A 62965-nucleotide genomic window follows, 5' to 3' on the forward strand; every position below is an offset into this window, starting at 1 on the left:
ACATCAGTGGTGTCATAGACGGGCTGTTGCTCCTTGACAAAAAGCCCTTTCCAAAACCACAAGCTGCCACCAGCAGGCTCTTTGTAGGCAACCAACACACCTTATTTGATTCTTCATATAGAAAGATCAAAAGAACCCCCATATTAATGGGGAACAAGTTTTGATCGTATCACTAGAGTAGACAGAATAATCCACAGACACAGGCTTCTGGCCAAAAAGTAAAAACTGTTTATTGGAAGAGGGAAAAAACCCAAGATGTTTCCAAGACATATTAAAAGGTGCAAAATAAAAGATTCATAAAAGCATAAAAAATAATAGAAGGGGAAACTGAGCACAGCCACCTGAGGCTCATCCTGGGCTAGGCAACCCTACAGCTAAGTGGATTGCCAAAAGCTGGAAGTGACATCAGTACATGATGCGTAGGTACCGGGATTATAAAAAGCCCTCTCCAGAGCTCAAGGGGAAAAGCTGGCTCTCAGCCGGAATGCTGAACATGGCTCCAGACAGAAAGAGCCTGAGAGGGGCTCAAAGTGTGGCCGTCTCTCTCTCCAAAGCCCCAGAATACTGCCCAGAGAGGGAAAGCAATGGAGTATGGTAGACACTGTATTGTCGAAGGCTTTCACGGCCGGAGAACGATGGTTGTTGTGGGTTTTCCGGGCTGTATTGCCGTGGCACGGCAATACAGCACGGAAAACCCACAACAACTATGGTAGACACCTTCAAGGGTACTGAGCAGGCTGTTTATGGAAGGCACCCCTTTATAAAGTACCTAGCAAGGGAAAAAGTGATGGAGCCGTGCGCCTCACCGGTGATGAATCTGCCTACTTTAACAGCCATTGCCTGTTCTATCAGAACACATGTAGTTCCTCTAAAAGAGCTAGACAGAGTAATGAGGTTTAAGTCTCGGCTTGTTTTGCAATTCAGCTAACACAGACCTTACTCTCGAGTGCTGTAGCTTTCCTGCACTACCCCTTCGGGGTGTTCTACCTGTCACCTTGGTTTTTTCCTGCACTTTGAAATGAATTCATCATCTGAGCAGCACAGTAGTTCCCGAGAGCTACTTAAAGCCACTGAATTACTTCTCATATGGGAATTGCCGTGACATTCACTTCATCCTATGCTTTCAGGGACATTCATCCTGCAGTGTGGCTGGATGGAGAAAGAGGGAAAGCCAAGCGAAAGTGACTGCAGCGGGGGCCGTCCTCCTTCTTGACCCGGTGCCTTGCTGTCCTTATGTGCCCTCAGCTCCTGCTGCTTGTGAGGGCTGCCTGATCACCCATCTAAACCACCATGTTGCTTTAAATATTACAAGTATGCAAAAACAGCAACAGGGAGAGTAGAAAATGGACAGACATTGTAATGAACGAAGAATCTTTGCCCTCTGCAGCTGTTCGGTTCCGTTCATGGGAATAGAGAGTCCACCGGCTGCACATGTTAGGAGCGCAGTACACATGGTCACTATCCCATATAAACTGGCAACACATGGATTTTCTATGTGGGTACATCTTCTGTTCACACAAATCACATACCTGCAACCTTTTCAAGGGAACATTTGCATAATATCTCCACTTTGATCGGTCCCTTCCTTCCTGTGCCTCCCCTGAAATATGGATTACCAGGAAGGGGGTCTTGTGAACTTTCTACCATGAACCTTGGAATGTCTGGCCCACCACACAGGGAAGGTGTAGTGCCCGGGGAATCCTTGAAAGCTTGAATTAACTAGACCCCAGTGAAAGAGAAGGGAAGCATATTCCAGAGATGGGATGCCTCTACTACGAATGTATCCTTCATAGCTACTGCTTGTTTTTTTAAATAAGATGGTGATACTCATATATGTGGTTGCTCTGATTTCCACCAATTCCCCTCTATGGACTGGGGAGACCCCCGCCCCCAAGCAGTGCCAGTGATCAGTATCAGTAAGTACCGCAACAACAAAAGCCCTGTTCATGGTAGAATGCATCACCTCTGAAGGACCAAGATGTAAAGCAAGACCTGCAGAACACCACATCTAGGCAAAAGCATGGAACCTTTGGGCTCCAGGCACACATCTGAGTCTTGGAACCTGGCATAGTGCAGGAACTAAGAACTTGAGACAAGAAGTCCCTGGTGTACTCCAACTTTTCTCACTTAAGGTAATTGTGTTTTGTTTATTTACTTTTTTTATACCCTGACTTTTCTCCCCAATGGGGACTTAAAGCAACGTACATCATTCTCCTCTCCCTCATTTATCCTTACAATGAACCGGAGAGGGTGTGACTGGCCAAAGGTCACCCAGAGAGCGTCCATGCAGAGCTGGGATCCCAACCTAGGACTCCCAAGTTCCAAGTCTGGTACTCTAACCACCACAACACATTGGCTGGCACACTGCCAGCTATGTGACATTGGTGCTTAAAACACATCAGACTTAAGGTAAAGACGTGGGATGGGGAATCAAGCTTTTCAATGCTCCCTTACAGTGAAAATTGTCCACAAGTGGAAAGCCAACAGAGCGGGCAAAAGCAAACAAGCACCATTCGCCCCAGTGTCCTAGTTTTCTCGTTTGCAGGGTGATTTTTGTTTATTTGGTGGGGGGGACGTTCAGAAAAAGTACATTACAGTCTCATTCCACTTGATCACTGATTGAATGGAAGGCGGTCCTTCTCTGCCTGAGGAATGTTGCCAAGTTAGAGCAGACGATATATTCAGCGGGATGGACCAACGCTCTGATTCTTTTAAGAGGCAGCTTTGTACAGTCCTATCAAGCAAACAATATTGGGATATTCTTTTTTAATGATGCAGAAGTTGGTTTGCCTGTTTGCTTACTGCTACAATCTACAATTATACTGTTACAATTTATACACTGGAAGAAGTAATTCTCTGTTTTGCATGCCTGTCGCGGCACTTTAGCTGCAATTTGCCTTTCAAGAGGAAGGTAGAGGGGTAATGAAGAATTCAGATCGAGGATAGTTTCCAAGATCCCCCCCCCAATTCGAGCTATTTTATCACCAGTAAGAGGCAGTCAAAGCTTCTACACATTACAGCAGTCTCCAAGTCTCATTAGTACAACCCCTCCCCTGGCCCAAACATTCTGACCCAAATCCAGTTTCAAAATTACATTCTTGGGATGGGTTAGTCAGAAGGCAACTTGTTATAGGAGAAAACTGGGGCAGTTCTACATAGCATCCCATAAATGGGTCTGTGTGTTGCTTCTGCTAGGCAGAGAGGGAGGCTGTAGGGGTGTATGCAGGAGTTTCAGAAGAGGCACCAGTGCTTTGTCTTTCTGGAAAACCTCCACAGCACCAGCAATTGCTTATGCCCTTTCCAAGTCTGCCTTTTCATCCATTACTCTGTGGGGAGATCCAGGTTTATTGCTGTGTACATTCCCAGAAAACCTCAGCCTTGTATGATACAAGTGCTTTAAAAATTATATATTAACACCTTTTGGTTTTGTGCTTACAAATATAAGCCTCACTGTGTGAAGGCAGCCTTAAGGCCTAGAAGCTTGTTTTCTTTGAAAGCTGAGAGTCTGAGAGCCAAACTACAAGTGATGCCTTACACAGGTTGGACACTTGTCAACTTCCCCCAAGTTTTGATGGGAAATGTAAGCGCCCTGGTTTTACAGCTTGGCTCTCCATTACAGCTGCAAGACCAGGATGCCTGCATTTCCCATCAAAACTTGAGGGAAGCTGACAAGTGTCCAACCTGTGTCAGGCGTCACTTGTAGCTTGGCTCTGAGGAAGCTGGATTCTGGATGGATTTCCTCCAGGCCATATTGCCCGGGGATCCTGGAGGTTTTTTGCCTTCCTCTGGGAATAGATTAGGGGTCATTGGGGAAGGAGGTGGGGAGATAGTTGTGAATTTTCAGCATTGTGCAGGAAGCTGGACTAGATTACCCTTGAAGTCCTGCCCAGCTCTGTGTTTCTATTGACCAAATTCCACTGTAGATTGCAGCCAAAAAAGAAATGGATAAAATAGGGGCACCATAATCTAGAGTTTGCTTCCAAGTTTTCTTCAGCAGCACACTCATACAAACATGCTGCCTTACTGAGTTCAGAAAGCAATTTGCCACAACTCCTCAGTGGGCATGCTATTGTTATGCACAGTCTAAATGCGGGTCACATGTGAGAAGCCTTATAGAGGGATACTGTCAACAGGCACCAAATGAGTGACAACTGACAAAGCCTCCCTGTCTCTTGATGCTTCAGAACAGAAATGAATGCAGAAGAGGCCAAAGCTGTCCACCAAGCACTCAACACTTTCTGTGTTGTAGTTTACCCATCAGGAAGCTTGGCTAGGACCAACTTTGCTCCGCACAGCCAGAACTTTCTTCCACATGGTTCAGGCATGAAGTTCCATCATGAAGGCCGAGTGACCAACATGGTTTCATTACATGAGGTTTTGCTACCCAACAGACAAAACTGGCTGTAACCAGGTGTGTGCTGCGAGTTCCAAGTTTGGAGCTCTTGGAAATTTTTCAGAAAGCATCCAAAAGCATCCAAGGCCCCAACAGAGATTGGGAATGCAATATGCAGGGGGAAATGGCTTAAGCTCCTCCCCCTTTTGGTTTGAAACTTGTGCATGCTAAGATACAGGTTAAGTTTCCCCAATGGAGTAAACAGTGGCTCACGGAAAAGATTGGTTGGAGAAATTGTGCTGGCGGTGCTGGTATCTAAGCTCTCTCCTCCAAACTCTCAATCCAAACCAAGCTCCAAGGTACCTCTTAATTCTTTATAAAATAGAAAATCACTGCTATTACTAAACATGGAATTCCCAGCACATCAGATTTGGCCCTCTTGACAGAGGGTATGATTGTGTTACCTTTATCACTGTAACAAGGTAAGTTTAGAAGATCCATTAACGAGCCATTAAATGTAGCTAAACTGCCCCCAATAATATTTTCCCTCCTTTTAAAAACATCACAAGAAGTTTGCATAAAGCGTCACCAAGATGGAGACAGTGTGTAGATTCAGATTAATCCCCATAAGTAGAAGCCCCCTCTCCACTGCTCCTCAGAAAAAACACCATGGATGTATGTTGCTTCACATCCCTTTCTTGGAAGCGCATCCAGGCAGTAAACACATTGCTGATCTGTTTTGGAAATGAAACACACAGTTTTTTCTTAGAGTGACATAATTTATTCATACAATCCACAAATAATTAGGCAATACCTCAAATTCAATCTTGCTGTGCAAGCAATTTCACAAACTACCTAGAATACTAAACTTCCAATGGTAAAAAAATACCATGGGTATGAAAATGCCATGGTAAATACTATTTTGACAGTCTACACATGGTGTCAGAAGCATTGGGCACGATCCAAGAAGAACTGCTCCTGCACAGGCTCAATAATGAAATTAGCCCAGTTACAATCATGCACAATTTTCATTTATTTCTACAGGGTTGTTTATGCAAGGAGACTTCCACATGGATTGAATGTGTGTGTGTGTGTGTGTTTTAAGCCATCACTTTGTCCTATGCTTTTGTTTTTCTTCCTGCCTTTTAGTTAATTTACTCCTCTTAGCCCTCAGTTAGGAGCTGAGTTGACAAAGCAAAGCCCAAACTCAATATGTCAACACTAAGAATACCGATTTTTATTAGCTTCTCTCTACAGGAATCGAACATACTCATGATCGATTTGTGTCACATTCATGTAGAAACACAAAAGGTCAACTCCACATTCTCAAAGCAGCATGATTCAATTTTGTTGTGGTCCTATGAATATGGTGGTGCAACTGTAAGGTGAATTTCTTAAAAAAGACAAAACCTTTCTTCCTTACCTACCTATCTGTACATTTTCTGATCTTCACAATCAACATAGGCAATGCTTTCAAAATTCATTCCACTTTCATGATTCTGCACTATCACAGTAGCTTCATTATAAATTTTTGCGTATGTCAAAAATTATTCCCATATTTGTATAATAAACCTCATTTTTTCATGGTGCATGCATGGGGGAAAATGCCTTTTTCATTTATTTTGCCTGAACAAGGCTCAAGTTACACACACTGTTCTAAATAACGTACAAATATGGGGTATAATCCATCCAACAGAAGCCCTTTAATGTCCCATTAATTTGAGTGGGAAAGATTTAAGCATAGGCTATTAAAAAAAATCAATGGGATTCAAAAGTGCTCAACGTTGGCTGGATCATGCCCTTTTAAAAAGTACTCTTAGTTATCATAAAACAAAATGTTAAGTTAAAAGGATTACAGAATACGAGTTTTTCAACTGAATTATTCCACATGTACAAAAAAAAATCCCTCACAGCTAGAGACTGACAATTCTTTAATCAAATGCTGAATTACCGGGGTGATAGGGAAGGGTGAGGGAAGAGAGACTTAAAAAAATAGAAAAAACTTCTTCATATGGGACATCAATTCAGAACGTTTAACACTGCAAAATGCCGCAATATGAGCACTCCATTTTCATGACAACCCCCCCTCTCAAAAGGAGCAGTGTGAGGGAGATGCCAAAAAGAGAACGGGAGAGATGAAATACTGCACCAAGAAGCATGCATACAATCGCTATGGTCATTCAGTACATGAGCGATTTTATCTCTAGGATGGTGGCCTAACATGTGAATGAGGCAGTGTTTCCAAACCAAACCAAACCAAGCCAGCGCCTACAGGTTGATCAAGCTCTCTGAGGCAGCAAAGTGAGGGCACAGGGCCATATCTGGATTCTGGAGCTGCTTGAGGATACGCTTGTGGAACTTCTCTCGCACACGGTTGAACTCCATGATGTCCAGAGGATCCTCATCAATCCAGAACTTGTGGAATTCATGCATCAGATAGCCTATCAGAGGATGAAAAGCACCAAAAAGATTGAAAGTGTCAGCAAACAATCTCCCCTTAGCCATCAACAGCCTCTGTGATCCTTGATGCTCACTAGCCCAATTGCTATGGTCAATTTTACTGCAAAGAGAGGTTCATTAATATGTATTTTTTTTACCATGCATGCGTACATGGTTATGTGCCAGTTAAAAGTCGTGATTATTTATTTATTTATAGTCTACTTTTCTCACTGAGACCCAAGGCGGATTGTATAGTGCAAATCAATATGAACAGCTAGGACATTCAGTGAACAAAAACAATAGGGTATGGGTTGCAGAAATTTGAAAACAAGCATAAATCCAAATACAGAGATTAAACATTGCTGAAAAAAGCTCAAGTAATTAAACAAGACATCTTTATCAATGAGGAAACTGTCCAGTAGAATATATACATCAACAGACAGTACCCAGTAAAATAATCTACAGTCCCTGTCCCTTTACCAAGGCATCTCTCTGAGTCATTTCTAACACAGCCCTATTACCTGAGTAATAGAGTAATAGAGCCCTTCTGAATAATTCAGCAAAGAGAGTGAGAGTTTTCCTTATGTCCTCAGGCAGGCCATTCAATAAGGTGTTTAAATATATTATAAGATGCCAATGAACTGATTGGAGTATGTATAGAAATACAAGCAATAGTCAAATAGGCGGATGAGAGTCTGCTTTTCCTTCCCCCCATTACTCCCAGGTTCCTCCCATCATCTCTCATCCATTCCAGCGTCCCACTTTCTTCCTCCATTCTCTCCACCAGTCTCTACCTTCCTTCTCTCCTAGGTCCCTCCCTAAATCTGGCTGGCGTTCAGTGTCCAATACCCTTTGTTTTGTAGCCAGTTTTGCCTGTTTCTCTATAAGGTATTGGAGGATCATGCAGTGATCTGTAGAACATCTACCTTCTCTGAATCCTGCCTGTTTGTCAGCAATCAGATCTTCCTGTTCAAGCCAAATTTTGAATTTATCAAGGAGGCGGGACGCATATAGTTTGCTGATGACACTAAGCAGAGTGATTGGCCTATAGTTTGTTGGGTCATCCCTACTCCTTTTTGAACAGGGGAACTATAATTGCCAGTCCCCAATCCTTAGGGATATGATCGGTTTGGCCGATGTAAGTAAAAAGGGATGCCAGCAGGGGGCCCCAACAATTGATGTTGCATTTTAGGAATTCAGGAGGAATAAAGTCAACTCCAGGTGCTTTGCCAGCCTTCAGTTGGCCGACCAAAGACTTGATTTCCTTCATAGTGACAGGAGGCCATGAATTAAGGATTTCTATGGGCAGAACAGGTGGTAAGCAGCTATAATCCTCATACATCCTCTGAAAATACATTTCCCAGGTATCTGAGGTGATGTAAGTGTCCGGAGATGATGTTGTTGTAGAGACTGAACTAGAGATGATTTTCCAGAACACAGATGAATTCCCATCTCTGGCCGCCTGAATAAGTAGTGCCCGTGTATTCATAGAATCTTCTCTCTTCTTACAAGCAAGCAATTGCTTATATTGCTTCTTTTGATTTTGAAGGAGTATTAAAGCTCAATATCTAGCTGTTCCATCTGTCTGCCTAAAAAGGTGGACTGTGGAAATAAGCACCTGTTTTGCTTTAGGGCAATCCTTACCAAACCATGCTTTGGACGGTCTCCCAGCACCCTTTTGAATGGGCTGGACCTCTCTTGTTAACAGTAGCTGGAGGCTCTGTATTATCTTATCATAAGCTGCAAGTGGGCCATCTTCTATATTGGGTGAAGTCTGAACAGTTTCTGAAAATATTCTCCTCCCAGAGCCTCCTGGATTTGCTCAGCAAATTGAGATGACCACTTCGCTCGGCAGCCCGGCTGAGTTCTCTTGATAATGCAAAATCTAGAACACAGATTCCAAGACGGCGAGGAAATATGAACCAGAAGAGGAAAATGATCTTCATCTACATAGGGCAACACTTGAAAATTTTTGACCAAAGATGAAAATGGCCCATTCACGAGCATGTAGTCAGTCATGCTTGGTCTTGTGCCAGATAAAAATGTAAATTTGCCTGGATAATTACCATGGGTGGAGCCATTTAATATCTGCAGAGTTAATCTATTTGCCAGTTTTATTAACGGTATGGAAGTATGTTAATAATTGGCATGTTGGTTTGCTGCAGGCAAACCAACATGCCCATGTTAGGAACATGTCCATGTTAGGAAGTGCATTACTGTGAGTGAGAAATTGTTTAAGCCTATGGGGCTAACTGCGGGCAAGAAAAGATTTGCCTCCCACTACCAACCCATTTTGCAGCACACCTTCCCATCTTGAGTCCTTTCTCTGCACCATCCCTCATACCTTCTGACTGGAATTTAAGGGCTGAGGCAGTTTCCGTTCTTACCTGTATTGATGAAGGGGAGCTTGACTCTCAAAAGCTTATACTCTGGAAAATCTCAAATACTTATACCCTGGAAAGTGCTACTGAACTTGAATCTTGCTCGCCTTAAGTTGGAGGTATTTAAAAAAAGACTGTTTGGCAAGCAAGTCTTGAACAGATACGACAGAAATTAAGGTACAGTTCCATTCCTCGAGAGAGGGGCTCTGCTTGGCAATCTCAAATTTGATCACGATGTAAATTACCATCCACCAATATTTAAGTGAGCAGAAAAAATTAAACTTTACCCATTGAACAAAAGATGCTGCCTTCTAATGGGTCAGACCGTTGGTCTATCAAGGTCGGTATCATCTCCTTTGACATGGAATGACTCTCCGAGGTCTCAGGCGGAGCTCTTTCATATCACTTCCTACCTAATCCTTTTAACTGGAGATGCCAGGGGGACTGAACTCAAGACCTCCTGCATGCCAAGCAGATGTTCTCCCACTGAGCTTTTCCAAGGTAAAGAACCTTGGGTAAATAATAATTGAACTTTTCCTCCAGGCTGCATAGCTGTGCAAACAGAGCAGTGCCACCTGGTGGATGAGCTGGCACTGACAAGTAAAAAAAACAAGCCGTATAAGGCTTCAATTTATGATCTAAGGATTCTCAAATATTTATAAAGGTTTTGACCATATTTAAAAACATATTAAAAATGTATCAGATGAACTTTGCAAACTGTTTTATTTTGCTGTCTGTGATGTCTCAAGATAACTTCATGCCAGTCTTCCAGGGGCTAATCTTTGACTAGCCAAGGACCAAGGAGATACCTGGGTTCCATCTCCCCATTCTACGATGAAGCTGACTGGGTGACCTTGGTCTGTCACTTTCTCTCAGGCGAACCTACTTCACAGGATTGCCGCAAGGATACAATGGGGGCAAGGGTAAAACCCTGTATGCTGCCCTGACCTCCCTGCAGGAAGGGAAGGGGAAAAATGTGATAGTCAGATGTAAACTATAAATGGAGACCTTATTCTGCTATGAATGTAGGCAACTGATGCCTGCCTGTGAAATGGATTTTTGCCCAGGCACTAATCTTTATTGCAACAAATGTCAATCCTTTATCAAGTTTCATTATTCAACAGAGGTGATGGTTTTGTATTTTATATATTACATACTTTGAGCTTTACCACTGTCTGCTCTGCTTGTCAACCCCCAAGCCCCATCCAGTTGTGCTCTTTAATGGTGGGCCAATTACTGAATGAACAGTTCTGCCTCCTATCAAAGGAAGCAACGGCAAGAGAGATCATCCCCCTTTTTTGCAAACTGTACCCATAATAGGATTTATAACAAAAGTTATACTCTGCCTTTCTCCCTGATGGGGATCCAAAGTGTCTCACACTGTTCTCCAGTCCTCCATCATCACAACAACCACCCTGTGAAGAAAGTCTGGCTGACAATGTGTGAGTGGCCAAAGGCCTATCAGCAGCCTTCAGCGGCTGACAGCTGAACTAGACGAAACGAATTACCTGAGGCTATGCGAGTGTTTAGAATCAAGTCTGTTCCTACCTACCTGTGTCCATTTCACCCCAGGTGAACACATGTCCTGTAGCCCTAGTCTGTGCATGTGTCAGGTAACTGGTGTAGTCATGGTTGCAAGTGTCCATGGCCATAATCAGCGAGTCACCATTGCAGAGTGTCAGTTTTGAGCAGCTTCCTCTTCCTTAAACCTCTTTTTGCCCTTAGATCCGGCTTACACCCAAACTGTTTTGCTTTTAATCTGGCATGTTTTTAAATTCTCCCGTTTTCTAGTTGACACAGTCGCCTCCCTACTCCTCCTTCCCCCTTAACGTCCTCCTCCTCCTCTCCATGCAGTGTCTTCTATCGGGTAAGGAGGAGGTGGGAAGAAAGATTGTGGCAACACAATTAAGCATCTGAGGAAAAGTTCAGAAACATGCTTGATACACGAACCTGAAAAGGATGGGGTGTGTGTGTGGGGGGGTACACATTCTCGTTTGGCTCAGCAATACAGAGCAAACTGGGTAAAATTTGGCCATTGTTTCCAATGGGAAATGTGATTCCGGGCTTTCCTGGGGTCTGGGGGAGCATTTTAGGATTGAATTTTACCAAATTTTCTGGGGAACCACTCCTAGCTGTTCTCTACAGACTTCCCAAGTTTCATGAAGATTGGATTTCGGGAGGCCATTTTATAGGCCCCCAAAGAAGGTGCCACCAGCCATTTCCAATCTCCATTGTTCCCTATGGGGAAAACTAGGGGAGCTATCTAGGGGGCTGGGGTGGCATTTTGCAAGCAAAATCCACAGAATTTGCACAGGACCTACTCCTGTACTCTGAAGACCTCCCCCCCCCCCCAAGTTTCAGAGAGATTGGACTTTGGGGAAGGCATCATCTATGGGTTTCTGCAGTGCTGTCAGTTTCTCTCCACAATAGGAAAAAAATGGGGTGGCTGGAGGCACCTTCTTTGGGGGGCCATTAAACGGATCCTCAAGGTCCAATCTCCTTGAAACTTGGGGGATATTTAGAGGAATGTTAGCAGTAGGTTCCCTGAAGATTTTGTAGATTTATTTTGCAAAATGCCACCTCCCATCCCCCTGGATATCCCCCATAGTTTTCCCCATAGGGAATAATGGAGATTGGAGGTGGCTGGGAAAAAGCAGGCAGGAAAGTGTTGATTCTGGTTGACAGCAAGAAATGCTGCCATGGCTCCCAAAATGGGGACTACCTGCCCCCCTTTGCATAGATGCCCCCCCTTCCTGGCGAGCTGAGCTGCAAGATCTCAGCAGAGGTGTGGAACCCCTGTTTTTAGCACCCCCCAGGAAACCCGGCAGTTCCCCCCCCCAATACATCCAATTGAATAAACAAGTCTCCCTCTCAGAAAAGCTGCAGAGGAAGGTTTGAACATGTGCGAAGAGAAGGTGCATCATGGGATACCATCTCTCGTCTGGGAGAAATGGGGAAGAAACACATGCAAGTCCAAGCACGGGACTGAATGCAGATCGAGTGTAGTGTGGCAACAGTGTGTGAGTGAACAGGAAAGCAACGGGGAAACACATGTAAGTGCTTTCACGTGTTGCACATGTGTAATTTGTCTTGTGTAGTTTAGCTCTGAGTGAGAATTTCTACCTGTATCTCCCCGATCCACCTCTGACTTACCACATGGGCTCTTTTAAGCCAGGGAAATGATTAACCCCCTTTGTATTGTAACAGAGAGGTTATTTTCCTCCCTCTCTGTAGAGTTTGTGCTGCCTGAACTTTTCTGGCTTCTCATGAGTAAACTTTTGCTTTCATTGAAAATAGCAGAGGAATGTTGTGGAGCTAACTTGTGTCAAGATTCATTCATTCATTCAGGCACCCACCCACCCACAGTCTACCTTTCTCACTGAGCCTCAAGGCGGATTACATAGTGTGAGATTAGGACAATCAATATCAAGGACATTTCCATAAACCATGTCATAGGGTAAATAAATGCAAGTTTACAAAGACATAGCATTAACAAGAATCCAATACAGAGTTGAAGAAATGCTGAAACAGAGTATAAGCAATTCTAGGACTGTATTGTCGAAGGCTTTCACGGCCGGAGAACGATGGTTGTTGTGGGTTTTCCGGGCTGTATTGCCGTGGTCTTGGCATTGTAGTTCCTGACGTTTCGCCAGCAGTTGTGGCTGGCATCTTCTGAGGCATCTACACCTCTGAAGATGCCAGCCACAGCTGCTGGCGAAATGTCAGGAACTACAATGCCAAGACCACGGCAATACAGCCCGGAAAACCCACAACAACCATAATTCTAGGACTGACATTAGACAACATAGAACTAGCCAGTAGGGTGCAATTCAACTTCATTTTTGGCACTGAAAATTCCTACCATCATCCTGAAGCTGGGGGCCAATTTTGAGACTTCTAGCTTTATTTCTGGATGAGTTATGCCTGCCACAGACATGTGAGCTTCCCTGGCAAATGGAAGGGGAAGTGGTTCTGGTGGTAACTTGGGCCATGATATTCTGATTCCCTTCGTTTTGGGCACTGCAACTCCATCATAATTCTGAAGCTAGGGACAAATTTAAGGTATGTTGGTGTCCTGTCTCCTTCTTTCCCTTCTGCTGGCACCTTGAGCTCAAACATACCCTTGTGTAAGTAACAGGTCAGGTCCTTGTGGAGTCTAATCACCTCTACAATGGACCCCAACCTAGGCTGGAATTCCCATCTGACATTTGGTGTAGTTGGCAGGATTGACTAGGTGTTTACAGGATGGGAAAGGGGAAGGATTTTTTGAGGCTTGGTGCAACTAAGAGGGATTGTGTTTGGTTGGGAGCTTGGGGAAGAGTCTGAAGAGGATGGGTGGATGACTGGATGCCATCTAGTGCAGCTGCATCACCTGGCCAGTTCCAAGAGCCATTCTTGAATGCAAGAGTGCGTGGCAGAACAGCCAATACCCTAGGGAATGTTATGGGAATGTATGAATGTGCAGGATAAAATTGTTAATAGAGATAAATTTGGCAAAAGTGGTCTTAGACTCAGTGGCCTAGACTCAGCAGGGAGTGGCCTGGGTGGACCTGAGGAGAAAGGGACAAGGGGAGAATCGGCTAAATCCAAGTTTAGAGATCTGCATGCAGCAGTATCATTTTTCAAAAGATAAAGGGGTCCCCAGGTACAGGTAAGGATTCGTGTCTAGGAGATGGGGTTTTAAAGGAAAGAAAGCCCATATCCTTTTGGGAGATGGATCTGGAATTACTGGTAAAATCACCTTGGGAAGAAAATGCAGTGAAGGATTGTAGTTCATTAGAAGAGGTTAAAGAGGAATGTATAACAAGTATAGTGGGAAACTCTGGTCCTCACCATAGGCTCACGTTTCGGCAGTAGGAATTTTGGTTTTCCTGACTGCCCACCATGTGTATATTTCACAATGACATTTGAAGAGTTTCTCTCAAGTGGCAATATCCATCACTTAACAGATGCATCTATTTTTTTTGCTGTATGTTGGTCATCACTCCCAGCAAAAGCCAAAATTAGCCCAAAGAAGGAAACAACCAATGTGAAAATAGCTACGGTTTGTACAACAGATCACCTGCAGTGATTATTTAAGCAGCACAACAACTGCATCACACATGCAGCATACACAATACTACACACACTTACAGAAGGTTTGCTGAAAATGGGATAACGTTGGAGCCTCTGGAGCAACGTTGTAGAAGTGTGTTTTCAGGGCGCCGCTCACAAGCAGGTTGTACGCAAGGTCTGTGATATTAATGCCAACGATAGCAAAAGAGTAGCTGCAAGAAATACAGAGCAGAGATTCCTCGTATTTAAAAAAGCACGTCTCTAGCCCTCTAAACCAAAAAAAGGAAAGAACTAGCAGATAATAGCAACAGATCATTATGACGTTTTTGCACTACATTATTCTGTCAGTTATTTTTTTGGCAGTGAACGGGGAAAAATAGAGGCTGTGGGAATTGAGGCAAGGAGAAGGGTGGTAATGTGAGTAGAACCTTTAAAAATTTGCACATTCCTGTCCATAAGACATACAGAGACAATCTTTCCAAAAGGACTGGGGAACACACAGGAGCAAGATGAATAGAGGATGAAATCATATGTAGGGGTGTGCACCAAAAAAAAAAAATCCGGTAAATCTGAACTGGGAATAACAACCCAGAGGAAAAAATTGGTATTTCCTGAATACCGAATTGATAATTTGGTTTGATTTAGTAATATAGCAGAAATTCTGTAAAATTCAGCCATTGTTTCCTATGGGAAAATCAATCCGGGGGATATCCAGTGGGCTGGGGTGTGTGTGTGTGTGTGTGTGTGTGTGTGTGTGTGTGTGTGTCATTTTTCAAATTTACCAAATTGGCAAGGAACCTACTCCTGACTGTCCTCTAAAGAATCTCCAAGTTTCATTAAGATTGGATCCCAGAGTCCAATTCAATGGCCTCCTGAACAAGGTACCCAAAGCCACTTCATTGCAACATCTGATGTAACATCACACCAGAGAATCACATCCATTCCATCCAAACCAAACCGAAGAAAGGAACACTTTTACAACTTAGCCCAACAGAACCAAACTGAAGCAAGTGGCTGGGTACTGCCTGGTTCTGTTTTGTGCTGTTCCTTCACTGGCTGAACCCAGTGTCCAGTTGCTGTGAATGACACTGGTTCTGTTAGGCTAAGTCTGCAACTTTTTATGGGCCCTTCTTTGGACACCCACAAAATTGCACCCCAGGTTCCAGTCTTCATGAAACTTGGAGAGTCTTTAGAAGAGTGTCTGGAGTAGGCACCCTCTAAATTTGGTAAAAGTTAGTTGAAAAATGAATGAGCCTACCAGAAAGCCTCTAGACTGATTTCCCCACAGGACACAATGGCCGAATTATACCAAATTAATTTGGTAAATAATCTGGAATACTGAATCTCATTCTGTATTCAGTATTTTGATTTGGGATAGTCAGATTCTACCGAATCAGCCAAAATTTTGGTATTTTAAACCAAATTCCAAACCAAACTACATCTTCCGAATAATGTGGATGCTTCCAAGAAGAAAGCAAAAGTAAGAAACCAATGTCGGAACAAAAGCTCCATGTAGAAGCAGTTCACAAAGGAAGGATGAATAAGAGCGGTCACCTCTGCAATAGTTTCCCTTATGCCAGTGGCCTCTGCACTCAGGGTTATAACGGAATCACTGTGTTGTTGTTCAACCATCCCTTCCCACCTCTGTTTTTCCTCTTCCACATATTAACATGAAACTGGCTAGGAAGCTGTGGCTATGCTAATCTGTTAACCTGAAATGGGAATGTGCAATTTTTGAACCTCTTGTGTGAGGTCTGTCACCACAAAACAGCTCTTTACATCACAGAAGCTAGAGCAGACCCTACCAAACAGATGGCTCAAAACTGAAATATTTCAGTCATTTTGAGGACCGCCTCCCTTCATAACTCAAAGAAGCAGGGAGGAAGCCAAGTAAACCAGTGAAAATTGTCAACAGTAATACTAGTTTTTCTGCTTTGAAGTTTACGCTTACCCAATGGCTTTATCAAACTTTTTCTTCTCCCACTCAGCCTTGCTGCACTTGCTGAAAAATTAAAAACAGACGTTGTTGCACAAAAAGCAAATGGATCTCTCTACACTGCTCAGAAAAGTTGGATCTACACAGCGGTAGCGTTTTACTAATTTAGCATTTTAAATCCAGCCTGCTTGCAACCAGTTTGCTTGTCTTATCACATTTGCATACCATATAAATGAGCTTGTGACTTCAGTAGTCTTTCCCTCAGAGACCGCCTGTTCTCTATGCAGCACTAAACAAAGATGGGCCAATTCTGTTCCACTTTGGGGAGTGGGAGGAATCTGTGGAAAGGTCTATTTTTTCTTCTTTGACTAAGGCTGACCTGTGTACGGCCTTTGATATTCTGCAAGACTGATATGATATAAATCACCTGAAACAAGCCTGAGAAACAAGTAACACCACTGGAGCGAGAAGACAGGAAAAACTATTGCCTGAAATGGGAAGCTTTCTACTTGTTTGAGGGGCTGGTTCCCCTGACCTTGTATCAGTTTAATGACAGGGTACAGGACTCCCTTTAAACTATTGAAACTCAGCCATTATGAACAGGCAGTACTCCAAAAAGGATCCTACCAGCTTTTCCGCTAGTGAAAGAGAGTCCTCTTTTGAAACTGAAAAGGCTGTGCTGGGAATTATGGCACCCGCAAAGCCATCTGGGACATGGCTACAGAGAGGATGGGAATCAGGTGAGAATGAGCAGCAAAACTGCAGCCTTGGGCTTGGTAGCCCTCATTATACCCTCAATCACTCTTTTAAAAAGCTTAAGAACCGTTTTTCAGAAATTCAGGGAATAAAGGAAACATTTTAGCTCTCGTGCTTCAAATTTCTAAAATGTTTTTTTAAAAAAGAAAATTTAACTCATTTTATCACAAGTACTTTAATTTTTAAAATTGATGCAAGTGATAGGCCATGCTATAAATCCAAATTTTGAAACATTCACCCCCCCCCCCCGATAATTTATCACCATTTTAGGTAACACACATCCTTAGAACTTTCCTTTCTCGATTTGGTCATTCTTGTCTACGGCAACAGTCACGGCAGGTCTCTTTGCCTTCTCACAGATACCTGAGAAGCACCAGGCATCCAAAAATACGCAACAACATTCATTACCCCCAACGCAAAGCATAAGGTTGTTCCCAAATACAAATAAAAAATAGACATGTTACATATATCATCAACAACATCAACAAAACACAGACTAAAAGGATGTATGTCTATTGAATTGTTTCCATCTCTGCTCTATGCTTTTTAATTAAAAAAAGAACATGCAGGGGCACAACAAACCGTCAAAGCATCTCGAAACATGCACACGACAGAATGATAACAGGATCTGCAGAGCCACGGCACTGCATTTCAGAAAATAAAGGAAAGGCAGTAAGGAGGAACAAAAAAACAGTAACAGGTTGTACTATCCTGAATTCTAAGTCAGTCATAAAGATTCCGCACATGTTGGATAATGCACTTCCAATCCTCTTTATAGATCATTTGGAATGGATTTTTTCATGTGCGGAACAAAAAATCCACCTCAAACGATTGATAAAGTGCATTGAAAGTGCATTACCCAGCGTGTGTGGAATCAGCCCCAAGTCCTAGACTATCTTTTGCCTCTCTGCCCCACTTCTCTCCTATGCTGAAGTTTATCAGGTCACTTTTCTCTTTAGAGTGATTTCTGAAGATAGTTTTTTTTTAAAAAAAACCCTTTCCTACTTTTGCCTCTTTGGAAAAATAAAGAAGCAGAAATTAGAATTCTGTTGTGGGAGAAAAAACCCAACATAAATCCCCACCCGTAAGTATATACTGCAACTTACTAGGGGCAGGTTTTTCAGTATTAAAATGGATCTTCCTCCCAGCAGAGACAGTGCGAACAAGAAAGGACGTTTGCCACAAACGGCATGGAGACATTAGGACAGGCTATTTCCCTCACATGACCCAAAGGAAGCAAAAGCGTTGGGAGCAACTAAGTTTTGACACGAGGGATTTCTCCAAATCACCACCACATAATATGGCTTGCTTATCTACAGGTGACAACACTATGGAAAGCTGCTGTGCTTCAGGACACAAGTCTATCGCTAATGACCTGGGGCAGTAAGAAAGCCCCTCTGTGGATGAGTGAGCTCGAAAGAGCTTGCTGTGGCTCATCCCTGGGCAATCAGCTTGTCCTGGCTGAGCGATGGGGCGACACTGAAGCAGGGAAAGCCAGCTCCAACAACCCCTGCGGGCAGCAATACCGGGCAGGAACAGGAGGCACCCAGAATTTTGCTCATGAGAGATGCTCCACTTCTTGGATAGGCACACAATCTATTCACAACCTCAGACTCACTCTACTTCCAGTTTGACAGGCAGAGGATCCTGCCTAGCCAGGCACTGCTTACCAAATGGATGCCTATCTAGGATACCTGAAAGCCACTGTAACCATTTCCATACAGGTTCGATGCTGTTGAGAAGTGAGATTCCCCCCCCCCCAACTTCTCTACTGCCCTGTGATGCATTTGCACCTCCTGTTTTCCCCTGGCCTTTCCCCAAATCCTCTCTTTCAAACCGTTTAGATATAACCACCAAGTCTCAGGGCTTACGGTCCTCCTCCTCTCCTTGCACTCTTTTCCTTTTCCTAATTGCTGGCAAAACACAATTTGATTGGCTGGGTGAAATGACAAGCTGTGGTTTGCAGGGGGGATCAAAACCACTGCTCCAGCTCAGCCGAAAACCGGCACAAATGCTAGCAGTCCGAAAGTACAAGAGGGCGCAAAACGAGGGTGAACCACAAGCACCAGTGCCTGCTATTGTAAAACCAATCCGAGATTTGGTATTGCCCGAGCCTGAGCAGTCTTCCCAAACCAAAACATAAATCTCCTTATGTTTAAAATACAGAAAATGACCGGTCATTGTAAAGAAAGGCAGCTCAACTGCTTCGCTAATATGCTGGCCCTTGCTACGGTGAGACCAGCATGCGAGAAGGGATACTAAACAAAGCCTTATGGGAATCCAGCCACTCGCCACCTTAATATGCCTGTGCACAGTTCTTTGATGGTGGAAATGAGTTCACACTGGAGCATGCAGGTTTTCTTCTCAAGCCGCTCTACTAGGGCTCTAGGAGAAGTACATTTAGGAGAAGGGCTGGAGTTTGTAGCACTTCCTCGAAAGAGGATCAACTAGTGAGGAGGCAGGGAAGGGAGAAGACTCACAAGGAGATACCCTGGCAGGAGAGAGCAGAGATGGCGGTGGTGGAAGATGCAGCCTTCCTCTGCTGGATTTGCTTGCCAAGAAGGGCTTTCCTCCCACACCAAGGACATGCACTATCTCAAAAGTCTGGTACGCAAAGACTTATAAGAATGCAAAGGGAAACAAGAATACCTTAGGTCCTCTTTAGTCACTTCCCTTCATTGTGAAAGATGGGAGAGGGGGGAAGGAAAAAGATAAAAGCAGCTTAAAAAATCATCACATGGAATAAAGTGAATGTATTCAAACAGTAAAAAAAAAAAAGAGAAATACATGAAATAAAGTGAATGCGTTTAACCATAAAAAAGGAATATGTGGAAAGAAAGAATCTCTTGTATATCAGTAATCAAAGGACATAAAATGGTTACTGATAGGATCTGTTTATGAGAGGCTCGGGCTATTCTAAGTTTCACAAGTTACCTGTATTTTGGTTGAAGGGAATCCGAGAGGATTTGCTGAGCTGCGGAAGCATCCCGTTCAGCCAAGTACCTATCGGGGAAAACACATTTCAGTGCTTGACGACACTGACCAAAACAGTTGCAGGTCAATTTGCCCATCACCTGAAAGTAAATTATAGCTGCAAGCTAGAACAAGGGAGAGGGAATAAGAAGCTTCCTTATTCTCTTGTTCTTACATACAGTTAAGAAACACACACTGAAAAATTCTCTACCTAGAGTACACTATACAAATATTATGGTGGAAGGGGAAAGTGGTCATTCTTCAAATAAATTGTGTCTCATTGTTATCTACTTTATATTCGTAGTTCTTGGTGCAGTTGTTTAAAAAAGAACCAGAAGCGAAATCTTCCGATGATGCTCCAAATAGTTTCGATATGAAAATATTTCTTCTCATCCAAGGGGAGGAAATATCACACATACAGAGGAGGAGGGAGCCTTGTGTATTTCCAGAACTGCAATTACTTTGATAAGGTCTGTAATGTATTAGTGGAAGCCACATTTAAACTTTTGTACTTAAGACTTTTAAGGGAAAGAACTATACTTACAACAAATTATATAAGCCCAGAAGTCCCATGCCTCTAAAGTCTGTTTTAGGATCATCACCTTGGAAACCAATTTCACACCATTGCTTGGAAATCCGAGCTTCCAACGGCGAATCAGGTTTCAAGCATTTCCATAGCTACAGAAGGGGGAGGGGGGAAACACAGGTAAAATTACAACCTGAGACGTTTGTGGATTGACATTTCAGAAAATGGTTCTCTACAGGCCTCGGCTTCGTTGTTATGCCCAGTATTCAAAAGAGCTTGGGGGCAATGCACCAAATAAGAGATATCGGCAAGAAATGTTTCTCAGCCATGGCAGAATTTTCAAAGATGGCCACTGGGAAATCCCGTGACCTGTTGCAGAAATAGTGCAAAAACCTTGACAGGGATACACACTGTATCTACTTAATAAGCTCTGCATAGGAAAAAAGAACCAAACCTGTCTTCCTCGTGCTTTGCTGGAAATCACAATATAGTCCCCAAGCACAAAATAAGCAGACCTCCTCTTCTGTAAGCTGCTTTTTCAAGGGCACAGAGGAGAAATCAAACAGCTACCTAAATACTGAGAACTGCAATCTTGAAAGCAATACTTTCAGCAGAGAGTGAGAGGGGGGGGGGGTGCTAGGAACAAGCCATTTTGTTTTCCCAAACTATTTCAAATTCTGGGTTTTAGAAGTCTGGGCAACCCAGCATCTGAGAGAATACCAAGCCATAGACACACACACATGAAGAATAACACAAAAACACTTCAGCTAATTCTTTTAAATTTAAGTGCTATTTCTGTATTCACTTTGTATTTACGTTGGAAAAACATTTTTTTTGTGTGTCTTTATAAAGGTGATGTGATCTGCTCTCACTGCAAGATTTATCTAGTCTAATACTTTCTTTCTGGCACTATTATACAGGATCCCTCTTTCTCGGTCTCCCCCCCCCCTGGAAAATCACATGCAATTACCCACTGTCAGTATTCAGCATTTCATTTTCACACTCTAAACACAAAGGCCACATGTGGCTACTACAGTTAGGGGCCACTGATATAACAGACCTCCTCCTCAAATGGTTCTCTCTCTTCTCACACACCCATCTAGCAACCAGCAGTCACCTTGCAGTAGCGAGTTCCACAAGTTATTTGTGGATATTGTTTTATTTAGTTCATCCAACACAGTTTGCTTTCTGCCGATAAAACTGAGATGCTCATTCCAAGAAAAGAGCAAAGCTAACCTCTCCTGGCAGCTGCTCACTGCTCAATTTAATTAAGTTACAGTTTAATGTGACATTGTCTTAACAGACATATTGTGGTTTGACATCCCTCCAGAGCCATTTGTTTTTTGCCTGTACAAAGTGTTGCATCTTGTGCAAGCAGTAAGCGCCCAGCTTAGAGAAGCATGGTTTGCAATGGAGGAATGTGCTGTGCAAGCAGATTCCAGTCACTGGTCCTGCCTTTGATCTGCCTTTAAAGGCTGCTGCACACAGGAACTGGTGTGGGCTGACAAAGCCAAAGGGCTGGAGAACAAAAGCAGAGAAACAACAGCTCCCAGATTCAACTGGGGGCCTGGGTTGCAGGCGATGCGGGGGAAGCGAGTGGGGAGATGGCCTGGTGGTCGCCGTGATGTGGAGGGGTGGGGAATGACCAGGGGCTAGGGGAGCACGTCCATGCACAGCCAGTGCAGGCCTTTGGTCTGGGAAGCTGGCCCATGCCCCTTAGCACTTGGCTCGGGGCGGTATCCCACCAGCCCTCCCTTTTGTCACAACTTTGGAGTGAGTAGATGGCGTATTGGGCATTGGACACTGATCCGTTTGGGGGGGAAACAGGGCCTTCAGGCTCAGTTTCCCTATTGTGGGGATCCCCATAAGGGGTCTGGGAGTGAGGAATGGCTGGTGAATGGTCAGTTGGGGGCTGTCAGTCCGCCTCACTCCCAGGAGGCAGGGGATAATTCACACAGGGGTGTGTACCCACATGGCATCCCAATGGCTGTCATCCCATGGTCCCCCCCATCAGGGGTTTGAAGGGGCGTGTGGGTCATTGGCTTGGCAGTCGGGTCAGCTGATGCTCGGATCAGTGCAATATGCACGCCTTTGCTCCCTGAGCTGTAATCTCAATAAAGTTGTGGTCTCTTTACCTCCAGCACTGTGTCCATGTGTTTTTGTCACCGTGCCCCCTCCCTGCTTTCCTCCCCCACTTAGCACTCGCCTGCAAATGCCTGTAAACTGTGACTTGCTTGCTGTACACTGGAAATGCAAACCATGGTTTGGCATGATGCCTGAACTGAGCCACTATCTCTTCTCCATAAAAGTCCATGGGAATATGCACTGTAGCGATTCATGCTCTCCCCTCTGGCCATTTAGGGTCAGCTCAAAGCACTTTCCTTGTACACATATGCATTGGGAAATTTATGGAGATTTGTGGGGAGCGGAAGCAACAGGGACATAACCTCTATATCACACCACAGAATCTGCCCACCAAAGCTGCCATTTCCTCCAGGGGAACCGATCCCTATCGTCTGCAGATCAACCCCATCTTGAGATTGGTAACCCTAAGCAGTCCCATCACTGCTGGCTATGTACTGACAATGGCAAAATGCAATACAAGAATAGAGTGATTCTTGTACTGATAGGGCTAGAAGCAGTCTGCATCATTTGAAGCTGAATCCACCTTAAGTCTCAGCAAGCCAGGCAGACTATAAAAGAAGCCAAGGAGCAAATTTTACAGCAGCTGGTGGGGGGCGTGGGGGGGGGAAGCCGCGCTGATCCTGGGAATTGCTCAGTATCTGGCTGTACAAAGGGATGTTTCACATGAGCAAAGTGACTGAGGATGGTCAGAGACCGTTTGCGTGCACTGGAGTGGTACCGCAAGAAAGGGAACCTGGACTGACAGCATCTGACTAAGAGAGCTGTGGCTCTCGAGAGCTTATGCTACAATAAAGTTGGTTAGTCTTAAAGGTGCTACTGGACTCTTTACTACTTCTGAAGACAGAGATTGAGAGAGCCAGGCACACTTCCCTGGGAGGCTATTCCATAATTGTGGGGCTGCCACCAAAAAAAACCCCTCCTTGTGTACCCACCAACTGAGCTTCCTTGGTTGAGGGGATCTTAACTAGAGATGGGCACAAAACGAACCATGGAACAAAATTCCATACAGAATGACCAGTTCATTTGCACCGAAACAAACAAAATTTTCCAGCCGTTCCATGGACAGTTCAGAGTGTAACAGACCCCACGCCGGTTTCAGCCCATCTGCTGAACCCAGCGCAGGGTCTGTGAAACTGACAGCCCCTTTCTCCTGCTGCCCGGGCTGTCAGTTTTACAGACCCCACGCTGGAACCGGTGCAGGGTCTGTGAAACTGACAGCCTGGGCAGCAGGAGAAAGGGGCTGTCAGTTTCACAGACCCCACGCAGGTTCCAGCATGGAGTCTGTAAAACTGACAGCCCCTTTCTCCTGCCACTCTGGCAGCAGGAGAAAGAAGCTGTCAGTTTCATAGACCCCATGCTGGGTTCAGCCCATCGGCTGAAACTGGCATGGGGGTCTGTGAAACTGATAGCCCCGTTCTCCTGCTGCCCGGCAGCAGAAGAAAGGGGCTGTCTGTTTCACATGCCCCCCACTGGCTTCAGCAGCCGGTGCGGGGCGGTTGAAATGCCATGAACCACACAATGGGAAAAGGTCGGAAGTTCGTGGTTCGAGGTTCCGTGGAATGCTACGAACCATGAATCACGTGGTTCGGGTTTTTTTTGGGGTGGTGGTGGTGGTTCGTGCCTATGTCTAATCTGAACTCCTGGACAGGAACATATGGGAGATATAAGGGAGGAACATCAATAAGATGGTTGACTTCCTGTGCTGTCATTCTCATCTGCAACTTGTTTACTTATGCAGGGATGATTTGAGCTACACACACCCCTCCCCCTTCAACTCTGCTCACTGAAGACCAACCAAGTCTTTATTAGCTGAGTTGGTTCAAGACAACAGCAACCTTAAACTCTAGCTAATGTTCAAAACTAATGTTTGGTGCCAAGAACAAGCTTTTGAGTTACACAGGGCTACTCTTCAGGCATAAAAGAAAAAACAAAGTTGATGTTACAAAGCGGATACCTAGTGCCTTAATAAAGTACAGTGAGTTTTAACATAAGAAAGGTCTCATTTAACAGGAATCAATGGATTGGAAGGGGCCGGGCTGGAGATTCAGAGGAGCGAGTTAACACTATGGAATTACTAACAGTCTATGTTCAGATATATGAAAAGAGGGGAAAAGAGCCTGTGATTACCCAGGATCATTTTTTGCTACTTTTAACAGACCTCTATCTACTGATATGCCCTACAGCAGGCCATCTAATTTGACCATCAAGGAACCTAACTGACTCCTGTCTCAGAATAGGCTACTGCACAAGTCAAGCCTTTTGCTGAATAAACTTGGGTTTATTAAATGGTGCTTGTAAATACAGACGACGACTCTAACGTGGTTTGATTACTTACCTTCAGAAGCATTTCTTCGTGCCGGGGATCCTCGGAATCATAGGGCTCCCGGCGTAGTTTTTCAACCTCTGCAATCAAATTCCTGTACCCTACAATCTGTAGGAGGCAGGCCTGCAGAGATACACCGAGCCTGGCGGGAAGAGGAAACAGCAGCAGCAAGTTAAATCCCCATACCTGGCAACTGGAACTCTGCATGATTGACAGTGCCTCCACAGGGAATATACCTTTTCACCAAAGAGAAAAAAGTGCATTCATCTAGGCAAATATATGCCATGACATTTTACAATCTGCTAGGGCTCCTAGAATCAGGCTCTGTAGCTCATTTATGCTGTAGTGCATATGACAGGAAAGAAGGGGAGAAAGATTTGGCACCATCTCTCGCTGTAGACATGTTATTAAAAAAAAAATCTCCCTTTGAGAAAGGAACGGCCTTCATCACTGTCCTCCAGCCAAATTCTCCCTTTTTAGTGGAGCTGGGCCCCTTCCCTCAAACCCCAATGCAGAGCAAATTGCTGGGAGGTGAGTGAAAAACCTGCTTTGTGGCAAGGAAGGGTCATGATTAAACTTCCCCAGGGGCTGGGGGGCTCAGAAGAGAACTAAGACCATACCTGATGCCTACTAAGCCTGGATACTTGCATTCTAAGTATGTGGGGAGGCCAGATAAGTTGTAGCAGTTTGGAAATGTACTCTGCATGTGCTCAGAGGCATTTTTCTTTCACTGATTCTGGGACACAGCCCTGGAATTAAAACAGATGACAGGGTTGATCCCAGTACAAACAATGGCTCAGGCAGGGCACCATTTTCTTCGTGGGTTGGGCTGTTTTGTTTTTTAAATTCAAACAAGATACATGCATGAGACTTGGAAGAGCAGCTGTGAGGAAACTAGAAAAGATCCTTAAAGATAAAGATGTCTTTCTGGGAACCAAGATTAAGATAATCCAAACTAAGGTATTCCCTATTCCTATGTATGGATGTGAAAATTGGACAGTGAAGAAAGCTGACAGGAAGAAAACTGATTCACCTGAAATGTGGTGCTGGAGGAGAGTTTTGCGGATACCATGGATGGCCAAAAAGACAAATAAGTGGGTAGAAATCAAGCCTGAATTCTCCCTAGAAGCTAAAATAACAAAACTAAGGCTATCGTATTTCAATCATATCATGAGAAGACAAGGTTCTCTGAAAAAGTCAGTAATGTTAGGAAAAGTGGAAGGCAGTAGGAAAAGAGGAAGACCCAAAATGAAATGGTTTGACTCAATAATAAGAAGCTACATCCTCCAGTTTGCAGGACTTGAGTAGGTCTGTTAATGATAGGATGTTTTGGAGATCTTTCATTCATAGGGTTGCCATAGGTTGGAGGCGATGGCACATAACAGATAACACATACATGCATAGCAAGAGGCAAGAGCTCCTTCTTGCCTCTGAACTATGGACATAAGGGTGGGGGAATGTAGCTTGAAATAGAGAGATGTAACCCATGAGGTGATAGCTAGTGATAAAAATGGGACTGAAGAAAAACAAAACAGCTTGAGGATAGGGGAGTTCTGTCATGTTGGCTGTAGAAGGATTTAGGCAGGATTCTGGCAAAGGGGCTGCTGGATTTTACACATTGGTTGGAATTTTATCAGTCAAAACGATGACTGCAGGCAGGCTGCTAGTTTCTTTGGCTCCTGATTTAAAGCCTCGAACATCAACCTTCACCCCATTATCCTTTTGTTCAAAAACTGTAGAAGTGTACTTCAGCTTTTCCTCACTAGGGAATAAGGGGGTTAAGTGCTCTGGCTGCAATCTTAAGAGGATGTTCTTTGCAACTCAGTAAGGCTGTCTTCAGAGTTAACACGTACAGAAGTGGGCTCGTCTGTCACCTTCTAAAGTAGCTGGCATTTGCGGGTGAAGTTTTGTCGCTAAAAAAGTGCGTGCTCTGAGGTGTGAAGCATATGACATAAAAATCACATGCAGGCTGACAGTCAAATCCTGGCGCCAGACCCATACACGAAGGAGAAGCAAAGACAACGAGAATGCCAACAACCACATCTCCTGTGGTTTGTGACGAATGAACATGACGCTGAATCTAAATAAGTTGGAGCCTCAAACAGTTGCGGTGCTATTAACTAGGAGACAATCAAGTTAGGAAGGTGGGGTCAGAGTGATTCTCTTAGGGCAAGCGAACTGTTTGGGGCTGCTCTTGCACTCTGCTCTGCTTTTGGGAAGGGAGGTAAGTTGCCAAGAATACCTTTTCCCATCTAACTCCGATTCAAAACCTCTCCCTACCTCTTCTTGATGCTGCTTGTCTAGCCTCACTGATCCATGTTGCCATGAAATACTACTGCAATACATTCTATGCTGGCCATCTTAAGGCAACTAGATCTACCTAACCTTCCACAGTAACCAACTAGATGCCCCCAGAAAACCCAAGCCTCGCCTGCTGTTGCTCCCCTGTTGCACCAATATAGATAAAAGCACATGACAATAATCAATAGTGAGCAATACTAGGCCAAGCACTTGTATTCTAGATGAACATTCAGACTTTGCATGAACCGTCTGTGTGTTTTTTCCTATGTGTTAGGTAATTCTAACAGGTGTGCTTCAATCTTTTGACAGTTAATTAAAATAGTGGACTTTATCGAGATTAATGTTCCTCTGTTGGAGATTCAACCAATGGTGATCTCTCAACTTAACTTTTTCTGACACTTCTCAGAGATTTATAGTTTTGTTTTGCAAGTTTGAGTATAATGTAATTTTTTACTAATTGGAAGGTTGTACAGTAGAAACTATGAATATTCAATGAAGCATCAGACCAATTATCGTTTGTTTGTGCTATCACAAACAAACCTTAGATATTTGCTATCACAAAAAGACCTTAGATATTTGCATATGATGATGTATAAAATTGTAAACTCAGACAGAATGGCAGAGCTCTGATGGAAGAAATCTCTTGAGAGAATTTAGGTGAGAACTTATTTTTACCTATGCATTTCATAGAAACTTTGATTATGTTAAACTTGGAATTTATTAAGAAATGTTAGCAAACTTATTTCTTATTGCCTTTCTATGTTCTGTTTTTATAGGATTTATATTAATAGCCATTTATATTTTGATTACTTGCTTCATTAAAAAACTAGGGTGTATTTTCAATAAAGTGAAATAAACTCTAGACAGGTGTCTGTGTGTTTGATAAAGAGTTGCAAAGCAATATTGAACCCTATATAAATAAATGTACTGATAAACAGGTGGTTCAAAGAACTTATCTGTTTGACAGGTCTGAGAACTAATTGCTGAAAGCTTTCCAAGAGAAAGATACATCTTTCTTTTGGCTAGTAGAAGCTTAGTTTCAGACACGGGCAAAAGCTCGTTACACCCCCCCAGCAACAGACTTTCAGAGGTATACTGTCTCTGAAAATGGAGGTTTCATTTAGTAACTGATGGACTTGTCCTCTACATGCCAAGAAAAGCTAACCCACCTCACAGGGTGGTTGGGAGGATAAAATGGAGGAGGGGAGCAACAATCTATAGGCTATGCTGTTGTCGGGTGGGGGGAAGGGGGAGATGTTTGGTGGGTTCCAATTAAGAGTCTCCAAAGAAATGAAGAGCACAAAAATCCACACACACACAATTAGATAACATTCCTGCCACTCTCCACTTACTGTGGGTTTACATCTGGATTAATCCTTTTCAGGTCCATGATAGCATCTATGGTTTTTTCAATTGCATCTGGATGAACACTAATCGAACTCTGCAGCAACTGGAAAAAAAAGATTTTTTTTAAAAAAATTAAGAGATCACAGTTACTTCTGTGAAAAGTGAAAAACTTTTCAGACAACAACTGAGTAACCTTTTGCAAGTGGTACTAAGAAATAGGACTCTGCCGAATCGAGCATGTTTATATATCCAGCGCTCTAAAAACAGGCAGCCTTATTGATATACTAACACCACTGTTCACCAAGTGGACATCAGCTCAATGGATACTCTTCAACATCACAGCCTCCCTCCACGCCGCCAAATGAGATTAGAAATGGCCTACATCACAGGGGTGTTGAGAGGAAAAGCAAGCTGAAGACGATACAAAGACTACCTAGCACGTTGGAAAATGCTATTCAAACAAAGATTGCTACCACTCAGCTTGAAATGGTTAAGGTTGCAATCTGCATGGATTATTCTGCAGAACATTTGATTTAAATGGTGTGATGGCCGATAGAGGCAACCATTCACTTTTCAAGGAAAAAAAATATTCAACAGTCTCCGTATCATTACACTCCACAGCGGGTCTGATCTCATTCAACTACACTTCAGAATGTCTGTCTCTGGTGTGATTCAAACAGGACACTGGAGAGGAGGAAGAACATACCCATGGGACTTTGCATCTGCACAACGCCTCTTTTAAACATGGATTGCAACCCCTGTAACGCAGCTAGGTATCAAGCCTCTCTGCTTTGTATGAATGGTGGCCCAGTTTAAAGGAGGCATTATGAGCATGTCCCACAGTTATTTTGCCTCTCCACAATCACATATAAACTAGTTTTCACCCAAACCAAAGACAGGGTGAAAAATTCTGGCTTGCTGGAGAACCCCCTGAGAGTCTGGATTTGAATCTGGGTCTCTTTAAAAGATTGGATTGTGGCCAGGAAAACAAGAAAACTGTTTCTTTCCTATGCTCTACTATCTCTCTCCCCACCCTGCCTAAAGTATTTCCAAGGCCACTTAATGCTTCACGCATCCTTTCCACTCCCCTTCCTCTCTCTACTGCCAACAATTCCAAGCAGTGCTCAGGAATCTGTACCTCTTACTGGAGATTTAAAGATGGTTTCATACATTCAACTGATGGCAGATCCACGTTTAGACAAGTCTGGCTCCCTATCAAGTGTCCTTGTGCAACTCTACTATGAGTTTGCCACGTTCTCACTTTGCATTATTGGGGTCACCACTTTCACATGGTGGGGAATACACTTAAATTTTTTTTAAAAGCAGCCCTAAAATGTTTGAAGTGAAACATTTGAAGAAACAGAAACACTATTTACATACTGCATTCAAATCATTGGGGGGGGGGCAATAATTCAGAAGAAATAGTTTCTTTTGCCATATCTGGCACAGAAATGCAACGTTTCATCTGCATTTAAATGAAACATTGAAGGGCAACTAGGAAAGCTTGGCTTTGTCTCTGGGAAGTAACCTCCCTTTTATAACAGGGGAAAACATAAGCAAAGTGAGGGGGGAGCCCCAACTAAACCTCAACAGGCCATCTGTATTATAATCAGAAAAATGAGACCAAGCCGCTAACGGATTCTGAGGGCCAAGCTACAAGTGACAAATGACACTTGAACGGCAAGTGGATTGAGTGGAGCGCAAGTGGAGGGCAAGTGAACAGGGAGAAATACACTTGCCGTTCAAGTGTCATTCGTCACTTGTAGCTTGGCCCTCAGAGTATCCCCCCCAAGCTTTCTTTCCTTGGCTGTTATCACTTTGTAGGCACCAAAACAACAGCCACACCAAAAAAAAATTCAGTCTTCTCTTTAAAATAAAACCAGCTATTTCCCAGATACAGATGTTCTCACAGCAAGATACGTTTCATGCAAATGCATATCAGGATATCTGACGGGAGTTGTGACTCATGAAAGCTCATATTTTAATAGACGTTGTTCATCTTTAAGGTGCCACCAGACTTTTATTTTATGAAATGTGCAAATGACAGCCTAAGGCCTGGTTCACACATGCGGTGGAATGAGGTGTCAAAGACCAGGGAGGGACCACAGAAGGGACTGCATAACTTTGGCCTGCAGGAGGAGGATCACATTTTGGAAAAAACAAACAGGAGTCTAGTGGCACCTTAAAGACTAAGAAAAGTTTATTCCAGCATAAACTATTGTGTACTAGTGCCCGCTTCATCAGATTCAATGTAGTGGGTGTTTATTAGGCAGACATTTACATACAAAGTACACCCGTTTGGTGTAGTGGTTAAGAGCGGCAGGACTCTTAATCTGGAGAGCCAGGTTTGATTCCCCACTCCTCCGCTTGAAGCCAGCTGCGTGACCTTGGGTCAGACACAGCTCTTCGGAGATCTCTCAGCCCCACCCACCTCACAGGGTGACTGTCGTGAGGATAATAACACACTTTGTAAACTGCTCTAAGTGGGCATTAAGTTGTCTTGAAGGGTGGTATATAAATCTATCATCATCATCATACAGGATTAAGGAGATGTACATTGCAGGAAGGCACAAAATGAACTCTAGCAGTGCAATCCTATGCAAAATTGCACCATTCTACACCCAATGACTTCAATGAATTTACCAGGGTGTCATTCTCTTTAGGATTACACTGCAAGTCACCACTGTCAGCAAAAAAAAGGGAGGGCAGTAAGGGGAGAGACTGGAGCATGAAACTGCTTCTTAACACCCTATCTTTGCCACCCTCCCCAGGGTTGAAGAAAGCTTTTGGCTTCCTTCACTATTATATGTGTTTGCTAACTGAGTATTAACTGGCTGGAGATGGACAATTACCGCTATTATGAATGGTCTGGGTAATTTACTTGATTATATATGAATTTTACATAACTGTATCTCACCCCATACTTCCTGTGTTTCACAGTTCCCTGATTCAGCATTTTTAAAAAACCTCACACAAATATGTCTGCTCATGTAGAGCCCACTACATTGCATCTGAGGAAGTGAACCGTAGTCCACAAAAGCTTATGCTGGAATAAAATGTTAATGCTGCCAGATTCCTGTTTGTTTTGTGCTGCAGTGGATTAATGCAGCAGCAGCTCCTTTGGAACTGAATTTTGGAATGCTTCCAAAACTCCTTGCAAAAGAACAACTAGTCCAGCCAATCCTATGACAGACCATGACAAGTTAACACTCCCTCTAGGCAGAGATGTGGCTGCAGATCCTAAAACACTTGTGTGTTTTTTGTTCATTCCAGCATGTTTCAAATGGCTAAGATAGATACGTGGGCAAGAAGCCCCGTGAAACTTCTTGAGGGCTTAGAAATTTGAGGGGGGCTTATTTGTAAGACTGCTTAATCTGTTAATACTAGAGATGGGCACAAACCAGGAAAAAACCCCGAACCATGCGGTTCATGGTTTGTCACGTTTCACGAACCACGAATTTTCATGAACCTGTCCCGGTTCACGAACCGGTTCATTTGGTTCGTGAAAACATCCCCTCCAGGCCAGCAAATAGTCACTTCGGGGTCAGCAGACGGTCTGCAGAAAGCCCACCCCCCATTGCCTAGGAAACTGATTGATCGGCGCCAAGCTGTCTGCAGTGACAAACCGAAAAATGAACCAAATGAATCGGCCTAAAGTTCGTGACAGTTCATCAGAAATGGGCTCTGACAAACTGCTGGTTCGTGAACCATGAACCGACTCAGTTCGTGCCGAACTTTGGTTCGTATTTCGGTTCATGCCCATCTCTAGTTAATACCAATGGGAAGACAATTGGAATAATATGAGACAGAAAACTATGTCATAAACAGACTTTTACTTACCTTATTTTTTGAACTCCTCAGAGATGTTTCTGTCAAGAAAACATTTTGAAACATGTTGAGGATTTTAAGATTTGATTTTATTTATAAAATGTATATGCTGCCTCTACAGAGAACACAGCATAAAAATGGTTAAAAACTACAAAAAAAGTTAAGAGCATAAAAACAGCGCAAAACATTTAGTAAATGATTCTCATAAAGCACAGTTTTCAGGTTAACAAAGACAAAATAATATTATAGTGTACGTAGGTGGGAGGAGAATAAAACAGCTGTGACTCTCAACAAAAATTAAGGCAAAAATCAAGGGCTGCTTGGCAATCCCTTACCAATTTTCATAGTCCTGCCAGCTCCAGGCTTTGTGCTGTAGCAGATCCGTTGTAACTCACACCGTCCTGTTAGTTTCCTCACTACAAATTTCAGGCAACGCCACAAGCACTTGCAATAGAAGTAGAGGCACACCTGGACGAGCATCCTGCCAAAGATAATCCGTGAAGTGAGAATTCAAGCCAATACTCAGGAGAGTCTTTAGGAGGAAAAATCCTTCTTTCAGTATCTTTGAAGAATACTTTTAGTGCCTCATTCTACGGGGCTTACTTTCAAGAGAATGACTTTTTAATTCTGGGTGTGTAAAAAAATAAGTTTCTTTTGGCAAAACAAAAAGTGCCGTCTACTGTCTTGGAAAAGAGGAGTGATTTTTTAAATGCTTAAGGCTTGTGCAATTGGGAATTTTAAAAAGTGATGATTCCCATGTAACATGGGAATGAAGGCTGGCTTAAACACTACAAGGTTGCAGATGCTAAGGGGATTTTGCAGTTGCTTTTCTAAACAAGAACACATTGTGGAGGAAGAGAGGAAGCATGTGTCTCTCAGGAGACTTTGGACGTCTCAGAACCTGTCTTTTGTAATAAAGCAGGCTAGCTTGAGGAAGAGACTGTAGTTATCTCAAAGCCCCAATTTCTGAGGGAATCTAGAGAAAGATTTACATTTTCTGAGAGGAGCTCACAATTACAGTATGAGAATCTTGAGGTTGAGGGAAAACCAATCTTCACCTCAAGAATACAAACTTTACCGCTTACTGCTCTTTACACTCCTACATTATCAATTGTAACCTCTTAAATTAAAGGGCCCAGCAAAACTTTGTTACACCTGTAAATTGTTTCTATCTGCTTTTCGGAACCATCTTATTCCCTTATCCCTGGAACTAAATAAAAGTTGGTGTTATTTTTCTCTCCTCCTTATGGGTGCTGAACTTATTGCCTTCAGAAGCCACTTGGGTAAAGTTTGTCAGGTAGAGAGTTGGAGTGGAAACCACACAGGTTGAGCTTCACACCATACTACCTCAGTTTCAGCATCATTTTAAGACCCCAACCTTTCATGAATGTAAAATGTTGTGGCTTGAGGGCAGATCAAAGTGTAGGGAGCTACCTGGGACTGTGTGCACTTAGACTTCAGACTTTTCTTCAGGTACAGAAGGGAACAGGGCTATGCCACATCAACTTCTGTGAACTGGATGGCATGGTGAAGTCTCTGGATAAGTCAAGCCCAATATCAATAGTAGGAGCCTGGCTTTTTATCTTTTACCTGATAAGGAGAAAAAATGTTTTGCTATACTACATATTCCCACTCTGATCCTAGCTCTGGTTTCAAGCGCAAGCACTCAGCTCCATTATCCAGGGACCCTAGTGGGAAAATACAAGCAGCAGGTTCTCGATTTTGAGCATTGTTGCCCACATTACAGCTGAGGGGCCTAACTCAGATAATACCAACTGCTCTCTTCCTCTTTTTGCAAAGATAGCCAAAAGAGGAGATGACGGATAGATGCCAAGTTGCTTCCTTGATGGAAAAGCTTGTGAGAGAAGGGTGAGCAACAGGTCTATTCAATTTGGTTAGAAGCATTTCCTTAGTCCTTCCCATAAAGAGCTTCAGTCAATTCCTAAGTCAGCAGGTCTGGGAATGAACTTAGAACAGGGTCTTTGGGGTCAAGCAAGTGCCCTTGAATGAAATCTCTCCTGGGGGTGGTCTGAATCACACATTTAACGTGTTCTTGTTTAGCTGAAGCAGAAGAACAGCACCACATAAAAGGACATTCTCCTGAAAAAACAAAGTGCAAAAACCCAAAGAGACACAAAACTGTGCCAACTCCAGGGCTCATTTCAAGGGGGAACGTGCAGAAACGCAGCTCTGGCAGTTCCCCAAAGAGGCCACATGTCAGGTAGCCCCGCCCACCTGACTCAGCCATTTTGGCCCCCTTTTCAGCCCCTTTTTGCCATTTTGGGCCCAATTTTGGCCCTGAATGACCAGGATGGGGTCCAAAGCAGCCAGGATAGGTGATGTCAGGAGGTGAGGCATATGCAAATCAGTTATGCCAATGACACATTTCCGGTGATGTCAAGGACGTGGCATATGCTAATGTGTTATGCTAATAAGTTCCTCCAGCTCTTTTTCTATGAAATTACCCCTGGCCGACTATTCCCAAGCACCAATGATATGCCCACCCTGTGTGCAGGGCACAAAGATACACCTCAGATGCTGACACAATAAGGCTTGTATAGGGAAAATATGTAGAAGTGTGGAATACCTAGTGAATGGAAGAATGAAAGTGAGGGATGTTTGATTTTTGATATTCGGACTCTATAACCCACAATGTCAACACAGCTTAAATGCCCTGACCTCAGAGAATGTCAACAACCAGGACACCTTCACAGAACACATTCAAATGAAGCTGACACCTTTGGGGTGCAACCTTTTCTAAAAAGGGTTGCAACATTTAATGTATTAATTTAACTATCTTATCAACTAAAATGTGTCCCCTGAATAACCAGCTAACTTAAAAAAAAATACTCAATTGTTGTAAATACAGCTACACAAAGCACCGACAGCCCCTGCCACCACAGAAGAGGCATTCTCCCTTCTCTTTCTCACAGGAGAGAATTCCTCTTAAGATGGTGCCTGCTGAAACACATACACACATCATCTTTTCTGTCAAAACCGTGGCTTTGTTCATATGTAAATTAATTGAATAACCAATTCAAACTCATGCAAAAAGGAAGTTTCTTTAATCAGCTTTTTTCCTTTCTTCCAGAAAGTCTGTGCCTTTAACAGTAGTATAAAGCCACACCTTTTGAATTTGTTCGAGTTTCCGTTTTCAAGGCACCAAGTCTTTGACAGGAGAATAAGATGATGGGAAAGAAGGTGAAAGGAAGTGGCAAGAGTCATACCCCTGCTACCTCAAAAGCCTGAAAAAGAAAAAGTTGGCAGGGTATTCTAATGTACATCATGAATTCTTCACTGCCACTCTTCAGACCTGCACACGTGAAGCTCCCACACAGCAACTTTTCATAAACTCCCTAACTAAATAAACAGCTAAACCAGTTTTTTTTTAAAAAGGAAGGAGAACCCCTTAGCTATTTGCATGCTCAAAGCATCTTGATCTTGGTGAAAGCAAAGGTTCATAATGATTACCAAATGTCCCATGAGCATTTAGGACTGAAATGCCACATTTATTAACCCAAAATCAATATGCTTGCAGCAGTAAGCACACCTGTGTCTCAATGCAGCAACACCAGCATATAAACCAGAGAGAAAGGAAGAATGAGGTTGGAAGGACTTGTTCAGTGCTGTCGTTATTCCACATTAAAATGGAGTTCACAGATTTTGGCTGCGGTCCTGAGCACACGGAGTAGGATTACTCGATCCAGTTAGGTGTACTCTGGAGGTGGTTTGGTTTAGTGAAATACAGCTGCAACCACTCAAAATGGAATCAACAAGATCAGTCTTGCCACAACCACAGCACCAAAAAGAGAGTAGAGGTCACAGGGAACTTACAGCAGGTACTAAGAAAGCGCTGTGTTTTAGAAAGATAGCTCAAGAAAGAGAACATTCATTTTGGTGGGTACCTTCAAAAGATATACTACTCCTCCATCTTAAAATTATGACACTGGAGATCTTCTTTAGGAACAAGAGTACAGCTATATCTGATATCTTTTCAATGACTTTTTATTTTATAAAAACAAATTCTTGCTTGTAGAAACCCTGCAACAAAAGCACACTATTTATAAAATGGATTAGTCTATTTTTAACTTTAAGATGCCTTTCCTAATTCTGCTAAAACCATAAATTAATGCCTTAGAAAAGAGGACAATTTTTAAGACAGAACACGAAGCATTCTAGGGAATGATGCTGTACAACCTGGATGTGATTCAAACAGCTGTTACAGATGTAACGGGGTTTATTTGTAGTTCAGGGATCAGGACAACAGAGCATCGCATCTTCCTTCACCAACACAAAAGATCCTTAAATATAGTTGTGTTTACAGTGACATCAGTAGGAACTAGCAATGCAATCCTAAACAGAGTTATACCCTTCTAAATCAATGGAAATCAATGAGTTTAGAAGGATAAGGATTGTAATGTAAGTTTTCTGCTTTACTAGGATTTGAAATGCCAAAGCAGTCATACGAGGAAGGGCGTACACAGGACTATTTCTTGTATAACCCCCAGCTCCTCATTTCCCTCACCAAACCAGCAGTCCAAAACTTGATTAATTCTTCTATTTAAAAAAAAAAATCAAATGGGCACAGTACTACCAGAGATTATCCTAACAGCATGAGCCAAATCCGGATGAGGTAGTCTAAGTAAAGTATAAAAAAAATCACAGCCAGTTATATGTAAAAATCAGAGTTTTATTTTAAAGAAACTCAGAATTTTTAAGAAGTTAAAAGCAGAAAATGATTAAATGGTGGGTGTGTCTTCATTACTTGTCTAGGAATCAGAGTTTACTCAAAACTTAGTTGCAAAATTCTTTTCCTGATCAAGCCGTCTCAAAATGGAACCTCTCACATGCTCTCTCTAAACAAAAAGTCCAGAAAGAAAACCCATAAACTATAAATAGAACCAACTCCTTATTTGAGTCTTCTTATTGAATCCAAGATCTCAATAGTAAGAATGGAAGGAGGGGTAAGCAGAGAAGCTTTTCTAGGAAATGATTTAGTGGACTGAAAAGCTTAAACAATCATTAAGGCTATGTGCTTGAAGCTTTGAAACCTAACACAGTCTGATCTTATGGCCATGACCTAGAATATACATTTCACGGTCTGGACAGACAGGGAATTAAGTTTGTGACCACATGCCTTGCTTACATATACTGACAAGGGAAAGAGAAGGGTCTGGTTTGGGGCTGTAGTTAAGATGTTGCTTGGCCAACTGATCAAACTTTAAAACTCTGCCGATAAAAGCTTTTTAACACCTTGCTCAATGATGAATATACTCGGTAGCAACCTAATATTTCAATTAAGGTTGGAGAAATACTGTTCTTGGAGAAGCAGCCCACAATCACACTTCCCCTTAAGATATTGTTCACAGTTGAGAACCAATGTTATTTTAAAAAAATGAGCAAAAGCTCCAATAATGGTATGTTTGTTCTTGCAGGATTTCTTAGAGAAGCTTTTTTCCTTCCCTTTGTCAGCCTCCAATATTTAGTGTCCGAATCTTGTATCAGCTGTAGAGACTCATCTTTCAGCAGTCTTGAGCTCCTAGTTAAAACCAAAAAGACTCTCATTTCCCAGCACCTTGGTACAGTGGTAGCTGCGGGTTGCCCAAAAGGTGAGCAAAGATGGTCATAAAAGGGGCAGAAGAGTATATAGAATTATTGTTTTATTATTATTTATAGTCCGCTTTTCTCACTGAGATCCAAGGCATGATACACAGTACAAGTGAAAATACAATATAATTAACAGCAAGGACATTCACTGAGCAAAGTACAATAATGAACAACAATTAGGACATTCAGGGAAAGAGATACCATAGGGTATAGGAGCAGAAAATCTGAAAAACAAGCATAAAGCCAAGCACAGAGATGAAATCTTTAGGAACAAAGCATAAGTAACTTACATGGCATGTTTAGCAACATGGTAACTCCCTAGTAGGCACATGTCTACATCAGCAGACAGTACTCAACAGAGTAGCATACAGTCTCAATGCATGTCTTTCAACACAGTCCTATAATTTGGGTAGAAAGCCCTCCTGAATAATTCAGTTTTGCATAGTTTGAGGAAACCCAGGCAAGTGGGTGCTTTCCTGACCTCCTCAGGCAAGCCGTTCCATAAGGTCAGGGCTACCACAGATGTTGATTTTGCCCAACTGCAGGGCAGTCCTTGCAGAAGGCCCTGTTCAGATGAGCAAAGCTGCCATGGTGGAACATAGAGGGAGAGGCGGATGCACAGATATGAAGGACCAAGGCCATGCAGGGCTTTGAATGTGATAGTCATGACCTTGAATTGAGCCCGGTAACCGATGGGCAGCCAACGGAGTGACTGCAAAATTGGAGTGATATCCTGACAGTAAACAAGCTGCAGCGTTCTGGACAAGCTGGAGTCTCTGTGTCGACTTTGAGGGGAGACCTACACAGAGAGCTTTACAGCAGTTTAGTCTCAATGTGGCAGTGCCATCAATTCAGGTGGCCAGATCAGCCATGTCAAGGTAGGGGACATCTTCCAGGCTAGTCAGAGTTGTGAGAAGGCCTTCCTTGCAGCGGCATTTACTTGCTTCTCCAGCAGCAGCGCTGGATGTAGTCTAACCCCTAGGCTCTTAGCTGAGTCAGTCATGGTCAACTGAACCTCATCAAAGGTTGGAAGCACAGTGTCCCTCAAGATTTCTGCTTTTCCAACCAGCATCACTTTCAGCTTCTCTAGGTTCAATTTCAATTTGTTTGCTTTCATCCAACTGACAACAGTTGTCAAGCAACAACTCAGTAGCTCTACTACATAAACAGGCGATCTGGATAACAAGACATAGATCGCGGCATCATCTGCATATTGTTGGTATCCAGTTCCAAACCTATAAATGAGTTCTCCTAGAGATTTTACACAGAGGTTGAATAACATGCAGGATAAGACTGTGCCTGGTGGAACTCCACAAGATAATTCCCACATTGAGGCCAGCTGGTCTCCAATAGCAATCCTTTGAGAGTTCTTCCCATGAGGAATGATTTAGACCAGTCCAAGGCGCATCCTCTGATACCTACTTCTGCCTCCAAATGCACAATGGCGTGTTCTATTGTGTCAAAGACTCTAGGGGTATCTGGAGAGTGAGCCCTATGAGGAAAGGCTGAGAGCCTTGGGAAAGTTTAGTTTGGAGAAGAGGAGGTTGAGGGGGGACATGATTGCTCTCTTAAAATATTTGAAAGGCTGTCATTTGGAGGAGGGCAAGGAGCTGTTCCAGTTGGCAGCAGAGGATAGGACTCAAAGGAAGGGGCTTAAATTACATGCAGAAAGGTACCGGCTGGATATTAGGAAGAACTTTTTCACGGTCAGAGTAGTTCAAAGGTGGAATCAGCTGCCTAGGGAGGTGGTGAGCTCCCCTTCACTGGCAGTTTTCAAGAAAAGGCTGGATGAATATTTAACAGGGATGCTTTAGGCTCATCCTGCATTGGGCAGGGGGTTGGACTAGAAGGTCTGTATGGCCCCTTCCGACTCTGTGATTCTGTGAAAGGCTGAAGACAGATCCAGGAAGAGCAACAAGGAAGCATGGCTTTTGTCTACATTCAGGTGGAGGTCATCAATTAGAGCCACCAGAACAGTTTCCATCCCATAGCCTGGCTTAAAACCAGACTGGAACGGGTCTAAAGAACCAGAGCTGTCCATGAAGGTCTGGAGGTGGTGAGCTATTGCTCTCATAACCACTTTGCCCAGAAAGGGTGGATTAAAGACTGGGCGATCATTGGCAACATCATTTTTGTCTAAGGATGGGTTTTTAAAGTAGCGGATGGATGACCGCCTCTTTGAGATGCCGGGGGAATTCGGTATGCATTAATCTTCAAGCACCTTCCCGAAACTGTGGGTGTTTGCAGAGGGTGTGCTGTAAAAGGAACGCAGGGGGGTATCAACGTGACACATCAACTGTTTTGTTATCATTGAAGTGAGTGCTCATATGCCAGCTGGTCTTTGGATATCAACCACTGTATTTAAAACATGTAGGCTGCGATTGCATGCAGAGTAAGCTTTGTTGAATAAAGCAGGACTGACTGACTTCTGCACAAGGATAAATTTAGAAAGTTTTCCCCACATGTCAAAACCTTCCACTGCCACTTATATCACGCCCACTCTTTGGAATCTCAGAAAGCGTATGATGGCTTGTCCCTAAACTCTTTTCCACTGGCCAGGGGAAGACGATTTTCTCAAACATTTGCTGAGGTAAGGTGGACATTAACTGGCTGCTGGTTTTAGCATTTTCTTGCTTAAAGGGACTGTTTGTTGTGATTTTTAAAAGTGTTTTTATTACTGTTCCAGTTCTCTATTTTTGAACAATGCCCTGAACATCTCTAGCGGGAAATGCAGCAATGTTTTAACCTTAGCAGCAAAGATACAGGTTCACCTACCAGAATCTATGTGTGAAATTCTCTTCTAGTAAAATGTTAAGGGCAATGTCTAACAACTGCTTACCAGCCAGGGACTCTCTTCTTCCTGCCACCTAAAATGGAACGGGGGGGGGGGGGAATAAAGCAATTTTTTTTTCCTTTGGGACACGCAAAATGCTTCCACAGCTCTTTCCTCCACTCTCAAACATAACTCAGCTCTATGAAAACTAAGCTTTAGGCATGAGAAACAAGTGACAGGTTAGGTAATCATTTTGTCTGCTTGAGACTGGTACAATATCGTTTGCTGAACCACATGCATTCATTACGACACTCCGATTAGCTTCATTTACGCTTTGGATAGGAAGCAGAGCCCTGGGTATACAAAACACCTCTTACAAATTCACAGTAAACCAGAGGTAATGAATAACGCAAATTTGACCTTTGGATTTAGGCGTTGCATAAACCTGTGAATAAAGGAGGTCAGACAAAATATGTGTAGGGCATCATCACAAATGGGGGGGAAAGCAATTTGCTGTTCACAAGCCTTTTCTTGGAGGATCTTTCTTGTTTCCCACCAGTAACTATTTTGCCAAGTACAGTAAAGGTTGATTTTCTTGCTTATCCGTCTTCTTAGATATAGAGAAAAAGCACCATAGCAACCAGAGTATGTACCACAGGGAAGACGTTCAAAAAACATTATATATTCTGCAGCTCGTCCTCATGATTTAGCTGCCTCAATGATTTATTTCTTTTGACGTGACCGGAATGCATAAGGGACCTTCTACACATGACATGAGATTTGCTGGCACTGAAAGGCTGGTTAGCAACACATAACAACCTGAGTTGTCAGAAGAGCAACAGACAACAAAAAACAGTCTAATGCTTGCAGCAGATCCTAAGCTGAGAAGGTACATTATTTCAGAGTGCCAAAATATGAGAAAATAAACAATGCCTGCAGGCTGACTGCAAGGGCAATAATATCCAACATGGCCTCATCCCCACAATCATTTTGCTTAAAAAATGGAGGACTGAAAGAATTAGCCATGTTGCATGTTAATATATGGATGTTCATAGGCATTAGATTTGTATGTGGTGGCAGGCAGAAACAAAAACTGTCACATACCTGTGCATACAGAATATAGATATTAATTTGTTAGCTGCCCTGGTGGCACTGGTGAGGTCAGAAAGGCAGGTTATAAATATCGTAAACTAAATTAGAATAAAACAAATAAAATATTTTGCAAACATACAAACTGATCTTTGTGAAAAGCACAGAATTGCATAGAGTATGCTCAGCTTGGATACTTTATTTGCTGAGGTAACTATGATAGGAAATCAGATGTAATTGACAGCTCTCTAACGGGAACAAGCTCAACGGGAGGGACAAGAAGTTGACGTCTAATCTATGTGGCTGCCCAATAAAAAAAGGGGGGGTAGTTTCCTCTAAACAACTCTAAATGCCTGGGGGGGGGGGAACAGGATGAAAATGTGGCTGATAAGCAAAGCAAAATTTAGCCTCCAGGATGCTTCACAAGACAAAGGCTTGCCTTTGGACAACATGTGTGTCAAACTCAAGGACGCCGAAGTATAAAGTCTAGAGGTGGATGATCTGTGGCCTCCAAGATTTTGTGATTCACAGCTACTGCTGCAACCAGAGGAGAAAGGTCATCCTTGGCAAATACACAAAGCTGCCTTATACAAAGACAGACAACAGTTCTATCCAGCAGCTTAATGCAGCCCAGTTCTTCTAGCAGGAGAATGCGTCAGTTCCCACACAGAGAAAATTCTCTCTCAATAGCTGCTACTTCCTGTAAGGACTTATGTTCAAAGGGTGTACTCCATCACAGAGCTGTAGCCCCTTCTCACATCTGGTCGGGGAGAGGTAGAAAGTCCCACAAAGCTAGCAGGGCTGGCATTTGATAGCAACACAGATACCTCCGCTGTGACAGTTTGTATGAACTACAAGGAGATAAGAAGAGGGGGGAGGGACCCAAAAACACAGATGTTCCAGAATCCCTTGGAAAGCTAGGATGTACATCTCAGCTTAGCCTTTGGGACACTTGGCAAAAAAAATATTTGGGAGCAGATGGTTTATCAGATATCTGAGGATAATTGAAAGACAGACTGGCTGCTCTAGCTGATATACTGGTGAAGCCAGTCGTATCTACACTGCTTCTCTCTCTATGAGACTGAGAAACTGATTTATAGTTTGTAGAGAGGTGGTAGCTGAAAGTCAGTATTATATATCATCTCCCTGCATTATCATAATCAGGAAAGCCACAACTTAACAGCTAAACCATTATTTATGGTTGTCACTGATCCTTTCCAATGTTTCCAGCATGTGCAGAGATTCTGGGAAAGGGAAGGGTGCTTGCCTTCCACTGGGCTCTTCTGGAAGATACACGCAGGGCGTCATGGCTGCGGCATTCTGAAAAAGCCTGCTGGGAAAGGAGGGAAACCAAGCTCTCCGTAAAGGAGAGCACAGGTGGATTCTGGTCTACCCGTCACCTACCGTGAAACTCAAGGAGGAAAAGGCCCACACACTTTCCTCCATGTTGTTTCTGCATTTGGAATATTATGTACAGTTCTGGTTGTCGTATTTCAACAAGGATACTACAGAGCTCGAAAAAGTACAGAAGAGGGCAACAAAGAGGATCACGGGGTTGCAGAATCTTTCCTATGAGGAAAGGATGAGGAGTCTGGTACTTTTTAGTTCAGAAAAAAAGAAAGCTAAGGGGGGACATGATAAGAGTTTTTTAATATTATGCATGGGGCTGAGAAAGTAGGCAGAGGGAGCTTGTTCTACCACTCCCATAATACTATAACTTCAGGGCACCCAATAAAGCTGATGGGTGATAGGTAACAGGACAGACAAATACTTCTTTATTCAGTAGATAATTACATTACAGAATTCACTACCAGCAGAGACAGTGATGGCCACAAGCAGATTCCACATTCATGGAGGACAATACCGCCAATAGCTACCAGCTATACTACCTTCACATTCAGAGGCAGTCAACCTCTGAAACGCAGTGCTAGGAAGCAACATCAAAGGAGGGCCTTAGCTTCTGTCTCGGCCCTGGGCCTGTAGGCCTCAAGGAAGCCGGAGGTTTTCCAATAAATTTCCAATAAGCCTGGGAGCCAATTCCCCTGAAGGCCTACATTTCTCAAGATCCTCCCCAGCTTTAGGATTGGAATAAGGAAAAATGGAGGGAAAAGGAAGGCCAATCATCACAGAGGAGACTGGACCATGAGAAATTTAACACCCCCCTGAAGGGGAAATGTGTTCTCCTCTCAGAAGCTGTGTGGCAGAGAAGTAGCTGCTAGAAGGAGAGGATCCCTCGCCCATGGAGGATAGGTTGCTCCTGTTTAATAAAGCAGTTTCTTTTACTTTCAAGCTCAACTGGTCACTTGGCAACACCCTCACCAGCAGAGGGGCGCTGTCAGGAGGGATGAAGAGAGTGTATGCTCTGGGCTCTCCTCGGTTGAACTCCCAGATCAGAACTGCACTACTCCTTACTTGAAAGACTGGAAATGGTACACAGAGTTCCCAAATACTGTCTCCTTAACAGAAACAAGAGGCCACAATCCTACACCCAGTTACAAGAAAGAGGAGATACTTTTTAGTTTGAGAGTTAGATGCTCCTTGGTAAACACCAGATGGTAAATGGTGATGGCCACAGCGTAGTTAATAGCAAAAATGACATGAACTTTCCACAGGCTATTCCTTTCCCTTTGACTCAGTGAGGCTCTGTCCTGAATTCCTAGGATCGCACAAAAAGATAAGGGTTGAATCAGCAAACTCCTGCCTTCTTCTCTTGCTCAGACTGCTAGGAAAGGGAGACTATTAGATTTCTAACTATTCTAACCTGGATGAAAGCAGCCATAACTTGTAGCAAAGCTCTTACTTATCCATAACCGTGTGTTGAATTGCACCCTGTTGTCTATACTTCATTTAATATCTGATCACATTGCAAAATGCTTTTTTACAGGCCCCTTCCCCCAGTCTAAGCATTTTATCAGTCCAGAGAGCTTCTCTAATGAATCAGAAGTGGGTAGAACAGCTCGGCGTTAGGACTGCAGCAACTTAGCACTCATCAGGACCATGGAGAGCACCCAGAAATCTGAGCTGCAGCGATTCAGCAATGAGGAGAGAAGAGCCAGTATCTACTAATGCGAAAGGAGGGAAGAATTTGCTTCGGGAGGTACAGCAGTGTGAATCAGCCAAGTCAGCAAACAGATGTCCTTAGAAGGGAAGCTGGGCATCGCTCAAATATGCAGAACACTAAAAATTAACTTCTGACCCAACAATCTATCCATTTCATTATTCGCAACTCTAGAAGATTTCACCCCTTTCTTTCAGTTATGAAACAATCTGGTAAAAAAAGACAGAACTTCGTTAATCGAGTCTGGTTAATGTAGTCACATGATCGTTGCATAAAAGTTCTACACATGAAGAACTACATGCTTCAACACCACAGAAAAGGGTACACAAGTGTGATCACACCATTCTGAACAGTAAAGAACAAAATGGTTTAACCGGTTAGTCCGGAGCACCTGCAAAAACTGCAGGATAGGCAAAAGTTTCAGGAACCAATTCTGCAGACAGCCAACACAGAAACAATTTTGAAAAAGTCTGTGGGGGGCAATGGCACAGTTGCTCATAGGAAGAGCATCTGCTCTACATAAAGGTAAAGGTAGTCCCTCGTGCAAGCACCGAGTCATTACTGACCCAGGACTAAATTTAACCTCCAAGTAAAAGGGGATCAGGTAGTAGGCAATGAGAAAGCCCTTTGCCTGAGACCTTGGTGAGCTCCTGATGCTCAGAATAGAAAATACAGACCTCAAGAGACCAGTGCTCTGACTTCGTAGAACGCAGCTTCAAGTGCACACCAGGAACAATGAAGAAAGAGATCCTAGTTACTGATACCCTTTATCAAGATATACGAGTTTCTGCATGCCTTGTGTTTCAGCCTAGGAACTCCACAAGCACACGTCAACAATTCAGGATAACTGCTTACCTATCAGGTTACTGTTTCGAGCGAGTAGTAAAAAAATAAAATGAAATACTAAATGTGTTTGAGTGCATTTTTGATTTCCAGCCTAGCTAAAGTCCAAACTTGTGTACGGGGTACTATCAAACACATGCATATGCAGTGATATTTATTTTAAACAATTATATCCTGTCTTTTGGTACAACACATTCCCAAAGCAGCTTGCACCGTATCAAATACAAAAATAACATAACAAGATTTGCGCATCACAATCCTATGCATGGTTACTATGAAAGACATCCCACTGAGTTCAAAGGGAATACTCCCGGGCCAAGGTGCAAACTATTACACCCTTCAGTTTTCATCTGGAATATTCTTTGTTTAATTTTTTTTTAAAAAAGGACTTAAGAGTTCAAAGACATTTTCAGTTCTTTAATAGGTTTCTCTTGAGTAAGTTTTGACCTGCTTCTCAATTCCTTGTGAAAGATGACTAAGAAAAAAAAGAGGCTCCAACCTGCTACTGAATAGAAATTTTACTCAGGCAGAGCAATGTTTCAACTAAAAATTTCAACAGATGCAATATTCTGGACTTTTTTTTTTCTTCCCAAGGATATTTTCTTAAGACTTTTTGCTACCTCCTTGCATTTTCTTTCAAAGAATGACTAGTACTTTACTTTCCAAGGTCTGAGTACTTTTTGTCCAGTTGGGGCTGGGAACCTGCAGGGCAAAGTCAATGTCAAGCACAAACCAGCCCACCAGCAAAGATGGCCCCACCTGTAAGGCAAAGGGGAGAGGAGTTGTGGCTCAGTAGAAGAGTCTCTACTTTGCATGCAGGTCACAGGTTCTATCCTCAGCATATCCAGTTAAGAATTAGGTGGAGGATGACATGAAACCCCTGCTGGCGAGAGAGCAGCTTCCAGTTTGAGTAGACAATACTGATCTTGACGGACCAACGGTCTGATTCAGTATAAAGCAGCTTCAAGCGTGTTCATGTGAGCCAAGCTACAGGACCTTGGATAGCTCCAAGGCTATTTGATCCGGACGCAGCTCTCACAAACCGTACTGGAGAAGACTGTTAAGGCAAGGACAGGGCCCAGGCCTACATTTGGAGTCCTACACTCCTGGGCAACTCTGCAATCTCTTGATGGGTCCTCTGGTGTCTCCAGAGGGGCTGAGCGATGGTGACCATGAATGCCTTTATAAAGAGGTCACCTGGAGGCTTTGGTGGCACACTTGGTGGGGGGGGGGGGAGGATCATGGGCTACGGGATTAAGGTGCCCCTTCCCTTCAACACATTCTTCTCTGGAGACAGTTGCCAGCTCAGTCAGGCTATGTGAACCCTCACAACTGCCTTTCCCCCACTAATATACAGGCTGGACTCAACGGCTTCTCATATGAGTGTTTCAGGCTCACTGGGCAGGGAGGTGACAATTCAAAAGAAACTGGATCATTTCCAGAAATGGATTTTTCAGAACCCTCCCGACACTTCACGAGCAGGCCTGAAAAATTCAGCAAGCCAAACACAATCATGTATGGAGCCCTCACTAAAGTTTAGCAGAATAGTCACTGTTGCTTACCCGACTTAGTAAGAACAGGGGCCAGTCAACACACCTACAGAATACAATACGTGGCTGGTGAGCTACATTTGGCTTGCCGGGTCACATGTTACCCAAGATGTGCAGGAGGGTATTATTTTCCAGTTGGTGACTACCACAAACAATGGAATGTTTCACTTTCCTGCACTGAATTCGAGCTTGCATATCGTCACAGAGAAAACAGTTACAGGGGCCCAGCTAATTATACAGTCAACCTGGAATACAAACATGGTATAACTGGAAAACTTGGTCTTGGGAACAGAATCCAGCTGGTGTTCCTCTGAGTATTTGCTGGCCTTGATTTCACCATCGACGTGTGAATGTTTGCCTTTAAACATTTTTTGCTGTCAACGTATCCTGTTATCTGATGCTGTCGTGTCAATGCTGTTTCTTCTACTGTGTGGGGCCTTCTTTATCCTTTCTAGAGATACAAAGGCTGCCATCTTTTTGGCTGCCATCTCAGGGCAGCGGAACCAGTTGCCAAAACTCACCCCACCCACCTGTTTGGATAAAACATTCCGATTGTTTTTCTTCATTTGAAAAAAAAACAAAATAAAACTTCTGGCTGTGAAAGCTACAATATCAGACTTCGTTAGTAAGGATATTTATTGGCTGAGTTCCCACCCCCCCCCCAAGGGATCCAAAGCAGCAGTAAACAATAAAAACCCACAGTAACAATCACAATGAACAGAACATCTTCAACGTAAAGCAACTTGTCAGGTGAAATCTCAGAAGGCAAGGAAAGAGGGTGTTAAAAAGGATTTCCCACCATCACCAAATCAGTGCTTCAAGCTCTCTGCACAGAAACAAAATTGTGCAAGAGACACAGAAACAGACAAACAGACCAACCGGTTCAATATGCATCATTTCAGCTGTCATAGAGTCCAATTACTCTTGATACAGAAAAATGATGCAACTTGGAAGAGACCTTCAAATTATTTAATAAGCACAGAGGATATACTCAACTCTAACTGTAACCCATTTTAACTATTCAATCCACAGACAGGAGAACAGCATATATAAACAAGATATAAAAGCAGCCCTGATAGCTTGCTAGCCTGACCTTGACAGAGCTAGGAAGGTTGGTCCACCAAGGACAACCGGGGCTGCTGTTCAGAGGAACAAACCACCTCTTCTCTTATCTTGCCTTCAAACCCCCCAAAGGTGGAACTTCAAGGGGTTGCCATGAGTCAGGTGCGCACATTTTTAGCCTAAGGGGCATTACCTCAGGAAGTGCTTCATTTTGGCAGCTTTGTTCTTCAGTATCAGCAACTGTCATCAACTGGTCACAGGCAAATTCTTTCTCCAGAAGTTATTGATGCTGCGAAAGCAAGTGGAACACATTTGGTAAAAGAGAAGTACACAATGCATAAACATAATTGGTTGGAGTTTTTATTAAAATCTTTACATTTAAAAAAAAAATCCAGCTCCAACAAAAAATGCACTCAAGAACAAAAAAAAATGCTCTGCAGCTTTTCTAAAAGTATTTCAGTTTGAAGGGTGAAAAGCAAGACAGCATTAATTGGCTAGCTCTCTGGTGATATCACTAGGACACATTTCACCCGATCCCTGGAGCAATTCTCCAGCTGTACTTGAAAATGTTCATTTTCATTTTTAATGAAGTGAAGAACGATCATTTAAAAAGGTGGTGCTTTTTAAAAAAAAGATCTGAACACCTTCCTTGAAGCATGAGCCAAGGGGCAGGGCGGGAAGTTAAAGTAGTGTTTAACCCAGAGCCAGTTTGGTGCAGTAGTTAAGGGTGTAGGACTCTAATATGGAGAGCTGGGTTTGATTCCTGACTCCTCGCTTGAAGCGAGCCTGGGACTCTAATCTAGAGAACCAGGTTTGATTCCCCACTCCTCCACTTGAAGCCAGCTGGGTGACCTTGGGCTAGTCATGGCTCTCTGGAGCTCACTCAACCCCACCCACCTCACAGGGTGTTTTGTTGTGGGGATAATAATGACATAGTTTATAAACTGCTCTGAGTGGGCGTTAAGTTGTCCTGCAGGGCAGTATATAAATCAAGTGTTGTTGTTGTTATTAACCCACTTCTGTGTATATGCACAAGGCAACGTCTACAAAAAAAATGACTAACGGGGGACATAATAGAAGTTTAAAATTATACATGGGATAGGGATAGAAAGAACTGTGGCTCATTGGTAGAGCATCTGTTTTGCAGATAGAAGGTCTCAGGTTTGATCCAGAAAAGGATAAAAGGTGATTTGAAAGACTTCTACCTGAAATCATGAAGAACTGCAGCCAGTCAGAGTAGACAAAACCAACCTTAAGGAACCAACCATCTAACTCGGTCTAAGGCAGCTAAATATGTTCAGAATTTTTTTCTTCCTCTCCCGAAGTGACAGAACTCAAGGGCGCCTAATGAAACTGATGAAATTAGAACAGAAAACAGGAAGTGCTTTTGTAGTCTGTGAGTAATTAAATCGTGGAATTTGCAGTGACTGGGCGTAGTGATGGGTACTAGCAGAGATGGCTTAAAAGGGGATTAGACAGATTCATGGAGGACGGATCCATCAGTGGCTACCAGCCATGCAGAGTAAAGAACGTCTACACCCAGAAACGATAAACCTCTTAATACCCGTGCTAGGAGGTAACATCACGGGAAGACCGTGGCATCTATGCCCTGTTTGTTGGCCCTTCAGGGCAACTTGTTGGCCACTGTGTGAGACAGGATGCTGAATTAGATGAACCACTGGTCTGATCCGACATGGTGGTTCTTACGACCTAAATAATATTGTTGAGCTCACATACGGGTGGAGAATTCTTTATAACTATCAGTGCGCTGTGAGAGCTGGTAAAATGTAGAGGTCAGAGTGCCAGACTAGGTCCGAGTCCCCACCCTCCCATAGAAGTTTGCTGGATGATTCTGGGCAAAAGTATTCTCTCTCAGCCTAAGACAGTGTGGTGTAGTGGTTACGTGTCCAACTAGGATCTGGGAGACGCAGGTTCAAATCTCCACTCTCCCATAGAAGCTCACAGAATGACCCTGGGCCAGTCACACACCCTCAACCTAACCTGCCTCACAGGGCTGTTATGATAAAATGGATGAGAGGAGAATGATACAAGCCGCTAGGAAAAAAGGGTGCCAATTTTCAAAGGTTCCCCTTTAACCTTAGGCAAGTCAAAATCCCTCCGTTCTCCATGCGACGCAGTGAATATGCATACATATTCTTCTGATAATGAGCAGGGGCACCACAGGCCTATGTTCATTAGTGTGAGGAAACTATCTGGAAATTCTTGAACTGTGTATTAGGCTTGTTCTGGGATACATATCGGAACAGAAAATCGTATCTGGATCTTTGCAATAACACTCTCAAGTTTCTCTTTCCTCCTCCACAGCAAACAGTATCTTGGGATTTTTTTAGTGTATTTTTTTGTAAATTCCCATTCTAAAAGAATGACTCAACAAATAGAAAAATAGACCTGTTTAGTTAACTTACTCTGCACAAACACTGATGTAATCAGAGAGCTTCAAATCAATGCAGCGTGGCTCTGAAAAGACTTCCATAAAAATGTTTGTAGACTCATCCACCCCCCCCCACCTCAAAGCTCAGGTTTTACCTTTGAAAAGGACCATCAGAATCTTATACTTAAAAGGAAACAGAAGCAAACAGAAAGGATACCACAGCAGAGCAGTTTTCAATGTTGATCAAATACCCTTGCTGTATCAACATTAAGATCAGAGACTCTTTGATCTTGCAAACTTAACTTCTAGCAGCGAGGCAAGTGTTAAGAAAGTCTGAGCCAGCATGTTGGTTAACACTGGTCTCGATACAGGGGAGTTCTACCTCCCCCAAACCCTTTGTACTGATCTATTCCTTCACAAGCGTCCAGTACCACAGCCATCAAACTCAGATTCAGTAACAGATTTGCTTCATGGCTATGAAAAAAACATGGGGGGGGGGGTGAATTGAAATTTGAGTCACAAACCAGGTTCCAGTAGGGTCAAATGGATTTTTGGCATATGGCCAAGACTTGCTACTGTCCAAATCTTTTCAACAAGTGGCACGTGCAGCAAGAGGTAGTGCAGAGATGTAAAATTTCTAGAACGTTTGAAACCATATAGGGGGAAAAAACCCCAGACATCTGGGAAAAAACTGAAAAATATACAACACTTTCTTCTGAAACCTAACATAAAACATATGTTAGCTCAAAGCTAACATAAAACGTATCTTTTTATAACTTAGTTAGAACATAAATTATACTTTGGAGTATGTTTATGAAATTTAAAAGTAAAAATGTCTTAGTTTTCTACAAGAAAAATGACAAATATACCCAAAACTAGATAGAGATGCCAACTGTTGCACATATATTTTAGTTTTAAAGGTCACTACCAGCAGAAGGCAAGCAGAAATCCACATGGTCCCTCTAAAGCATGGCAGCACCCTCTAAGTGCAGAAATGCCCCTTACATTCCAGTGCTGTCTATATCTACAGCAGTGATTTCCAAAGTGGCTCCTGTGGGCACCGTGATGATTGCCCATGTGTTGATTGGTGCCCCTTTGTTCTTCTCCCAGTGGGCTAGTCCTGGTTTTCTTCCACCTTACTGGAACAGGAGGTGTTTTGGAAAAGCTCAGAAGACAACAGCATTGTGTCTTCAGGAGGAACTTGCTTGGAAACAGCTACCTCCATTATCAGAGGAGGCCTGGGTTAAACTTCAAACCTCTCCCTTTTGCAATTCTCACCAGCTCTAACGGTGGCCATTTTTAGCAGCACCTACTAATTGTTCCCAAACTTCCACAAAGGCCCACAGACTCAACAATGCTGGGGACCTCCAGACTACAGTATAAACCTTAATTTGTCATTTGCTAATGCCATGGATTGTCTTACATGAAAATCTCCCAGATTCACCTGAACACATTAGGGCTGTGCCCCAGCTCCATTGCGAATCTGATGGGTTCTACTCCCAGCCCTTGACTAGGATTCTGATTTCAAGAACTGGCTCTGACGTGGGCCCAATACGTGTCGGCACAAGCTAAGAGTTCAGTGTGCTATTGCAAAGCTTTCCAGGAGCTCACAACCATGCAGTAAGGTGTCAGGTTCACAGGGACCCAAAAGACCCCCAAACTTTTGTTGACAGAAGTCATGGGGTGACCACTTCATGGCATGAAATTCAAAGTCACCATTCAAATCAGTGTAAAAGGGGAGTCGGTCTCTCCCCATACCCCAGTGAGTGCTCCCAAGGAGCAAATATGGCTAAAACCACCATGCAATCTTAACGTGCCAGCAGTTCAGATGAAATCCTTTTATTCTGCCCAGAGACCTGCTGTCCTTCCTTCACTTTCTGAAATATCTGGGAATATATTAATTACAGTGTCACTAGCTAAAAGGAAAAGAACATGCACTCATAAGCAGCTTTTCCTCCTGGATTTCATGGGAGTTCTTGTTGCAAATACAGGTAAGCCCAAAGTAAGAAAAACCCCTTTCATTAACGTTGCTTTTGACTGCTAGAAGTCTGCTGCTGTCCCTGAATTCACCGGTAATTGCTACTGACTGCAGGGACACCTGCTTGAGGATGGCAGAAAAAGAATAACAGCGAACTGATTCATTAATGCACTCGGCGGGCAAGTTTCCAACACTCCCGGAAGATGCTTTTGATGTTTCTTACATAATAGCAAGATGGAGGGGGCGGGGGAGAGAAAATAAGACTGGAAGAAAAGCAGCCTACCCTCTTTCTCCAATATGACAGTGGTCCCAAGGCTAGAAAGACCAGGAACTCTTTCTGCCTATGCATTTGAACGTTACCTTCTTGAAACGGGCAGCGTTGCAAAAAGAAGCACACCCATCAGGCTAATATTGCAATCCTATGCAGAGTTACCCCAGTCTAAGCCAAACAAAATCGGTAGGTTTCAGCTGGGGTAAGCCTGCACAGGACTGCCCTACCTGTGTGGCTTTATCACCTACAGATTCCTTATGATTGCTCATTAAGTTAATCTTCCAAATGAGGAGAATGCAAGTCACATCTATTTGCCAGGATGGGAGTGGAAAAGAGGCCTGGCCTTGGATCAGAGGGCAAAACAAAAGAAAAACGAGAGCGCTTCTTTTGAATTTCAACCTAAAAAAAATGGTATGGGTTTTGGAGCTCAGCTGTAAGATGCAACCTTGTGGATCTACAATGAACAGGAGTTTTGAGGCACCTTACAGACTGGCACCACAAAACTCCTGTTTTGCTGCAACAGAATTAAAATGGCTACCAACTCTGCTCTTAAGGACTGAGGCTGCTCATTTTGGCGAAGATGTGGCCGGCCTTGAGTGGTTGTAGATGGGTCAGATCAACAGGGGGTGTAAATCCAACATCCCAGCAGTCAGTAGTACCACTGGAGCTGAAGTCTGGAGAGCAGCAGGTTAGGGCTAATGTTCTTTTGGTTGCAGAAAATATATCAAACTAAGACAATTAATAGGGCTCATACTGCAAGCCACTCACAAAAGATTCCTCTATTTCTTGCTGCATGTTCTAGGGCTTGGCTACATCGTTCATTCCCTTGGACCCCCAACCACGGCATCAGAATAATGTGATGTACTTGCTTGCTTCTCCTACACAATTCTCTCCTTGGCTCAATCAGCAAGCTAATAAACAACGATATTTTATCTTTACCTCCCCCTCACACTTCACTCACATTCCTGAGGCTGTATCAAAACCATATTCTGAGGAGTATTCTTCCTCTGGAACCTCCAACCATAGGCGAATATAAAAAGTGTCAGATTAAACAGAATCAGAAAACCACACACACACACACGCGCGCGCGCGCTCTCTCTCTCTCTGGGTCCCCAACTTCAGAGGTGAGGCGGGTGGTGACTAGACAGGGCATTTTCAATGGCAACTTCTCCTCTTCGGAATGCCCTCCCCCTTAGGACTCACCTGGTGTCTACTGTCTTTCAGGCTCCAGGCCAAAACATTTCTGTTTACCCAGGCTTTTCATTAGGGCGTTTTTATCTTATCCCGTTTTATGGATCGTTTTATGTCCAATAGCTTGTTTTTAATGGCTTCTTTTTAATATTGTGGTTTTTAATTTTAAGTCATCTTGAGCAGAACTCTGAAGGGTGGCACAGAAATATTCCAAATAAATAATCTATGAATGTAAGTCAGCATATGCAAATTTTGTCCTATTTTCTGAAGATTCTTTGGGGTTTTCTGCAGATGGCCACTCTATTTGCAGTCCATGAGGATAACAGAGACCATCTCTTAGTTCCTTTTTCCTCACCCCCTCCCCAATTTCTAGACCCTTCTAGAAAGTTCCAAGTTTCTCTCAGAGTTCTTAAAGATACTGTTACAAACCTGGTTTCATCCATGGATGATTGTTTTCCACCCAAAAAGCCCAGAGTAATAAAAGAATCATTTGGTCTCTGCAGAACCGGGGGGGGGGGGATCATCTCAATAGAAGAAACTTTCTACAGTGACTCCATTAATTCATTAACGTGGCATGCTCCACATGGCCTCTGAGCAATGAGGAAGAACAAATCCTCAAGTAAACATCAGATGTGACTATTCCAGCAACCACATATGGGAAGGAGAGACACTTCACCATATGTTTTTAAAAAACCCTACAAGTAGAAAACTAGCTCAGCAAGGAGGTTAGCAGTGTCCCATTCCCAATACTAGTCTTCTGACACCTTAAAGACTAACATATTTATTATGGCATATGTGTTTTGGAGAGGCGGGCAATGGCAAATCACCAATGTTTATAACTCTTGCCTTCAAAACCCAACTGGGTCGCCAAAGGTCAGCTGTGACTTGACAGCGCTTTACTCACTCACATATGTTTTCAACTATAACAAAATGAGTACAGGATGAGCCAAATACTGACCAGTGTTGTCTACTCACAGCTCTCCAGGGTTCCAGCCAGAGCAGGTCTTTTAGATCACCCGCCTCCCACCAGGGGTTCTTTTAAACTGGAGACTGAGCCTGGGACCTTCGGCATGCAAAGCAGACGCCCCCACCATTGAGGCCAGAAGGCTCAGCTATCTAAGAGTGCGAAGTGCAAATGAAAACAAGATCCAATCACAGCAGGAGTGAACAATGCCCAACTAGTGATATACTAGCAAAGAACTGCACGCAGCTTCTCCTAAACAGGGGCCATTACTTCCTACAAGGAACTATTCTTGAGTCAGAGGGAGAGATGTTTTAACTCAGCTGCAAACAATAAGTTCTTGAAGCACCTTCAAGACTAACATATTTACTGGGGCACAATCCCCATGAGCCAAAACCCAATTTGTCAGATACATGATGCTTGATTTAAACAGGACATTGTCAAAGCAAAAGACTTTCTCATGAGACTTTGCACGTACACAGCATCCAGTGTAAACTGGGCTGCTGCTTGAACAAAGCCATTGCCCATGCTGTGCAGCATTAAGGTTGGGTGCCCCAGACAGCTGCCCTACACAGGGGGCAGCCCACCTTAAAATGAGATATCATGCAAGGGCTCAGGCACGTGGCTATGTGCTTTTTGCCTTGGCCAAACATAACAGCAGCCCAGTGGCATAACTGGGGCATTTCGCTGCTACAGACCAACATGGCCACTCATCTGGAATAGACATCATGGTTTGTTCGACAGCATCACATTTAAATAAGGTTTTATACTCACAAGTAATAAGCTATCAACCCCCAGTCTCCACTGAACCAGATGGGCAGCTTTTTTACTCTGTGCAACAAAATTAAACAGGAGGAGTCCAGTGGCACCTTAGTCTACAAATACAGTGGTGGAAAGTGCTGTCAAATCACAGCCAATTTACTGTGACCCCATAGGGTTTTCAAGGCAAGAGACGAACAGAGGTGGTCTGTGTCATTGCCTGCCTTTGTGTAGCAATCCTGGATTACAAACAAGAGAAAGTTGGGAGGTGGTGGGAGATGTTACCAAGAGAGGCTGGTTTAGAACAAAATCCAATCAAAAGAGTGGTCGGTAATGACCACTCCCAACTGCTGATAGATAGGAAAAATGGGATTTGATCTACTCTAGGAAAGTACTGTTTGAGAAACGATAAGGAGATCCAATCAGAAAAGGGAGAGGGACCATGTAAAGATTTAGCTGAAGTGATAAACATCAGTAAAATGTGAATTATGCTGAGATTCTGGCACCTACAGTGAGTGAGAAATCAAACTGGGAGGAGACTGTACTGAACATCTTGATGGATCCTAATTCAGCACTGCTATGTTGGATTCTCCCTTTCCAACCAAAGTCTGGAAGTATTAATTCAGCATCTTTACACTGAAGTTCTGCCTAGGAACTTTCTGGTTAAAAGTATGGCCACTTTTCAAGTTTGCTATCGATGATGTGCATGTCTTCATGGTGAGCAGGCACAGTCTGAAATCACATGCTCCTTTGAAAACAAATTAATTTTTCTTCATGCTGGAGATCTCTGAAAAACGCTTCACTTTTAAGGCAGCAGTGGAAGGTACTCTTGCAAAATTAAGCTACAATTATGCAATGTGTCCAGGTCCCAAACTACACAAAGGGACAAAGAAGCAATTAACAGCTCACATTCAAAATCTCTGAAAAATGTAGCAAGATAATATGAAGTATTTTGGATATTCAAAACATCCTGTATAAATGTAGCAATAGCAGAAATGTTGGCTTTAACAATTTTTCCTTAACCACAAGCTTCAGAAACCATCTGTGTATCTCAAAGGATAAAATACTGAATTTTAAACACTTGTTTACCCTAACATGGCATTCTACTGGTTTGGTGGATTTTGTTACAGATGGCCAATATTTCCACATACTTTTCTTTTATTGTAGTTAATTCCATAGTTTGGGAAATTCGAGAATGGGAAACAGATTAGTTTTGCATTTATGAATCCGGAATAACTACCACTCAGCATTCACCATTGCAAAGTTGTAGCTGTCAGTTGCATGGTTCCAGATAACCAGTTTCCAGGAATTCATGCAGCTGAGCATTTGAACCTATAAAGGGTGCCTCATACAGAGACTGACTATTGGCCCAACCACTGCAAACCTGCCCACTGCGACTGGCAACAGCTCTCCAAAATCTAAAGCAGCAGTCTTAACTAGCACTTGCAAGTCGACCTGTGGCTATTAAAAAGGAGACAACAGAAACTGAACTTGATACCTTGCACATGCAAAGCAAATACTCTACTGCTGAGCTACAATTTCTCCACTGTACAAGTTCCAAATTACAAAGTCATGCCACTTCCAGAGGTTTCCTGTGTACATTCTGTGTCCAAAGTACCAAGATGTGAACATTTTGCTACTTTAAAAAAATTAGCATTTTGGTTTAACCGATTGTTTTTCAGAAGCGGGGGGAATGGTGATGGGAGATAATGCACTTCCTAAATAAAAGTAATTTATTTTGGACACAGCTAAATCTTTTAGTTACTTGACTGCCACATTCTCTGATTCCTAAAATGGAAAATAGGGAGGGACTACAAAATTTTACAAAAAAGTAAAGAGGGGTGGATAGGGAGACACCACCCCCATCATAATACTAGAACATGGGATTATTCAGCGAAAACAGACTAGCAGTAGGGACATCAGAATTTAAGTATATGCTTGTTAAATAGTGTATTTATATAGTGCTTTTCTCCATAGAGCAAGCCCGAAAACTGTGGCTCAGCAGTAGAGCACCTCCTTTTGTGCAGAAGGTCGCAGAAAGCCTCTGCCAGAGTAGACAAGAGATACTTTGGTAGGCCAACGGTGTGCCTCAGTATAAGGCAGCTTCATATCTTCAATGATCGCTGGAGGGCAAAGATGGTGGTTCCTAAAGGCCTCTGGGAGAAACAGAACACTGGGTCAAACAGAACTTTAGTCACATGCTGAAGGGCTCTTCTTCTAAGATTTTAAAGCAAGGCTTGATTCCCCAGCAACACTGGGCAGTTTAGACAAAGAAATTTCCAGAAGGTTCAGAAAGATCTCACCACATCTAATTTTTTTTGGCAGCGTGAGGAATCTAGCTGCCATCCACATATAAGGGCACTATTCTTTACATCACTCCCTGTGTGTTCATGAAACCTGAAGAAGCAATACAAATACAAATCTGCCCACAAACTCATCACCTCAGGGTTCAGATATAGTGTGAAATCACCATGGATTTTAATGAAGATTTAACCAGGATTTGGCTCTCAGATGATCATTCAACTCCATGTTTGCCTCAACAAATGCTGGCTTCACTGCCTGCCTTCTCTCACTCCTCCATTGACATCTGCGTCAGATAATCCACCCTGCACTAGGGAACAAGTCAGGATAGCCAAAGTCACACTGTGGCAGCATCCCTAATCTTGTTCTTGAACTCAATGCGCACTGCCTCCCCCCCTGCCCAATCCATTTGAATTTCACTTGCTTGTCTTTGGCTAACGAAAGTATTATAAAAGTCTGCTTAAAAGCTACCCTTCAAGTAATTGCAGTAAAATCCACATGCTGGGGAAAAAAATTAAATGCCTCTAAATAATGCAGTCACTCAAGTATCTAAACCAATGCAGCAGCTTTCAAAAAAGTTAACATCAAGTTTATTGTTCTTCCTTCTTCTGTTGTTTCTGGTTCGAAACTCTCCTCCTCACCTCTGCCACACAATGAAAAAGCAAACTTTACAAAAACTGCCTTTTGTATTTCTTGGGAAATCAACAGAGAAAAAGACAAGCATCAACAAGACAAATATCAAACTTGTGAAGTGTACAGGAAAAAAACCTTACTGCTTTTATATGGCATATTAATTAATCACTGACATTCAACAAGGTGTAGTTTTTAGAGTGCTGGCCTAGGATGCCATGGAGACCCAAGCTCAAACAGCTCCCTTGGGCCAGTCATTCTCTCTCAGCCTAACCTACCTCACAGGGCTGTTGTGAGGATAAAATGTGTATGCTTGAGAGTGGAAGAACCACAAACGTTAACCTTCCTCCAGGGAAAGATAAACTTTGAATAGAGAAGATTATTGCTGTGTTAAATACAATACAATTGTTAAATGGCTGCACTATCTACAAAGTCTACAAAAAAGAAGACTCAAGAGCCTTATTGTATGTATTAGGGGGTCCACGGCAGCCCTGTGGCGCAGAGTGAAGAGCACCGTGGCATAGAATGGTAAGCTGCAGTACTGCAGCCCAAGCTCTGCTCATGATCTAAGTTCAATCCTGGCAGAAGCCGGGTTCAGGTAGCCGTCTCAAGGTTGACTCAGCCTTCCATCCTTCTGAAGTTGGTAAAATGAGTACCCAGTTTTCTGGGGGTAAAGTGTAGATGACTGGCAATGGCAAAACCACCCCATAACAAAAGTCTGCCAAGAAAACGTGATGCAACGTCGTCGTCCCCATGGGTCAGTAATGACTCGATGCTTGCAGAGGGGACTACCTTTACCTTCAGGGGGTCCATGGCAACTTAAAACACTCCTTCCACATAAATGAAGGAAGTGGGAGCCAGGTACCCTTTTTATCAGCCTACTATTCTACATCCCACTCTTCCTTATATTAGAAGCTGAGTACAGGAGAACACAGATTATAACCTATCAGCTCAATAATGGCAGGTGAAACTGCTATTTTTTCATTTCAGAACAAAATATGGTCATAGCCCCTGGGCATCAGCCAGGCAGGGAATCTGCAAATGGTTTGAGCGTGGCACTTCTTATTTTAGCTGAGGACGGGAGAGTTAATCTCTGGCTTCAGAGTCTTTCTCCAAAGTGCTATGCAGAGTCTGGGGTGAGACCCTTCCTCAGTTTGCCGAGTCATCTGTGCATGGTGGAGGGGGCTGGGGTCAGGGGCAACCACCAATGATAGAAGACTGTGAACTTGTTAGTATAGTTGTGAAACTGGTAGAGGCACCACCAAAAACCCAGAAAAGGAGGAATGGCAAAGAGGAGAAAGAGAAGGCGATGGATCAAGGGGTATGACTGAGAGACACATAGAAGTGCTTCTGTTAAGCACGGCTACACATGACAGCAAGCGTCAAGCTAAAATACACTGATAAAAAAGTGAGCCACAGAAATGATAACCCACAGGACTGTACTCTAGGGTAATGCGGTCTGTGAATTACTGAACTCTTCCAGAGGAAAGTACTAATTATTTAGCGCAGTCAGTTTCTCTGTTGACTGCTGATCTCCAAGAGACAGCCAGAGAATAACATGTTGTAGCTTTTTCCTGACATGACAGACACTTTCACGAAGAGGGAAGAGAAAAGCTGTTCTTAGGCGGAAGATGAGTGAAGCTTGCTGAGCTGCTGCAACAAAGAGCAGGGTTCGTTAATACTGGGGTGGTGAAACAGACAGAAAATATATATATATATATATATATTTTTTAATCTCCAGGACCACTGCCTTAGAAAATATCATCAATCCTGATCCTGCGCTAATTCAGGGAAGTGCATTTTTCCAGCATAAGTTCAAGGATGACACCCCTCCCCTCCAATTTCTCACCCTGAACTGGAACAAACGCTCCACATGATGATATGGACACAACTTTTAACAGCATGTGTGGGTGCACAACTGAAGCCTTTTAATGTCTCTCCAACTGAAGTTTGCAGCCCAAGTTAATCTCAAGAAACGTAATCAAATGTTTTATGCACAGATGGTGCTGGACACATGCACACACAGAGTTGCCTTATACTGATTCAGGCCCTTGGTCCATCAACGTCAATATTGTCTACTCAGACTGGCAAAAGCTCTCCAGCGTTTCAAGTGGAGATCTTTCTCATTGCCTATTACCCGATCCCTTTAACTGGAGAGGCTGGGGATTGAACCTGGGACCTTCTGCATGCAAAGCAGATATTCTACCACTAAGACATGAAATAAGCACTCCTTACATCAGCCAGCCATGGTTATTTGAGGTAAGTGCATTCCAAAATCCTGGATGGAAGAAAAGGAGAGGTGGGGGTGATTAAGAACACGCTTTCCTCATGTCACTTCTCCCCAGAAAATCATCTCCTTGTTCCATCATTTTAACCATTTTCATAAAGACCCACACTCCTGGGCTTCTGTCTCTTGCTGAATACAAGCCTCAGGCTCTTCTAGTATTTGGCAACTTTAACCTGGATGTGGGATCTTAAGACTCATGAAACAAAACTACCTGCAACAGTTGCTCCCAATTCACAGCTCTGCAGCTTTCTGCGAATGGTGCAAAACTGAATTATTCAAAAGGGTTTTTTACATAGGAGAGCAGCATTGTAGGGAGGGGGTCTCCGATGCTTCACTAATGAGTTAGGGATCATAGACTTCACCACCATGTTGCCTTACATCCCATCTGCTGCTTTGCGCTCCTATGAGCTACCTGTGCTTCAAGTATGATCCTACTGGGTAGTTCTATGTTGTCTAATGTCAGTCCTAAAATTGCTTATGCTTTATTTCAACATTTCTTCAACTCTGTATTGGATTCCTGCTAATGCTATGTCTTTGTAAACTTGGTTTTATTTACCCTATGGCATGGTTTATGGAAACGTCCTTAATATTGACTGTACTGATCTCGCACTGTGTAAATCCGCCTTGAGTCTCAGTGAGAAAGGCAGACTGCAAATGAAATAAATAGCTAAGAAACTGATTCCAGATTACCTGCTTATGACACCAACTACCATCTGGAACTGTGTGCGTATTAGCAGTGTTACTGTTGTTCCTGTCACCAAGAAGAGGGTTTTTTTTTAAAAAAGTGGAGAAGGAGCTCCACTTGGGCATTTTGTAACCAGAATGCAGCATGGCTGTCTGTTTTGTTAGGGGCCCCAAGACCAAGCTCCTTAGGAAAAGGCAATGGAGAAAAGACAGCTTGACATTCCATAGACTTTTCTGCTCAGCAAAAGATATTTTAATTGTGTGTGCTGCGGTTTTATGTGATCTTTATCCAGTGGAACCTGACAGCATTCTGCCTAGCTAAATATTGAACATTCATTACCATTCAATGGAGAATTTGGAAACTGTAATGAGCACAGGATAGTAATCTATCCCCCATGTATACCCAACAACCTTCAGGACGTTTTTCTGATAACAGATGTAGTTGCATAGATCACCTTCAGACGGACAACCAATAAACTCATATTTTCCCCCAATGGGAAAAAATATAGGTTGCAGAATTTGAGTAATAAAATAAAATGAAACCGCAGGGCAAATATTTCACAGAGATCCTTTTGATTGTACATAGGTTATGCTCTTAACACATGGCCATGCTAAAATATATATAATCTTGAGTAAAAAATCATGAGCAAATGGAATTCTAAACACCACCAGCTTCTCATTTTAGTTTTTAAACGTTTCTATCAGAAGATTGTGTTATTGGAAGCTTAAAAGCCGATCATGCTTTCAGAAAATTACTCAAAATATAAAGAGGTTATCAAGCCAGAAGACAGCATCTTTCTGTATCATTGCTCCCCTGATACAAGTTATTTATCACTGCGCAGAAGAACGAGAGGCAGGCAGCCAATGCTGCTCACATATTTATTACAAGAAGCGGGTTTTTCCTGTGATGGAAAGAGGCTACAGTTAAATGATATAGCACAGCCACCCTGACATTTTTTCCACTTAGCTGTTCTTCTCGACTAACCAAAATTAAGAACCATCTACTATGTATGCAAAGATCTGGAAGGGGAGGAATGGACAACTGTAACACAACAGCAGTTCTTCCCCATCCTCGCCTGTTGTCTCACATACAAAGGACACTGACAGTGCAATCCTAAGCAGAGTTACTCCAGTCTAGGCCCATTGATATCAATGAGTTTCGATTGGAATAACTCTTCTTAGGATT

At 43.1% G+C, this 62965-nt stretch overlaps 1 protein-coding gene across 1 annotated transcript; it reads right to left on the minus strand.

Annotated features, from left to right (window-relative positions):
- Positions 1-5133: 5133 nt before the first annotated feature.
- ELMOD1 (ELMO domain containing 1) lies at positions 5134-48550 on the minus strand. Its single transcript, XM_054974143.1, has 11 exons — positions 48519-48550; positions 32679-32824; positions 32356-32384; positions 28521-28618; positions 24880-25009; positions 20418-20551; positions 19835-19903; positions 19550-19573; positions 16160-16210; positions 14287-14420; positions 5134-6774 (listed from the first exon to the last, which is right to left on the minus strand). The coding sequence occupies exons 1-11, from the start codon at positions 48533-48535 to the stop codon at positions 6602-6604; spliced, it is 1005 nt and encodes a 334-aa protein (XP_054830118.1). The 5' UTR covers positions 48536-48550; the 3' UTR covers positions 5134-6601.
- Between the last annotated feature and the right edge of the window lie 14415 nt (positions 48551-62965).

This window comes from Eublepharis macularius, chromosome 3 (genome assembly GCF_028583425.1).
Source record: "Eublepharis macularius isolate TG4126 chromosome 3, MPM_Emac_v1.0, whole genome shotgun sequence".
Lineage (NCBI taxonomy): Eukaryota > Metazoa > Chordata > Lepidosauria > Squamata > Eublepharidae > Eublepharis > Eublepharis macularius.

Bases quoted from the DNA above. Each gene is read 5' to 3' on its own strand.
- ELMOD1 (XM_054974143.1), bottom strand. The intron at 19,904-20,417 runs GTAAGTATAGTT...TTTCCCCGATAG, and splicing joins CTGGGCTTATATAATTTGTT to GTACTTGGCTGAACGGGATG. The intron at 19,574-19,834 runs GTAACTTGTGAA...TTCACAATGAAG, and splicing joins TCCCTTCAACCAAAATACAG to GGAAGTGACTAAAGAGGACC.